At 36.3% G+C, this 68,715-nt stretch overlaps 2 protein-coding genes and 1 long non-coding RNA gene across 6 annotated transcripts; 2 read left to right on the top strand and 1 right to left on the bottom strand.

Annotated features, from left to right (window-relative positions):
* Positions 1 to 13,613: 13,613 nt before the first annotated feature.
* On the bottom strand, positions 13,614 to 38,348 carry LOC138811490 (coiled-coil domain-containing protein 122-like). Of its 3 annotated transcripts, none has more exons than XM_069999201.1 (7): positions 38,298 to 38,348; positions 35,111 to 35,188; positions 32,116 to 32,204; positions 31,523 to 31,638; positions 28,540 to 28,938; positions 27,713 to 27,829; positions 13,614 to 14,166 (listed from the first exon to the last, which is right to left on the bottom strand). In XM_069999201.1, exons 3-7 carry the CDS (start codon positions 32,159 to 32,161, stop codon positions 14,017 to 14,019), a joined length of 828 nt encoding a protein of 275 aa, XP_069855302.1. In that variant the 5' UTR covers positions 32,162 to 32,204; positions 35,111 to 35,188; positions 38,298 to 38,348; the 3' UTR covers positions 13,614 to 14,016. The 3 variants fall into 3 exon arrangements, with proteins under 3 accessions (XP_069855302.1, XP_069855300.1, XP_069855301.1); XM_069999199.1 differs by having other exon boundaries at positions 38,252 to 38,337; XM_069999200.1 differs by lacking the exon at positions 38,298 to 38,348 and adding an exon at positions 35,621 to 36,048.
* Positions 26,605 to 36,062, top strand: LOC138811492 (uncharacterized). Its single transcript, XR_011367419.1, has 3 exons — positions 26,605 to 26,687; positions 28,612 to 28,641; positions 34,574 to 36,062. It is a non-coding gene; the product is annotated as an uncharacterized lncRNA (long non-coding RNA).
* Positions 38,349 to 38,524: 176 nt separating the features above from the next.
* LOC138811487 (purine nucleoside phosphorylase LACC1-like) lies at positions 38,525 to 55,216 on the top strand. 2 transcript variants are annotated; one of them, XM_069999185.1, is made up of 7 exons: positions 38,525 to 38,590; positions 40,197 to 40,802; positions 41,433 to 41,611; positions 42,792 to 42,957; positions 49,086 to 49,311; positions 50,637 to 50,797; positions 52,818 to 52,904. In XM_069999185.1, exons 2-6 carry the CDS (start codon positions 40,247 to 40,249, stop codon positions 50,794 to 50,796), a joined length of 1,287 nt encoding a protein of 428 aa, XP_069855286.1. In that variant the 5' UTR covers positions 38,525 to 38,590; positions 40,197 to 40,246; the 3' UTR covers position 50,797; positions 52,818 to 52,904. The 2 variants fall into 2 exon arrangements, with proteins under 2 accessions (XP_069855286.1, XP_069855287.1); XM_069999186.1 differs by lacking the exon at positions 50,637 to 50,797 and having other exon boundaries at positions 52,818 to 55,216.
* The last annotated feature ends 13,499 nt before the right edge of the window (positions 55,217 to 68,715 follow it).

The following is a 68,715-nucleotide window of genomic DNA, read 5'->3' as shown; positions in this document are numbered from 1 at the left end:
CTTTTTTTTTTATGAAAGCATTCATTCATTCATGAAGGCAGTGCTCTCATGATATAACCACTTCCCACTAGGCCCCACTCTCAGCAACAGGTTGCACTGGGGATTGACTTTCCAAGAGTATCTCGAGTATAGTAAAGCCCTTAGAACTCAACAACAGCAGAAAAGCAGCCTGCTTCAAAGAAATGTCAGCAAAAAACTTGAATGTACAGTTCTTCAAGGAAGATTTATAAATGGCCAAAGAGCATATAAAAAACTGTTCAGCACCACTTAGGGAAATACAAGTCAAAACTACAATGAGCTTCTATTTCACACTCATAAAGATGTCTGCTATTAAAAAATAGGAGTTAATGGATGGTGAGGATGTGAAGAAATTGGAAGCATTTGTGTTTCATTGATGGAAATGTGAATAACATAGTTGCTATGGAAAAAGTATGGTTGTCCTTGAAATAAGCAAATTAAACTACCCCACATTCCAACAGGTATGTGCTAGAATAGAAGTACCATGCAATACACGTCTAGATATGTGCCATAATCTGTTTTGTGTTGTTACCATAGAATGTCTCAGATAGGGTAATTTACCAAAAAGAGATTTTTTTTTTCACATTTCTGGAGGTTGGTAAGTCCAAGATAAAGGCCAGGGCTGCTGAGGGTTTTTTTGTTGAGTCCTCACATAGCAGATGATAGAGCAAGAAAGAGAGGAATTTTAAGTTAAGTTTCTTCCTTCCTTCCTTCCTTCCTTTTTTATTTATTTATTTTTTGTTGGTCGTGGGGCCAGAATTCTGGGCCTGGACACTGCCCCTCAGCTCTTCAGCTCAAAGCTAGTGCTCTACCATTTGAGCCACAGCACCACTTCCGGCCTTTTCTGCTTATGTGGTGCTGAGAAATCAAACAGGGCTTCATGCATGCAAGGCAAGCACTCTACCACTGAGCCACCTTCCCAGCCCCCAGTCTTTTTTTTTTTTAATGAAGGCATTCATTCATTAAGGAAATGCTCTCATGATCTAATCATTTCCCATGAGGCCCCACTCTCAACACTGGGGATTGACTTTCCAACAGAAGAATTTGGAGAACACAAGAGATAATAGCAATGTACAACTGACGAAAGAACAAAAAGTAGAGATTCAAACAGATAGTTGTCTCACCCATGCTCATACAGCATTGTGCACAGTAGTTAAGGCAGAAGCATCTCTTGTCCATTGGTGAGTAGATAAACAAATAGAATGTTACTTCATCCTTCCAGAAGGAAGAAATTCTGGTACATGCATAAAACTTGAAAATATTGCCCTAAATGAAATGAGCCAGACACAAAGAGGCAACTATCATGTGATTTTGTTTATGAGTTCCTAAATAGTCAAACTCATAGAAACACAAAGTACAATGCTGTTTTTCAGAAGCTGTAAAAAATATTAGATGATAATAAATAATGGTTCCAATATTCTAGCGAAGGGCTGAACCTACATGCCCTTGCATAATCTGACAGTGAACAATATAGTGCATTTCCTTTGTAAACTTAGGTTGTATAATAAAAAAAATCAGAGTCCCAAATATATACACAAAAAATGTGCCTCTTCTATTAATGGCTGATCACACATAAGTGATCTTAAGTATCATTTTTTATTCTATATCTTTCATAAAATAATGTCAAGATAGAACAGATTTATCCAAAGAGATGTGCCTACGATGGTGAAAATACTTGAACTTATGCCGTGAAAGAACTTAGAACATTCAGCTCAGAGAAAATAGTGCTTGGTCTGGATATAGCCTAAGTATTCTCTACTCTTTGAAAGAGAGCCTAGTTACCTTTTTAAAAGCATAACTTGAAGATTTTATTCATACTTTCTTTGAAATCAACTCTTCAACTCTCTCAATGAGTTCACATTTTTGTACTATGGTTATTTATAAATTATTTTTTCTATGTAATTATATTTGGCCTTTCTTTTTTGTTCAGACTACTGGGGCCCTGCATCTTAAATAGTGCTGTATTTAAATTTAAATCCAAAGAACACGTACAATTTCAGGAAATTATTTATTTGCTTAAATTATGATGTATAGATTAACAATTACACAGTTAATATCACATAAGGCACACTTCTCTTTTGTATTTGGAATATTAAGACATGTTACAATAGTTGTTTGCTCAGTGGTTATTCATTTCATTTCTGTTTTATTTTCTGTTTTATGAATATTATTTCTCAAATACCCTTGGTTAAAGCAGCCACAATGGTACTAAAATGTATCTGAAAATTAAATCATCTGAGAAACATCTTAATGACAGCTCAAAACTCCCTTTGTACAAGAAAATTAGCAGTCTCTACATCCAAAAAAGCAAGGTTAAAGACACTCAGAGAAGAACTGAAAACCTTGTGTCATCAACTAATAAAATGTTATAATTTTAATGAAAAAGGAATTTTTGAAAGTGTTAGGGAAGATTGTTTTCATTAATGCAAAATATAATAGATACAAAAAGCAGACTTTCTGAAAATTATTTTGCTACAAATGCAATTAGAAAAAGTGTAAGACATGCTATTTAGAACAACTCTATTACAATTGCAGCTGAATTCTCAATCATTCCTAATCATATAGAAACAGTGAAACTATCAACAATTATTCTAAATATCCATTCAATTTATGATTAATTTATAATAGTACATCCAAGGAAATGTTACAATTTTATTTTTATTAAGATTCTCTTTTGGTCCCATAAAGTCCCATTAGGTTAGCTGTGTTTGAAAGGACTTATATATTACAACTTTCTCCTTTAAGGGGTGAAAGACTTTGCATAATTTTTTGTTATATAAAACTCTTTTTAAAGCATGGTTCAAAGTGTTTATAATGAAAGATCACAAAAGCATGCTTCTCCTGGCTTACTGAGCCTGTCTGATTTCATGTGACCTACCTGAAAGTACCATTATATTTTCCAGAAAAGCATTTGAAAGAAATATTTGATTTTCTAAATGTTCATACATTTTAGTTTAAAATTATAAAAGCATATTTTTAAGTAGTTAAGGAAAGGCTAATTTTCATGTTTGTATATAATTTCTTTTGTGATTAGGATTGAACTTAGGGCCTCATGAGTGTCAGGTAAGTATTTTACCAGTAAGTTGTATCCAGAACTTCTTTTATAAATGATAAGTAAATTCTATTTTATTTGGTGTCATCTTAAGTCAATGAAATTCCAGAATATATATAATGAATTCCAATATTTAAACTCTTAAAATTATTTTACCTCATTATAAATGAGAAATGTTACATAAATTCTCTATGTCAGAAGTATTATTGAGAATTCATGATGTAGATTTGTTACTACTACTATACTGTGACATTACTGGAGCACATCAAATGGTGGTTCAGCTTTATATCAGTGATAATGATTGAATTTGATCTGAAGGCCAAGTTGGAGTTTTCTCTTGGATATAGGTGAAACATATAAAAATGCTTATAAAATAGTTAAGACTTTATTTTTTGTCAATTAAAGGGTATATGTGTTAGAATGGAAAAAAACGATGCTGATATATGTTTAAGAGTTTAGTGTTAATTCATTAAATGAATTTGTTCCTATGCATTTTTTATTATTTCTTTTATTTCTTGATGGCTCAATTTTTTTTTACTCAAAGATTACTTAAACATGGAATTAATAAAATGAGAGTTGCAGAAGCTTTCAGATAGGAATGTTGGAAGATTTTGATAAGATGAATAATGATTGAGCCTGACTTACTTCACTTAGCATAATTTTTCCAGGTCTTTCCATTCTTTACAAATGGTACAATATCATTCTTTCTAATGGATGAGTAAAAGTCTATTGTGTTTATATACCGTATTTTCTTGATCCATTTGTCTGGTGAGGGGTACCTGGGATGATTCTAAACCTTGGCCATGGTGCATAGGCTACAATAAACATGGATGTGCTGTTGACTTTACTATATCCTTGTTTGTATGTTAAGTGAAATAAGTCTGGTTCAGAGAGAAAAAAGATGCTTATTTTCCCTTATATGTGGAAGCTAAATTTAGCTTCCATTTATAAGTAAATATGTTGGGTGGTATGCAAGTACATACAAAATGTATTAACTGAAACACAGTTGATTCAAGGGAGAAATAAAATTGTATAATTCCTTAGAAAGGCAAAATCAAAGTTTAGTGACATAAAACACTAGGAAGTGGGTATTTGAAAGGAGAGTGTGGTCAAGGGGAAAGAGTTGGTCCCAATGAAGAGAAGAGGAAGAGAATACAGTCAAGACTCCAATGTATAGCCCACAAAATTAACAAGGGTGAGAAGAGGAATGAGTAAGGAAAGGATAGGTAAAAATGATCAAGATATATTGTATCCATAAACTGCTTTGTTAAATGAGAACTCCTTTATAAAACTATTTAAAGATAATTTTTAAAACTCTTGAAAAAAGGGGTTTGGAAAGTGGTTTAGTGGTAGAGTCTTGCCTTGTATGCATGAGGGCCCTGGGTTCAATTCCTCAGCACCACATAAGCAGGAAAAACAACAACAACAACAACAAAAAAAAAAAAGGAGAAGTGGCGCTGTGGCTCCAGTGGTAGAGCGCTAGCCTTGATCTGAAGATCTGAGGGACAGCGCCCAGGCCCAAAGTTCAGGCTCCATGATCAACAACAACAGCAAAAAAAAAAAAAAAAAAAAAAAAAAACTCATGAAAAAAATAATGGTTGAATGATTGAGTCAATAGTTATTTTATGCACTAATTTATAATTTATTCAGTGAGCATCAGAATATCTATTATGTGCCAGGTGGCTGCTAGCTGGTGGAAATGGAAAAGGGAACATAATAGCAACTTTCAGACTAATGAATAGAGACATCCATAAGAAATTCTGCTTGCTTTGAAGCAAACTTCAAAAGTCACTTCTTATAATCACCCTTTCCTAATTAGAATTAACTGTTCCTTGTTTGTGTTTCCAAAATAAAGAGCTGGGTTTATGCTTCTGTTACAGGATATTTTACATTGTATTTGAGTCTCTGTGTGTGTGTGAGAGAGAGAGAGAGAGAGAGAGAGAACGCGCACGCGCACACGTGTGTGCATGTGTGTCTATGTGTTGATAAAGTTGATCTCATGGAAGGAATGAATTATGTCATATTTATTAATGTAGCTGTCTATCACAGAGAAGGTATAACACAAAAAATGCTTAAGGTTCTTCACCCTCATTTCTGTTTTGGGCCCTAATTAGTAAGCTTTAGTTAGACCATATAATAACGTTTAACAAGTTTTGATCCTATTACTGTCCTTCATTTATGTAAGCTTAGGACATTTTGCTGCCATTTAAAACATTTATGTAAAACTGTCAGTGTTGAGGACTCAAAACAAGGAGAAGAAAGACTATCTTGACTTTAGCTTAAGATAAAAAATTATTTTGTAATAAGAATACTTGTTTTTTTATTTAATACTACTTATGTTACATTTTGGTATTGTTAAACACTTTAGAAATATCTTTTGTTAATAAATACTCGTAAAGTTACTATAAATTTCTATGTTCTTGAGCTATAGATTGAATCATAAATGATTATAAGGTAGAATGTCTCATTTTAAAAGGCAGAAAAGAGAAAATAATGGTTTGACAGAACAGAGTTATTAATATCAGAACACAGGATCTCTAGATGTACACATGATTTACCCAGGACTCTGTCTGTCTTTGTCATCTAGTTTGAATGAAATCATCCAGAATATTCCCCCCCAAAGTATTGTTTGTTTGTCTGGTTATATGAGTCATATAATAAATCTACCTCAACACAGTTGAAATAAAATCATTCTAAGCTTTCACCTTGGAGTTTGAATAAAGGTTTATTTCTTAAATTTATTGTTTGTAGTGACATAGTAGTTGCTTATAAGATATGAGTGCTCCAAAATATTAATAACACAAAATAATTATCTCTTTGAAAGCTAATAGTATACTTTCATGAATACCAAATACATGACTTGCTTTTTTTTTTAAAAATTTAAAGCAAATTGGATTTGAAAGGACCTAACTGTTTCAGTTTTCGTGTTGTTTGAGGGTCTAGGGTGCTGCTACATATAGAATCAGAATAAGAAATAGAAGTAGAACACAGTCATTGTTTTGAAAATAAAGATTTCAATGTGAGATTATTTTTGGAAGGTACTTAGGTTAGCATTCCCCAACTCTGAGATGAAGATTCTTGAGTAAGCGATTTGTTATTGAAGTCTTCTCAGGAGAAATCAATAAGGAAAAAGAAGCAAAGCAAGGCTGCAGTATCAGGCAAAGTCCTTTTAAGGTTAGTCAACCTCCCAAAGAAAGTCTTAAGTAAGAGCAATAAGAGATGAAAGCATGCACCGATGGAGAGAGGGCAGCTCAGAAAGGATTATAAAAAGATTTGATTGAATCTGGGCAGCACACTGACTAAGTCTATTACACAATGCTAAGTCTATTGCACAATGCTTCAAAGACAGATTCTATTTGTGAAATATTTCATAGGAAAGGTGGGTAACTGGCTCTTGCATGAGCCAGTTATAAATGTTGAAATTAATGAAGAAATGTTGAGAATCTAACTTTAGGCCAGTGGATTAAGTTTGGGAGCTGAAAAATCGAGAATTGGAGCCCCAATACAATGCAATTTATAGCTGTCCAGAGACAGAATGAGGAAATGGCCTTTTTTATGCAAAAGCACAAAAGAAACATGAAGGAATTATACTAATTATTAAGAAACTGCATAGGTAAATGACATTGACTGATTCGTTGAGATTGAAAGGCCTAGAAGATAATCACAATTCATGAAAGGTTAGAAAAAGGGTTTCTCTTTCTGAGAAATGAGTGTTTTATACGAATCTTTATGAGCCACAAATTAAAGCAGTAAAGCAAAATAAATAGTCTGTTTGCAGAAGAGAAGCATCCTCAGAGTAACTTTCTCCAGAGTGGCTGTGTATGTTTTTCCCTCTGAAAAACTTACAAAAATCACAGGATGCTTTCAGCCAAGAAGACCTGCTTACATCTGACTAGATTTGTACATGAGCTGGTTAGCTAATAGTAAGTCACAGAAGACAAAAAATAGCTATTTCCGTTGTAAGCTTGCTTGTTTGTTTCATGACACATTCACAGAAAAGTACTGTGGACTCAGGAGTTTTGAAAGCACCTTGAGGAGACTTCCCATTTGGGGTTGTGTAAGTCTATTTTATGTAAAACAATAGAATAGAAATAATAGCAGATGAAGTGGACGATATCTTGATTTCCTCTGGAAAAATATTTGAAAATTTTTCTTAAACTTGTGTTCCATGATCACTGCCTCTGAATCTCCTCTGTGCTATTGTGATTGAGTCAAGCTGGCAAATTTCTGTCATGAAAGTGTTTTATTCCAATTTTGACATTTTTTTTTTATGCCAGAGAGCTTTCTGTGTAAGAAGTCTTCTAAAACTATCACACAGGCTCTGGTTTTGCTTTTCGAATACATCATCTCATTAATTAAGAGGTTGAAGTCTCATTACTTCATGTCTGTCTTCACTGGATTATGTAAACAGCAACCCTGTCATTACCAATCATATGCTATTTTTATTTTTCTAAAGATCTAGAGCTCACAGCCATCATTTAAATGGAACATTACAGAAAAGAAAAAGCAATTTAGAGCATCCCATTCTCAGGCATGTTTTGAATAAATGTATTCTGCTAGTAGTATCTGCTTCAATTTAGTTTTCTTGATATTGGCCATAGTTCAGTAATATTCAAGAGAGAGTATTATATGGTAGCTAATGTGATACAAAAGTCCCGTTCCTTAGATTGCTGAATTGATCATCAATGAATAAAAAAGAGACACTTTCTCCCAAAACATATTAGAAATTCAAGTAGCATAGATTATTTGTGACAAACATACAGCTTTTAGCTTCTAATTATTAGCTTTATTAATTATTAGCTTAGTTAATAAGAAATAAAGTATTTAAAATAGTGAATATATGAGCAACTAGAAAATCAAAATATGAATAACTAGAAAACCAAAACCATACATTTTTCTGAACTATGAACTTCCAAAATTACTATAGTATTATAGTAACATATAGTCCAGAGTTACTATAGTATTAAAATGGCTCTTTAATAATTTTTATGGATGAACAATAAATCCATGTTCAGTGAAAGGTGATAATGAACTTAGGAGTGTCGATTGCACTCTCCTGTGGAATTCCATTTTCCTTAACCAAAATGTTTCATAAACCATGACCTGTGCCAGTAGATTGGCCTGTAAGCTTAGCTACTCAGGAGGGTTAGATCTGAGGCTTGAAGCCATCCTAGGAAGGAAAGTCTGTGAGACCCTTATCTCTAATTAACCATTAGAAAACTAGAAGTAGTGGTGCGGCTCAAAGTGGTAGAGCACTATCCTTGAGTGAAAGCATTCAGGGACAGCACCCAGGTCCTAAGGTCAAGCCCCACAAATGACTAATAGAAAAGTGACTCTCCTGTAATGTTATCTGTGTGTAATTTAGTCATAGAATTTCCTTTTGGATAGATCCATTTAATGCCTTATTTTCTATCGAAATGATAGGTTAAGTATGGAAATAATTATTGCTCAGTTTTAGTAAAGTGAAATTTTAGTAAAGTTCTATGTCGTTAAGATAGGGCTTTGAATTTCAACTCTGTTCTGAAGAGCTGTGCAATTAGATCTTAAGCAAATTACATACCCTGTTTGTCAGAGCCTGATTTTACCCATCTGTAAATCAGAGATAATAATATATACCTTAAACTACTATTTTGAGAATTTAATGAAATAATGCATGTAATTTAGCAAACACCACACAGCATTTACTCAGGACTTCAACGTGGTTTAGACGTTATCTTTTATATCTGTAATGTTCTGTAAAATAGTATGATTAATTGATTGGCCAGGGGAGACACTGACTAAAAGATAACACTTGTATTCACCATAAAAAGTGTCCATTACAGTTTGTGTGACTGGTTTAATATGTACACTCATGGTGTTCAGAGTCAAAATAAAGCTGAGGTACCAATTTCTTTACATTGTACAACTCGAATTTTCCCACAGATTAAGTAGTAAGTTAATATTTTGAGATATTGATAGGTTGCTTTTTTTTTTTTCTTTCCCTCTGTTCCTTTGCACTAGTCATGTTTTCTTAACCATCAAGTAACAGTACCTAGCAGGCCACAGGTAGGATGTCAGCAGGCCACTGCTGGAATCAGGAAATAATTTGCTAGCATTATAGGTGTGAGCCATCGGAGCCTGGCTCAAAACAGGGTCTGAATTCAGAGCTTGTGCTTGTTAAACAGGCTTTCTACCACTTGAGCCACATCTCCAGCCCTTTAGTGTTGCTTTTTTTTTTTTTTTTTTTGAAATAGGCGTTTGCTTCCTGTGCCTGGACCACAATCCACCTACTTTAGGCTTCCTGTGGTAATTGGATGAGAGGTATGTATTACCCCATTCAGCTTTTTTCCTTTGAGATGGAAGTTCTTGGAATTTTTCTATTCAGGCTGACCTGGAACTATAATCCTTCCAATTTCCATTTCTCACTTAACATCTTCTTTTCTACTCACCTTGCATATAATTCTTTTAGATTTGCCTCAGGAATACAAATTCCAGTGTAGACCCAATAATGCCTAAGAATTTATTAAGCATCAAAGAAAGTACAAGATTAGTGTGCTATCTCTGCAGGTAGGTGGGGTCTGGACAGTCTCACACTGGAGTGGCCATAGTTATCATCCCAACCAGATCTTGTTTTGAATGCAGAAAGAAAGCAGTGGTTCTTCTAGGAAACATAAGTGGCCAAGGAACCTGTCACACATGCTCTTTCTTACTCAGATAGCTTCACTGGATTTGTGGGTCATTTGTGCTGAGAATGTCAAGGGAGAGAAAAAGCTTAGACTTCCTTTTCTTTCCAGTCTTGCACACACAGCAGTAAGCTGAGGACCATGTTGGTAGGATTCTATTAACTCAAGATAGGCATTAATGTTCAAGTTGTTTGGTGCAGTGTTACCACTGCTCTACTGAGAATGCAACGCTTAGCTTCTATTAGCAATGATATATATGATGTTTACTCTTGATGATTTGGCCTGAGATCAATGCTCTGGCAATTTCATGTCCAATGGGCATTGGACAGTACGAATAAAAACACTAAAGCTCAAGTTAAATTTAAATTTTTTCTTTAACTAGAATGATGTCAAATAGTAAAAAGCATACTGTTACAAGTCTTGGAAGAGACTTCAGAAGAAAGGACAGTGCTTTCTATTTTAGTATATATATATATATATATAATATATATATATATTTCACTCATTTAAATTATATAACACAAATGATTTTAGTATGTCCACAGATACATGCAACAATCATCATAATAAATCCTGGATATTTTCATGACCTCAAAAAGAAATGTTGGCAGGTGTCTGTAGCTCACACCTGTAATCCTAGTTACTCAGGAGGCTGAGATCTGAGGATCACAGTTTGAAGCCATTCCTGGCAGGAAAGTCCATGAGACTCTTATCTCCAATTCACCACCAAAAGCCAGAAGTGCTGTGGCTCAAGTGATAAGTGTCTCAAGTAGCCTTGAACAAAATAAAATCAGGATGGTGCCCAGGCCCTGAGTTCAAGCCCCAGAATAAGCACACACAGAAAGATGTTGACACTTTAGCTACCATGCCCATACCCTTAGAGACCCCTTCCTTCTACCGCTTCCTAAGCAAGCAATGATCTACTCTTGGCACCATAGATTCCTCTGTTCTAGATATTTCATATGAATAAAATCATAAAACATGAGAAACAAAATGTAATAATAATTTGCCACTTTTGAGTTTCATTTAGGATTTTTAAAGCCCATGGTAGAAATAGCATCTTGAAGAAGACTTGGTATTTTGAAGGATTTTTTAAAATGCTGAGTGTCTCAAAGAACAGAAAACCATAAAAGGCTCAGTTTATACCAGAAATCAGATTGTAGAAGATTGCATGGATAGAATAACAAGTCTTATCTCTTGGAGATAAGACTTGACCAGCATAAACTCAGAATTAAATAGGTTCCCAAGTGGCTTTGTGATTCGACAAAGAAACTGCACCGACTAAATAAAAGCAATTGCAGGCACAACACAGACAGAAGGTGCTCGAGAGCAGCAAGAATGGATTACATTTCTGTAGAGGCCAAAGAATGGCACTTGGACCAGAGCCCTACCACTGATGACAAAATAACTTCGGCCACCTAGGAACTTAGAGCACTTCTAAGGAGAACAAAACAGGAAAAAGAAAAGGAGCATTACCCACAAAGATACAGTGTTTTAAACAAGTGGCCTGTGTGAGAAAGACCATGGCATGATTTGGATATAATTTTAGGGTGCCCCTAAGGATTCTTGTAAGGAGGACTTCTTGGAATGGTAGTGGGGTCTTTAAGAGCACTACCTAGGGCTCTCAGAAAGGATCAACATAGTTCATTTGGGACCCCAATTAATCCTTAATGGCCCTTTTGACTTTCTGTCTTGCAATGCGATTTGTCATTCTAGCATGTGTTCTCACCATCTTCCTGGATATGAGATAATTAAAAAGAGCCTTGCTGGAGCTGGTGCTATGCTATGTAGACATCTAGCTTCCCAAAATGTGAGCTAAATAAACTTCATGTCTTCAAATCACCCAGCTTCAGGCATTTTGTTATAGTAATAGAAAAAAAACTAATTCAAGACATTAAACAGAAGAGCTCATATTCTAAGCTAGATGGATGAGTTATGTAGAAATAAAAATGGATAACTTCAATTTTCCAACTTTAGACTTTTATGGCTGTGCTGAAATAGCTACTAAATCATCAGGCTTGCTTTTATCTCAGGTTTCAGTTCTTCTTGGATAATCTCAAAACCATCATTACCTGAAATGGGTTTTAAGATTAGAAAAAAAAGGGAAAAAAAGTTTTTTCTTTCAAATAATTTAACTGTCATAAAATTTCAGATAGGTTCATGAATCATTATCAACAGTATTTTTTAAATGACACCAGACATTACTTTCTCAAATATGGAACATTATCTGAAGGAGATTAAACCTATTTGCTTTACAACTTATTTAACAGTGAATTTCCAAGCCCAGAGCTGGTGCCTTGTGCCTGTAATCCTATCTCCTCAGGAGGCTGAAATCTGGAGGATTGTAGTTCAAAGTCAGCCTGCATAGAAAAGTCATGGAGATCTCCTGTCCAATTAATCAATAAAATGCTTGGCTGGAGGTGTGGGTAAAGTAATAGAATACCAGCTGTAAGCAAGACCCTGAGTTCAAACTTCAGTAGCAGGAGGGAAAAGAATCTCCAGATGAATCCAGCTGGACCTGACTGCAGCCATCTAGAGTTTTAACTGCCGTGGTTGCCTCTGAGAAGCCTGGCCTGCTCTACAACCCCACCTTGCACCATTTCCTGGAGTCGTACTGATAAACCCAAGCATTTAGTGGTGTGTGCAACTTTTAGGACTGGGCTCTGGCACTGTCAGCACTAGGAAAACACCTGATGGCTTCAGTGTTAGCTTGAGACAAATGAGGTATACAATAGCTTGGATAAAGTTACTTTTTACAAGCCCATTCTCTGATCCAAATTGTGGGGATCCACTAGTCTTGCTGCCACCCTTGACTATGTTTCACTCTGCTGTACTGCATCCACCTGTCTGGTTTTTTTTCCTTCTCTCATCACGTTCCACCGATGACAATGCTTTCACAAAATATGTTTCTAAAATAGTAATTCAGGGTGTTAGTGATCATGTATGAATATCTTATTTTTAATTCCATCATAAACTCTAAAAGAAAGTAGAAAAGCAGAATTTTGTTACACCCTATAGCTGAAGTTATAAACTATGATTTTAAGAACATTTGGACATGTAAATCATGCTAAAACCTATCTACATAGTCAGCATCTGATTCAACCTTGCCTCCAGCTGAGTCTAGTGAGTACTCCCTAAAATCTGCAGGTTTAATCATCTTCACTTGTAACTGTGTTTTGGAGTCACAAACCAAAGCTGATTATGTTATAGGATAAGCCATTTGAAGTGTTAACCAAAATAAGCCATGCTAAGCTATGCTAAGACTATTAATGTCAGACATAATGAGATTATTTATATCAGGTTTTATATCAACTATGCTTACTGAATCTTGGGCATACAGAAAGTTGAGAAAATGAATTTGAAATATCTTTTCTGATGTTGTTGCTTTGAAATCACTTAATCCTACAAATGCATATTTAAAAACTGTATTTAATACTTAATGTTTGTTTTGCTTCTAAATATCTGACTCTATGTAGTCTTTTATCTTAAAAAAAGACAAGTTAGCATGTGATTTATTGCCAGGGATATAACATTTGCCTTTCATAAGATAAAAATGTTTGTTAGTCTATGCTAGTTAACACTTCTTTTAAGAGTTTGATTGTATGTTTGCTTTACATGATAACTTCAGTAGTAGAATAGGAATAAAGAATTTATAGACAGAAAAGAGAACAACAATTTTATGTATTACATTTGTTATTTAATAACAAAGATAAATGATGTCTGCTTTCTAGATAAAGGAGAAAACTGAGTGAAATATGTGAAGCATTAAATATCTAATATTACCATGAATATTAGTATTTATGGGCTACTATGAAAGCAGTTGTAAAAAAAGCAAGATTTAATAAAAGTTTGAAAGACAACCATTTTTAATATATCAGCAATTCAAAACATTGAAAATTCAATTGTCACTTTCCTTCTAAATTTTTACATGGTAAATACAACATTTATGAATATAACTCACACACCTCAAATATTCATATAGAAGCCTCTACTGTTCTCCTGACACACTGCCACTGTCTACCTATTGCTATCTAGTTTAGGGTAAGATTAGCACTTCAATCAACAGATAACTGATTAAGAAAAACATAAATCTATTAAAACAGGCCTCTGACATGGGGAGTAGTTCTTACAAATACAAAGGGGATGGAGGGTTGGTTCAAGTGGTAGAGCTCTTGCCTCGCAAGCATAACATCTGGAGTTCAATCTAATACTGCCAAAAAGAAAGGGGGGAAAAAAACCACCAAAGTTTCATAATTTTGGTTGGTCCACATTGTACTATGGCAGTTACTCTTTCATTCCAATGCATTTTCTTAATTCAGCTGCAGTTTTTTCCAATTGCTCAATGTTCCATTGCCATTGTCTTCTATTTGATTGAAGCCTGTTCACCTGACAATGCAAACGCTTAAGAATTGCATCATATCTTTTATGTTGTACCTATTAAAAGAATGGTACATATTAATAGGGCTCATGAAAGTAAATAGTAACTAGCTATAAAGGATATTGTGACTACCTGAAGAGGAAAGTACTTACTAGAAATTATTTATTACAAATAATATAAACAGTAATTGTATATACTCAACACTTGTTACATGTTAGATGTGCTAAAGGTTTTCTACATATAATTAAGTTCTAATGATGTATTATTATCCTCTTTTTTTTTTTGTGAAGGGACTGAAGATCAAAGAATGATTTGACCAAAGCTGCCTAGCTAGCAAGTGATGGTGTTTTGAACTTTGAAACACAAATGAAGCATCCATGATGAAATAAATCCTATTTGTCAAAGCTGTGAAAAAAAAAAATGAAAACTTCTGTGAAAAAGAATAACTTCTATTTGTTAATGCTGTCTTAATGTAAATTTGTCCTAGAGCTGCCCCCTTATTTTGAATCCCTATTTAATAAGCTGCTATCTAAATTAGTGTGTAAACTAAGAACCTAGTTTAGTAGTATAGGTTTTGTAAGAGAAAAAAGAAAAACAACAAACCTGAGTCTCAGCTAGCTAATTACAGTAACCAACTTCAATCACAGGCTGCCAGAAAATCCAACCATGCTCACATAAGAAAATGCTGAGCTGTAACCAACCAGGCTGCTTCTGAACTTCACTTTCATTTACTCTGCTGAAATGTTGCCTGTCCCTATTACAGAACCTCTGCTGATTCTAATAGTTTCCTAATTCATAAATCATTCTCTGCTCAATTACGCTGTGTTGAATTTAATTTAAAGTTTTTTTCTTTTATTACTAGTGAAGAGAAATGGTTCCATTTCTTGTATTTGGGGCCTTATTGAAACATAGACCCAAACATAGGTCTTAAAGATCTAAGAGCTAATGTAGTCTATTTCTCTACAATAAAGAAAATCAGTGTTTATGCTGAGCTAGTCAATGATAACCTAACAAACAATTAAGAACAGTAGAAATTGCCAAGTTTTGGGTTCTAGCCACAGAAAGTGAAAATATCAAAATTCCAGATGCTAGTTTGAACTATATAAAGAATACCCATCTTTGTTTTTAACTCAACTTTATTAACATGTAATTCACTTAAGACAACCTACCCTTTCATCTCAATGACTTTTAGTATATTCAAATTTGTATAACAATCACCACAATCTGTGTTAGAATAGTCTCATTATCACTCACAGGAAACTGGTACCCATTGGCAATTACTATTCCCCTACTTCCACATTTCTCCTTGGCAACCGTTAATCTACTTTCTCTTTATATACATTTGCCTATGTTGTCTTTTGTGTACAAGTTTCATCTAGCATGTATCAGTATTTTTACTGTCAAATAATAGCCATTGTAGGATAAATCACATTTTATTTATCTAGTTCATCCATCAAAGGACATTTAAGTTGTTTCCCCTTTTGAGCTACTCTAAAATTATGATTCTATGAACATTCATGTGTGCTTGTGTGGACATATGTTATTCCCTTTTCTTGGGCATGCACTTAGGAAAGGATTGGCTAAGACATATGTTAACTCCATGTTAATCATTTGAAAAACTGCTGTTTTCAAAATAAATGTTTTCCAAAATGAATGTACCAGTCTACATTCCCACCAGAGTGGGAATTACCACATTTCTTCACACCTTCAAAAATGCTTGTTATTGTCCCTTTTTTTCATGGTCACTTAAAGATACAAATGGAATGTTATCATAGTAAAAGATATCATCTTAAATGCATTAGGACATTCATAGGTAGTAGGGCTGGGAAATTTACTGATTTGTTATATCTTTAGGAGTAGATTAATAAGGTAGATTAAGTCAATTCAAAAAAGATCGGGTTATAAAACAACAACTCAACAAATGTATAAAATAACTAAATTGCCAAACATATTTACAGGCTCAGAAGGGTAGAAAGGAGCACAGACTCATGGTTTCTGTAGTCTGAAGATTACCACCAACCAATTTTGCTTCTCTCTATCCTTCAGTTTCCTTCCTACCAGGACAGAGATCAGCTTTGTATAGTGAATCTTTCCAAGACTCCTTTCTTCTCTTTCTCAGGTCTTCCCTCACTCAGCTCAGTGGCTCATAACCTTGACAAGTGCCATGGATTCTTTGGCACTGTGAAAAAGACTATGGACTTCTTCATAAGGTATTTCTTTCATGTTGTGACAATCCTGGAGCTTAAACTTTCTGTGCTAAAAGCTAGTGCTTTACTACTTGAGCCACAGCTCCTTTTCCAGGTTTTTTGGTAGTTAATTGGAAATAAAGAGTCTCACAGACTTTTCTGATAGACCTGGCTTCAAACCATTATTCTCAGAATTCAGCCTCCTGAAAACCTGGGCTTACAGGTATGAGCTGTCGTGCCCAGCTCATAGGACATATTTTAAAAACATAAAAGAAATCATGTAGCAATCCAGTTCTGCACATGCAGCAAGAATAACTGAAACAGAGCACTTAAAAACACCATGAGGGTGAAACAATGCAGCAGCTGTACATACTAGACACTGTTGAAAATGAGCTATACAACTTGTGGGCGGGACAGGAGGGAAAAATGGGGAGTGAGGCTGCTGGTGTGAATGTACACTAATACAACCACTTCAGAAAGCAGTCTGGAGGTACCTCACAAAGCTAAATATAGACTCCCCTGTCACCCAGCCATACCACTCTTAGGCATCTACCCTGATGCAACAGGAATCAGGATATGAGGATACATGCAACTCCCATGTTCATTGCAGCACTGTTCACAATAGCCAAAATATGGAAACAACCCAGATGCCCCACTGCAAATGAATGGATCTAGAAATTGTGGTACCTATGTACAATGGAATATTATGCAGCCATTAGAAAGGACAGAATAGGGCTGGGAAGGTGGTTCAGTAGTAGAGCGCTTGCCTTGCAAGCCAGAGGCCCTGGGTTCGATTCCTCAGCACCACATAAGCAAAAAGAAAAAAGCCAGAGGTGGCGCTGTGGCTCAAGTGGTAGAGCGCTAGCCTTGAGCTGAAGAGCTGAGTGACAGCGCCCAGGCCCAGAGCTCAGGCCCCACGACCAGACCCCCCCCCCAAAAAAAAAAAACAAACACACACACACACACACACACACAAAAAGAAAGGACAGAATAATGGCATTCGCAGGGAAATGGATGGAACTAGAAAAAATCACCTTGAGTGAGGTAAGCCAAGACAGCACATGTTCTCCCTGATATGTGGATGTTAAATACAAAATGTAAGGAGAGGGGCGGGGGGAAGCTGGGAAGGGATGGGAAGGGGAAACAAAGGAGGAGGCTACAATGCTTGATAAGAAATGTACTCATTATCTTGCCCATCTAATTGTAATCCCTCTGTACAGTATTTTCACAATAAAAAATAAATAAAAATTTAAAAAAATTTTAAGGAGATACAACAAAGTAAATGGGACTCTAGAAACAAAGGACCTCCGCTCATCTTTTCGTATCATTACTAAATGACCCCATGTTGTTGATCACATATATGATATATATACATATATATGTGTAAATATATATATATATATATATGTGTGTGTGTGTGCACATCTGAGGGAAGCTAGGAGGACGACACAGAATCAGATGGAAATGGGAAAATATACAACAGAAGGGCCCATCAGCTGCACTGGACATTGATGAAAATGAACTAAGCAACTGAAGAGCAGTGATGGAAGGGAGGGAATGAGAGGGAAAGAGGGAAGAGCTTACCCTAAGCAAAAGGAAAGAAATGTACATACAATCTGATGTGAAAGAAATAGTTGTATTGTCAAAGCTCATAGAATTAATAAACTTTACAGAGCATGATAATGATAATTTGCCTCATGAAGGTTAGAATGTGTTTGTGATTTTTAGTAACACTATCTCACAATACTGTGAAATTTGTGAAATTTATGTAATCACTTAATCACAATAAAAAATTTTTAAAAACCTGGGAGTGAGGGAGGGGGTGTCATTGTCAAAAAGAAATGTGCTCATTATTGAATATAACTGTAACCTGTTTGTCCATCACCTTTATAATAATAAAAAATTAAAATATATATGTTCACTTATATATGGCTATGCAATGATTAATAAAATATATTCATAGGAGTATAGTCACAGAGTATGCTTGTATTCATGTTTATTATAAAATTATACTTCTGTAGTTATGAAACTAATATATATGACAGGTGAAGGTAGCTGTGTGCCAAATACCATCACTAGAACTCCAGATTACTGGTGACAGCTAGATATCACAACTAGTGTTAGTGTATGTAAAGAAAGAATGTATCATCAGGAATGCTTCCTGAAAGGTGTAGTATAAAAATGGGTATGTAACTGAAGACATGTGTTGAGAGTTCTCAACCAAATACTGTCTATCTGACAAGTTTATTGTGGAGGTGTCTCCTTGAGCATACAGAGTTAGAAGTTAAAACCACTCAAACTCAAGAAGACTGACTTGACTTTCATACTCATGCACCAACTTTGTGATAATGTGGCTCCCAATTGTTTTCCTAAGGGAAAGGCAGCACATGACTGATAAGTTATCTGATTTTCTTGAAGTTTTGTTTATTCTTTCTAGATTATGAAACTGGCTTCCAGTTTTTTACATTAGTTAGTTGCAAAATTACCATGGTTATCTGACTCCAGAACAGTACATTACTTTCTAAATTCACAAGACAGTTTCGACCTAGAGGTAACCTCATGGAGGCAAAAGCTACCTTAAGAGATTTCTTAAAGCCCATTCATTTGATTAGTCTCTGCTGAGAGCATTCTGACTTTAATAAAACTTGAACACCATTAATTGACTAAGAATGTAGTAGTTTTATAGAAAATAAAAGATTTTGGGGGGATCTAGGAAAATACAGTTCTCTTCTTAGTATTATTACCTAGACAAGGATAAAAATATATAAACTAGCTGTGGAATCCACAAAACACACTAAAAAAGGGAACATGGCTCTATGTATTAAAACTCTGATCTCAAATCGTTTAAATAGGGATACAGGTGGACCCATTGCAACAATGAGATGTACAAGTCGTTATGTTGAAAATGAACTTTACAACTTTGGTGTGGGGTGGGGGGAGGAGGATTGGGTGGGGGAGCAGGGGGAGGATGGGAAGGGATGGGAAGGGGAAACAAAGGAAGAGGCTACAATGCTTGATAAGAAATGTACTCATTATCTTGCCCATGTAATTGTAACCCCTCAGTTCAGTACTTTCACAATAAAAAAAAAAAAACAACTCTGATCTCATCTCTACTACTTTTTTCTTTTCTTTTTTTTTTTTTTTCTTTTTTGGTTGGTCATGGGGCTTTAACTCTGGGCCTGGGCACTATCCCTGAGCACTGCAGCTCAAAGCTAGCACTTTACCACTTGAGCCACCGGGCCATGGATGTTCATGGACTTTCCTGCTGGGGTTAGCTTTGAACTGCAAACCTCAGATCTCAACCTCCTGAATAGTGAGGATTACAGGTGTGAGCCACAGATACCTGGCTTACTTTTCTTCTTATTACTTCTTTTCAATATACCGTGCCTCTATTTTCTGAATCTAGACATGTTTCTACTTTAAGATCCTTTGTACTTGATTTCCATTTCACCTGAAAAAGTTTCTCATCTGTGTGTATGTACGTAGATACAGACACACCTTTTCATACATATGTATACACATATGTGCATATACATATATGTACATACGTACATACATACACATATGACTAGCTCCTTTATGTATTTTCTCAAAAGACAGCTACTCAGTGAAAATTTATTGGCTCCAAGATCTAATATTTCACCCTTCTCTCTTTTCACCACATACCTTACATTTCCATTTTCTCACATTTTTTGGTTCTTAACCCTATTGTTGGCTAGCATACTGTATGTGTATGTCTTGTTTATATTTATAACTAAAATGCAAATTTCACAAGAAGACGGATTTTACTCACTTATTTTATCACCACTTTATCATCAGAACGTAAAAGAATAATTGGCAGACCTTAGGAATTCAACAAATATGTTGAGTTACTGAATAAATGAATATAATGAGGCAGGTTTTGCAAATAAAATACCAGGCATAATCATATTGAACATTTATTCTTTTATACTTTATAAAGCAGAATAATTTGTTACTGTGTTATCTATTAAATAATTCTACCCAAATTATTCTTATCTTGCCTTTGGCTTACCTTTTATACCTTTGCTTCTGTGGGTTTTTCTCATAGGATTGGGTTGAGCTATTTAATTATTTCTGCTGCTGGCATCAATATGTGAATGCATTTGTCAAGTGTGTGGCTGCACGTTGTTTTGAACCAAGATTAAACCTGCTTTCTTCTGGACTCTAATATCTCTGAAAGTACACTATTTTTCCTACCCTTTTAAATTTTAAACTCAGATTGTATAAAATTTAGGCAAGAGTAAGCCATCAATGCTTTACACAATGTCTGTTATCACAAAATATTACTTGCAACACTCATCATTTGCTGAAAACATCTTTACTCCTCCAGTCTCCTCTTGTATTTGGCAAATAACACTTTTTTAACTTTGAACTAAAAATCACTGATTGTTGGTGAATGCTTTATATGTGAAGATTTGTATTTGTATGCTTGCTATTTGTGCTCCACCAATTTTTTTTGTTAGTGACTCATAACTTCTTGTTACTTTTCCTCTCTCATCTTTAGTTTCCTTCTTCTAAAATATATAAAGACAGACAATGGAAATGGAAAGACATATGGACATAAGTATTTGGAAATACTTTTTTTCATTTAGAAATGTCCTAGAAGTACTAAAAATATGTATTTGACAAAAAATAAAATTCACGTTATTTTCAATTTTTTCCTGAATATAAAATATAAAAATTAAATATTAAATGCACAAAAAGATACAAGACAAAAGATGACCCTTGAACTACTCCCAGTACTTAGCCAAATAGTCAGAAGGGACAGAAAAAAAGCCTCAGAAGGAAGAATAAGTAATAAAAGTCTTCTAGTGCTTGAATTCATCGTCATTTAATAATTGGTTATTATGAGAATGAGGTTACTCCTATCAGTGATCATGCAGCACATCATGCAGCAAGTACAATTATTGGGAAAAAATGTCAGGATAACGATAGGACTATATTTGTCCTTTATTTCAATAATCTACTATGGAGAATCTTTTCTTTTTTATTAATATTCTAATGAAATTGAGGACTGCTTTAAAATATACTGGAAGTAACAGAGCTAATATTAGAAAGCACAAATGAAAGAAAGGTACTCATTACCTTACTTACATAACTGTAACCCCTCTGTACATCACCTTTACAATAAAATTTAAATTAAAAAAGAAAGCACAAACGATTCTTACCAAAAGACTTTTTACCTATTATGAAAACTTCAAAAGTCATTAAATTTCAGAGCAAAATATTTTATGATAAAATCATTTCTAAAAATTGGATTTTACTTCAAAATTTACTATTAGTGGCCACTTACAGCATGTTTTACCTTTTAAAATATCAGTTTATTGTACTGTTGCTGGCAAAATGGAGATGTACTTTATATACCTATTCATCCTGTTAAGCATAAGTAAAAATCTCTAGACTTCAAATATAAAACAAACACAAACACTTTGAAAAGTTGGAGAGAAGAAAGCAAATTGGCCTGGCAGTTCAGGATTCAAAGAATCAGATGCATTTTTTTCTTCCACAAATCTTAAAGAAGATTCTAGAGAAGGCAGCAACCTCAAAATGCCAACAAATGCAGAAAAAAAGACACATGAAAAATCTACTTACTAGTCAGAAGAATGACGGAAAATGATAGCCTAGAAACAAGTAATTTTTAAATGTATGTATATGTTTATTTTCAACTAGTAGGACAACTTAAATGTGAAGATTCTTGTCCTATGATGCTTTCCTTTTCCTTTTATTTTTTAAAATTTATTTATTTATTTATTTTTGTCAGTTGTGGGGCCTGAACTCTGGGCCTGGGCTCAGTCCCTCAGCTCTTCAGCTCAAGGCTAGCCCTACCACTTGAGCCACAGCGCCACTTCCGGCTTCCTTTTTCCTTTTAAATTATCTTCAAATAGCTGTACAAAGGGGCTTCAATTCAAAATGTCAATTTGTGAATACAATGCAGCTTTTAAAAAATGTATTTATCGTTATTGTAAAGGTGCACAGAGGGGTTATGCTTTCATACGTCAGACAAAAAGTACATTTCTCTTTGAACAATGTAACCCCTTGCTTCACTTTCTTCCAGTTTTCTCCTCCTGTCTCCACCTTTGAGTTGCATAGTTCATTTTCAACAAGGTATCTAGTGATTATCACTACTGCATTTGTTCACCCTTTGTCCCACCATTTCTGTGACTCTCCTTACTCTCCCAAAGACAGAAAAATGAACTAACAAGACAAAAGAAAACAAAAACAAAAGCAGCTACAAAGAAGAAATAAAATACTTGTTTCTATTTCCTGGAGTTCATTTTGATAAATATTATTTTATATGGGCAGATGCACATAGCTATTGAGATATGTGATCCTCTCCTAAGAATATCCTCCTTTGGTCTCACTGTGTGAATGCCTAGAGGTCATTATAATTTAGCAAGTCCCAGTGTATTTTTTTTCTTTTACCATCCAGTATGTTTTTACTGGTAGATTTATAGGCACATTCTAGTTACCACAAATGAAGGGAACTATGTAACATAGTTTCCCTGGGTCTGGCTTAATTCACTTAATATAATTTTTTCCAAGTCTTTCCATTTTCTTATGAATGATACAATACTATTCCTTCTGATGGATGAGTAGAATTCCATTGTGTATATATACTACATTTTCTTGGTCCACTCATCAACTGAGGGGCATCTAGATTCATTCCATATCTTGGCTATGATAAACAATGCTGCAATAAACATGGTTGTATGGTAGTGTGGCCTTGTTTGTGTTCTATTGGATAAATGCCCAGGAGTAGAATTGCTAGGTCATAGGGAAGCTCTATGTTTAGTCTTTTGAGAAATCTCCATACTGCTTTCTAGAGTGGTTGAACAAATTTACATTCCTACCAACAGTGTAGTAGACTTCCCCTTGCCACATCCCTGCCAGCATTTGTTATTGTTAGTTTTCTTGATAATAGCCATTCTAACTGAGGTAAAGTAGAATCTCAATGTTGTTTTGATTTGCATTCTTCTATGGCTAGAGATAGTGAACATTTCTTCATATGCCTATTGGACATATTTACTTCTTCTGATGTCTCTCTTTAGTCTTTCACCCATTTATTGAGTTGTTGTAAAGCAATTGTTTAAGGCAATTATTTCTCTGCTCAAGTCAAACCCCACAGAACCAAAGTGTGGACTTTCCACCACCTACGCTGGTAAAGGCTCATTGAAAAAAGTCTACTCCTTCATTTCTAGCTATATTAAACTACCTCAGTCTACCTGCTAAGAGTAGTCTCAGAGAGCTAACTTGGGTTCAGGAGGTTTTTGGTAAAATATATATCATGCATATTTCCATATATATGAAGTTTAAGAAACAGGTAGAACCTATTGGAAATATAAACAATGTTACCTTTTGGGAATGTAAATTGGGGGAGGGTCAGGACTTTTAATCTCCTTTGAACAATAACAAATTATATCACCTGATATTGGTGAAGACCACTTGATGGTCCTGGACTTCTACATTTATCAAGTGGTAATAATTCCCCTCCTTGCTGAGGTAATGTCAGAGAAGAACTACTCAGTATTTTTACTATTCCCTGGTAACAAGGCCATGTCCATAGTGTCAGTAGAGGTTGTGTTGTTTACCAAACAGTAAGGCATACCTTCTCTCCCTCTGAACCAGGGTGGTATCAGTAGAGGTCTAGAGGACAACCAAACTCCAAGTCCTGACCATTATTAGCAACAAGAAGTCCTTCCCCTTTCTATGGGTGTCAATGGAGACAATCTGGACTTTAGCTACCCCCAGAAGTAATGAATATCCAGAATCTTAAAATATCATGTCTGATTTCAATAGAAAATCAGTTATCATACTACAAACCAAGAAAATCTCAAACTGAATGAAAAATGCCATTCATATCAGTATACCAAAGAAATTGTAATTTTCTGATTAGCACTTTAGTTATCATAATATGCTGCAACAAGCAGGTGCAAACATGCCTGGATAAAATAGAAATCTTTTGGGGAAGGGACAAAGCAGGAGGGATAAAGGAAAACTAAATAAAGGAAAACTAAAATGAAACTTGAACTGAAAGAATAACTAAAATGAGTAAGTCAATGGATTTTAGCAGTAGCTAGGGAGAAGGTGGGGGTGGGGGAAGAGTACTCACTAGAAGGTTACTAGAAGAGCACTCACTTTGGGCAACACCATGCTCATTTAATGAACAGAGCTTCAGGGACTCATAGTACTACAGTCATATTAACAGTCATATTAGAGTCATACACAGAGAGTAGAAAGAAAAAGTGAAAAGTATTCAAATAAATAATAGCAACTCTCAAATTTACAAAAGACATAAACCTTTGGGGGAAAAAAGGCCAAAGAATCTCAAATAGGATAAACCTAAACAAATTTATGCTCAAACATGCCATAGTAAAATCTTGGAAAACTAAAATCCTGAAGGCAGCAAGAAAAAAGCATTAGTATCAAGGGGGGAAAAACAAGTATAAATAACAAATGATTTCTCATCAGAAATCATGGAGGCCAGAAGGAAGTAGAATGATATTTTTCAACTGTAGAAAGAACTGTCAAGTTAGAAAACTATTCACAGCAAGAAACATTCTTCAGGAACAAAGAGAAAGTCAAGATATTCTCAGAAGACTTCTGCAGAAAGAATTTAGAAATTTTCTAAAGAGAAAAGAAATGATAAAAGAAGGAATCTTAGAGTATCAGGATAGGGCAGTATGTTATCTAAAAGATTGTTTTTTGTCGGTCATGGGGCTTGAACTGTGGGGCTTGGGCGCTGTCCTTGCACTCTTCAGCTCAAGGCAAACGCTCTACCGCTTGAGCCACAGCGCTACTTCCGGTTTATTGAAGATAGAGTTTCACGGACTTTCCTGACCAGGCTGGCTTTGAACCGTGATCCTCAGATCTCAGCCTCCTGAATAGCTAGGATTACAGGCATGAGCCACCAACGCCCAGCTTTGGGATTTCTTCTTTAGGTGAAGAAAAATTCTAAAGAAAAATTCTAAAATTAACTTTCACAAAAGTTTCACATTTCTGTGAATATAATAAAAGCCACTGAGTTATATGCTCTAAACAGTGAAGTGTATGGTATGTAAGCTATTTCTCAATAAAACTGTTTTGAAAAAAAAGAACAGTTGATGAAATTACTGTTGAGAATTTTCTGGTCATTATGGGTAAATTCTGTATCTTGAAGTAGTAGTAATATCTATGTCCCTTTCATACACATTTGTTATGTAAATATATACATACATATATACACTATACATGTGTATTTATATATCAAAATTAAACAATACAAATATTTATAAGCTGTATATTTCCCTTATGACAATTATATTTTCATAAAACATGGTAAGATAAGAAAATTACTAGGTAATAAATTTCCTTCTAAAATGCTTTTGTCAATTTATACATACAAATAGCACCTTAAAATTCAGGCTTTCTACTATATATCTTACCAACTATAATGAAAATTGAATAGCTAAAACCACAGTGAACCATCACTGTAATTTTAAGTCAATTTTTGGTCATTAAAAGGCTATTCATATTTTCCATTGTATTTTGTATATTCGTTTCAAAGAATGTCTTTTCATTTGATTTGCCAATGTTTGACATTTTCTGGCCTATTTCTTATCATTTATATATGTTATCAATACTTCTCCAAAGCTGAATTTGTCTTCTCTATTGTTATTCTGTCCTTTCATAATCTGAAAACTTATGACATACTCAAAAATAAAAATTTAATCACAGAAATTGTGTGGGCTTCTCTTTTACTTTTTATTTTTTTTGAATTTTTTGAATATTTTTATTATCTTTAAGTAGTTATACAAAGGCGTTGTCATTCACCAAAGCAGATGATGCATACAAGTACATCTCCATCACCCTTTTCAACACTCACACATCCCTTCTATTCCTTCTCCTATCTTCATTTTAGTTTATGTATTTGACTTTTTGTCATTTATCAAAGCAGCCAATGTATACAAGACATCTTGATCTGTGCCATCACATCAACATCTGGGCTTCTCTTTTATTTTATTTTATTTTATTTTAGGTCCGGTCGTGGGGCCTGAACTCTGGGCCTGGGTACTGTCCCTCAGCTCTTCAGCTCAAGGCTAGCGCTCTACCACTTGAGCCACTGCACCACTTCCGGCTTTTTTCTTTTTGCCTATGTGGTGCTGAGGAATCGAACCCAGGGCCTCAGGCATGCAAGGCAAGCGCTCTACCACTGAGCCACCTTCCCAGTCCTGGGCTTCTCTTTTAAAAGAAAGTTTTCTCTAAAATTTTTGTTAAGTTTTTTTCCTATATTATTTTTTTTCAGGGAGGAAGAGAAGTTAATTTTACCAAACAGTTGGCCCCATCATGCATGGTGAAGACCACATGACCAAAGGACCACATAACCTTATGAGGTAGAAATCCAATTTTATTCTCACTATTTTATTTTTATATAGTTTAAACTACTTTGTTTATACTATTTGTGCATTTATGTTTACACAAATTATTGCTGGATTTATCATAAATAATTTGTATTTTATATTAATTATATACTATCTTACTGTTCACAATATTTTAAGAAATTTTGATGTATAAAACAGATAAAAGACATAACTTGTCTTAAATTCCTAGTACACTGTAAGATAAAAGATCATGGGGTTTCTTACAGAAAATACACAAATACAAAAGTTTTAATTTTCAAATCCTCATAGGCTTTTCTATTGTATCAAATTAGTCACAAAAAAGTTAACCTGCACATTTTTATTTTCAGATTGGTAACTGAAAGAAAAACTTAATTTTATTTGCAACTAATATCATTTTCTTTTCCATATTTGTTCTCTATTCAGTTAAACAATAATGGCATTGAAGTCTAGAATGATACCACAATACTTTAACATTTTTAGTCTTACTTTTGGTTTTGCTTATCAGTTTGCTTTTATTTAACACTTTATAATTGTACTATGAAATCGTGGTATAATAATACTTAAGATAATATTTTCTCATGCCTTGTATTCTACTTTGAGAAGTTTCCAATGTCCAGGAATTGTTTTCACTATCAAGCCTCTGTTTCCTAGCCATTAATTAGTTTTACATTGTTTTGTTTTTGAGATAGGATTTCACTGTATAGCCTATATTAGCCCACTTTTTGATTCTCTGCCCCAGTGACCTAAGTGCTACTAATCCAGGCAGATTTTATGCCTGGAATACACCAGATTTAAACATGAGTAAGTACTTGCTATGCTTGAATAACATTGGCATATGTGAACATCTTTAAATGGCAGGGTTATCTCTATTAATACTTTGCATTTACTGAATTCTATAGTTGTTTCATGTTCTCTAGTTGTTTTGAGAACTGGTTATAAACTATGGGACCATGAATTTAGCATAAGCCTAAGAAATAGTCTTATAAAACAGTGCAACTCGGATAATGAAGACTTACCTCTATGTCTTTTCTTAATTTTTCATGTGTCTTTTTTTCTTCAAGAAGAAAACATGTTTTTTCAATGATAGTTTCTTTTACAGCTATAATTTCATTCTTTAGCTTTGAAATATCTTCCTGTATGTTTATAAAATTTTAAAAATTCCAGTCATAAAAGGAACGGTAATATAAATTCAAAACTTTTAATGTTGCTAATTCAAGAAAACTAGCCAAATCAACGTTTATTCTTGGTAAGATTAGCAAAAACTCATCCTTAGCTTAGAAAATATAAAACTGAAACCAAATGAAGATAAGACCCAAAGTGTAGTTATGGTAGTAACTGCCACACAAGAGGGCTAAGGATTTTTTTAACTGTTGAGCAACAAATGGAGATATTTTAAGTATATTTATGGTCTTCAAAGAATAGAGAGAAAAATATAAAGATTTTAAGGTATAGTTATTAATTCAGATTGTTAGTATAGTAACATTGAGTATACTACATGAATTTTAATTGGTTTGGGTCCATTATCATAGAAGCTAGAGACATCACTTGGGGGGAATTACGCTTTCTTCAACAAATGGATTGTTCACTATGATTTTGTTTGATCATATGTTATAAAATCAACAAAGGATCTATAAATATTCATTTGCACATTTTACCTACTTATTACATAACTTCTGTAGTTAACTCATTTTTTAAAACTTGTGAAAATAATTCCAGAATGTAGTAGAACAGCAACGGAAATGTTATTGACTTCATTATAAATTTATTGCTTATTATACTTAGAAGTATTTATGTACTTATAAAGAAAAGTAACAGAGAAAGTTTGGTAATTAATAATGCAAACCTGTACTTGTGTTATTTGGCTCCCTCCTGGATTTTGGAGATCTTGCATTAATTCATCTTTCTTTTTCTTTAGCTGTTTAACAAGACCTCGTTTTTCATTAAGGTCAGTCACAAATGACCATTTGCTTTCTATCTCCCCCAAGCTATCTTTATGTCCATTAATTTTTGCATAATATTCATTATATTTTATCACGTGTTTCTCATAATCTTCTTTAGCTGTTTCTATATCAAACTTAAGCTTTATATTTTCTTTATGTATTGACTTGATTTCAGTTTCAAGACATTCACACTTAAGTTTGGAATTCTCCATTGTATCATCTTGCTGATAAATTTGCCTCTCTGTTTCTTTTGTTTCCTGAGAGACAGCTGCTATTTGTTTTTCAAGTTCATGAAGTTCATTCTGCAATATATTTCAATATTATTATTACTAGTGAATTATTCAGCCTGAGAGTAAAGTCATTGTTTTAAGTATAACGCATATAGGAAAATTACTTAACATAGTTATCAGATATAGAAAAAAATGCATAGAAGTATACATGCAATAGTGTAATACAATTATTTTATAATCTCATAAAAGTTCTAGAGTTATCCTATTTCTTAATTTTTAATGCTTACCTATTCTATTCTAAATCTTTTTGTTTTCCTATGGCTTTTACAATCAGAACGACAATTATAACAAAAAGTCTCCTGGGATTTTGTTGCAATTGCTTTTAATCTACATATAAAGACAAGAGAACTAACATTTAAACAATACCAAATTTTCTGACTCATAAAAATGGTATAGCTCTCCTGTTGTTTAGCTCTTCTTTAATTTTTCTGATCAATGTTTTGTACTTTTCAACTTAGAGGTCTTGTAAATCTTTTGTCAAAACTTCTCCAAAGTACTACAAAGTTATGGTACTAATATAAATGACACCACTTTAAAATTTTAAATTTCTTTAAAATTTTAAATAGATTTTACATTGTTATTTAGCCTATAATTTATTTAAACTCATTCTACTAGTCCCTAATAACTTAAAAAAGGATTTGTTGGGATTTCTTAAAGATAGTCATGCAATCAATTAATAAAAACAAATTTAGTTATTCCTTTCTCGTCTGTATTCATTTTACTTCTTTCCCTTACATGATTATACTGCTTGAAATAACAGTTGAACTACCATATGAATATAAATGAGAGCAGGCATCTTGCTTTTGTTCATGATCTTAGGAGAGAAACATTTAATCTTTAAACATAAGGTACAGAGTTGGTTACAGGATTTATATAGATTCTCTTTTGGGGGAATTAAGTTCCATTCTATTCCTAATATTCTGGGAGGGTTTTTTTTTTATCATGAGTGGATATTAGCTTATAACAAGTGCCTTTATGTATCTTAATTCTCTTTCTCCAACAAATTTTAATAGTTCATTGCTTAAAATCCATTAAAGCCTTCCCATCACTTCTAAAACAAAGAAGAGTTTCTTATCATGGTGTATATCCTACACCATTTCTCAAAATATACTCTGTGCTTACACATCATCAAATGACTTACAATGCTGTGAATGCACTAGTGCTATTCAGGACGTGGCAAATTTACTCTGGAATATCATCCTCCTCATCCCTGATGTATACACCTGTCCCAGAGGCCTAATCTTTCTGGTAAACTCCAGAGGTTCTTTAAAATCTAACTTTGAAAGACTATTCCTTTTGTGCTCACTCCTTCAGTAATAAATCTGTGCTGAGTTCATTCATGATACTACTGTTGACACTACTATCACACATGTAATTATTTGCCTACTCTTTGTCTCCCTCCCCAGTAAGCAATATATAATGCAAGGCTAAAGACAATGTTTAACGAAATACTTATCAAGAATAGGCTCCCAATGTAAATGAAATAATATCTGTGAAACACTCTGAAGATTGAGAAATTTTATAGAACATTTCTTCACAGAAATATAAGACATTATTCTTGTATTTTATTCTAACATAATGCAAATATTTATAAGAAATTCATATTACCACATTAATATTACCATCATATGTCAAACTAATGTAAAAATCTGGAGCCAATTCATTAAACCTTCATAAAAATCTTAGAGGAAGTCAGTCCTATTTTTGTTTTTTTCAGTCGGTCTGGGCCTGGGCACTGTCTCTTAGCTCTTCAGCTCAAGGGAAGCACTCTACCACTTGAGTCACAGCACCACTTTCAGTTTTCAGGTGGTTAACTGGAAATACGAGTCTCATGGACTTTCCTGACCAGGCTGGCTTTGAACTGTGATCCTCAGATCTCAGCCTCTTGAGTAGCTAGGATTATAGACATAAGCCACCAGTGCTCAGCAATCAGTCTTATTATTATTTCCACTTTACAAATGAGGATAGAGAGACACAAATTCAATTGTAAATTAAAACTCACAAACCTGTCCTTTCAAACAAGGCAGTTCAACTTCATAATCTATTTTCATTTTGTGATACATGTAACAATATTTTTTAAATACAAGTAAATATACAGTTTTCATTTTCATTTCTCTAGTCATAATCACAAAACATAGTTATATTTAATTATGTTGCATGCATAGACCAAAAATGATTCCTATGTTCCTCATAAAGGAACCACGAATATATTGAGAATATATTGAACTGTTCACTGACTACTAATGATCCACAAGCTATAGCTTTCTCAGCTTCTTTAAATGTGTCATTTTGGAAAAACAAAATTTCTCAAACAAATGGATTTAAAAGATTCAATGTTATTCTATACTCTTATCCCATGACAGCAATAATACTGTTCAGTCTTTTTAATGTATGGGAGCATAGCATATTCCATAAACCTGAAGTGCTCATATAGATGTCACTGAAGAGGAATAGAAAAATTGATAAAATAAATATGAATTTAGAGTTGATCCTAATATTACATATTCTTAGTAATTTCCCTATCACTAATAACATTTGAAGAAACATTGAGGAGACATGTGAAGAATAATATGAAAGATAATATGAAAGAAATTACCTGCAAATGGAACAGAACTTTTTTGTTTTTTTCTATTTCAGATATTTGTGATTGCTGTTGTTTTGCAACTTGCTCTACAGCCTCAGTTAATGAAGATGTGTCTTGTTTACTCATAGCTAGACAAAGTACATGATAAAAAGTAATGCAAGCATTTTACAAAAGGTGTATTTTTACATGAATCATGAAAAACAGTGCTTTTTTCTAATGAACTAAACTAAGAAGAACTATCTTCCTTTTTTGACTCTGTAAACAAAATAAAAAACAATAATAAGCAGTTAAAAGTTGTTTACTATATTTCCTTCTTTCTGAAATAACATATTTTTACTGTCCTAATTTTTTTAATCCAGGTAACTTACACATATAATTTCAGGGCTACCATACCACATGAACAACAATTATAACTGATTACTTTTCATTATAGAATTATATTTGCAGGTTAGTATGCATTTTCTAGTGCACTAAATGCATATATTTCTTCCTGTATAGCTATTTTCCTCTAATTTACTGCCAATATTAGCACAATCATCGTCTCATACTACTCTTTTGCTGTTGCTTATCTTTTAATTATTTGTTTCTTAACATTGCTCCATTACCTTCTTTAGGAATGCCTTCATTCTTCCTTTCTTTGTTGTCTGACATTGTCAACTCTATGATAGGGTAAAACTTAAAATAATGGCAGAACCTGTGAAAAAATTCAACGAATACTTAGCCAACCACTGATGTATAAGGTAGCAAACAAAAACTTCTGTTCAAGGTTATTCTGTCCAGGGTGAGTGCTACACATATTTTGGGCTATTCTTTATCTAAGAGTAACAGATGAGATGAATGGGTGGGTAGATATTTTTCTCTACTGAAAGATTAAGAGTTGTTCTAACATGAGTCATGAGGTATCTGAGTTAAGGCATGACAGCTTTTGGAAAAGGGAATCTGAATTTTCCTACCCATTATATACATTTTGTATTTCTAAATTATTTGATGAAGAAAACTAAAGAATGAAGAAATGAGATTTATGTAATTTAAAGTAACTGGTACTTCTTGATCTCTATTTCAACCCCAAATTGAAGCATCCCAAATTGAAGAACTCTTGTATGATTATTCATGAAAAATACTGTAAAATTGGATGTTTCAGTTTTATTGGATGGCTATAGAAAGGAGGAAAAATAATCTGCTGCCACCTACTGATAAATTATTAGAATTGCGTGAAGCAACGCAAAAAGACTAAAGGCAATACTGAAAACTCTTTTAACCAGGATTTTAAGAGAAGTTAAAAAATTATTAGAGACATCCAAAAGAATGAAATAAATCATTAAAAAAATTGTTCTAGGGAGCTGGGCATGTTAGTACACACCTATAATCCCAGAATATGGGAGACTAAGGCAGAAAGATCTGACCTGTGCAAGGAGATGCTGCCTCTAAAAATCTATCTATATCTCTATGTGTGTGATATATTACACATAGGTATTGTTATCATGTATCGATTACATACAAGTGTCTTAGAATAAGCTGGAATTAAAGGTTGTTTCTTTCTCTGACCAGGCAATAAGATTAAAATTTCAGCACATTGAAAACAGAATGAAATTAGTATCATCAACGTTCATCTATTATACATGTTGTTTTTAGCTTTGTACTAAAGGTGGAATTTTTCTGAATGTAACAGATATGTTTTGGTAATTCTGGGCGACCAGATGACCAGACAAGTATTTCAAAAATGTCTTATCTCTGGGAGGGAAATTAGAGGCTTATGTTGAAATCAGGTCACAACCACCCACTTGTCCCATACAGGAAGGTAAGGGAAAAACTCTTTTTGCTTACCTCTAAACAAGTAAGACCAACTTCCAAACTAAGAAGAGCTTTGTAGTGGGCTGAATGATAACCCTCAAAATGTCAGTTCATGTAATAACCACCAAGACCTTTATATAAATATGACTCTCTTTGGGAAAAGTATCTTTGCAGAGGTAATTAGGTTCAGGACTTCAAGATGAGATCATCCTACATTTTTTTTTTTTACAATTTTCTTGTTTATGTGGTACCAAGGAATTGAACCCAGGGCCTCATGCATGCTAGGCAAGCACTCTACCACTAAGCCACATTCCTAGCCCTCACCCTGAATTTAAGATGGGCTCCCAATTCAATGGCAGGTGATAGTGAATATGCAAATAATGGCCAGACTATAAAAACAGAATTCTCAGGGCTGGAAACGTGGCTCAGTGGTAGAGTGCTTGCCTTGCATGAATGAGGTCCTGGGTTCAATTCCTCAGCACCACATAAATAGAAAAAACCAGAAGTGGAGCTGTGGCTCAAGTGGTAGATGCTAGCCTTGAGCTGAAGAGCTCACGGATGGCACACAGACCCAGATTTCAGGCCCCACAAAGGACAAAAAAAAAAAAAAAAACAGAATTCTCAATCCATAACCAGAAGCAACTAACCCAGGAAAACAAGTCATTATTTAGAGTAACCAGTCCAGAATTTCAAGTAACAATCTAAGAATCCAAATTAAATTAAGTGGCTCGAAATGGCCAGCACCTGACTAGTGACTAGGACATTTTCCCTATTTCTCCCGAACTTCCAACTTGGGACCAACCAGAAAAAAATCAAAAAATCCAATTACATAGGATTCCTTATCCGTACCTGCAACCAATTATATAGGATGCCTCATTTCCAGGTAGCCAGTCTTCAGTATTTTTTTTTGGGGGGGGTCCGGTCGTGGGGCCTGAACTCTGGGCCTGGGCGCTGTCCCTCAGCTCTTCAGCTCAAGGCTAGCGTTCTACCACTTGAGCCACAGCACCCCTTCTGGCTTTTTTCTTTTTGCTTATGTGGTGCTGAGGAATCGAACCCAGGGCCTCAGGCATGCAAGGCAAGCATTCTACCACCGAGCCACCTTCCCAGCCCCTTCAGTAGTTTCTTATGCCATCACTTCTACTCAAGCCATAGCCATATCTCTGCCTGCCTTTAACTCTGTCCAAACCCAAGTGGTGGTAGCAGATTCCCTTGCAAGCTCTGAATATATAGACTATGTTTATTCTCATTTGGTTGGTCTTCATTGATTTTCAGGTAATTTCATATGAGAAAAGTAAAGAGAAACAAGACTCAGACACATAAGAAACAGAAGATGGAGGCGGAATAACCCAAGCCTTGCCTTAGGGTAAGACTCACGGCAGATCCACCAGAAGATGGAAATCTTCAAAAAATATGGTCATGCCAACACTTCCAACTCCAAATCCAGTCTCTGTAAGTGTAAGAGAACTGTTTAGATTGTTTTAAACATCCAGTTTGTGGTAATTTGTTAAGGCAGCCTCAGAAAACCTAACAAAGCTTTTTAACAAGGATATCTGAATCTTTTACAATGTCCTTTTCAATAAGGACATTACTGTAATCTTAGTGTAAGTGTAAACTTAGTGTGTTCAGAGTTTTTGAAAAGTCTACTTTTCTCTTAAGATTTCCAAGGAGGCCTAGTGTGATGATGGTGCACTCTATGTTTACACAGATACTCATACTGGGAGGTGGCGATGGGAGAAAGTTCAAGGCCGGCCTTAGCAAGAAGCTAGTAAGAGCCCATCACAAAAACAAGCTGGTTATGATGGTTCATACCTGTAATCTTAGCTATTCAGGAGACAGAGTAGGAGGATCTTGATTTGAAGTCAGCCTGGGAAAAAGTGCAAGGTTTATCTGAAAAAAAATTATATATATATATATATACATATATATATATATGATGTTTTATATAGTACAAGAATGTCAGGATTTCCTAGTGTTCCCCTTTCACAGCCAGTTCCTCAAAGTGTTCTAAGTCCTTATGAGGAAGAAAAATACATAGCCAAATAATTTAAATGAAGAGGTACATCTGATAATTTTGTTCTACCTATTGAATTGTACAATCTTGTATTTGTTCCAAAACCTGAGTATCAGGCCAGGTGCACTCACTATCTTACTTTAATGACTTAACTAAGCATCATGCAAACCAATGAAACAGAATGGAAATAAAGGTGATCTTTTAAAATCTACTTAGTATTTTGGACTCAGTAGAGGTATATAAATATAAAAATAGGAATTTTAACAAAAGGAAAATAAAGCCTAGGGAAATCTTAGCTGATGATTTACCTGAAAGATGTAGGCAAGATATATAATGTAGCACTCCCATCAGAAGATCCTATGCAAAGAATAGACCCTAGACTTTCTCAATAGATTGGCAAGTGGACATACCAAGTGAACATTGATTGTTTTAGGCTAAAACAGAATTTAAAACATTATGTTAAACTTTTCCATAATTCTCTGGTTTAACTTGTTTTCTCTTTTTGTCTTGCATACTTATGTCCTACATACTCTAACATTCATGTTAAAAAGTATATAATTCAATATTTAATCAACTTTTAAAATTTATTGCTTGGATATGGGGCCAGACTACCTATGAGAGAGCCTTGTATATGAACAAAATGCTAAAAGAAACTACTTTGCTTGGTAAGGGGATGGGACTTTAACAAAGGTTGCTTGAGTTTGAATAGTCTTGAAAAGCAGCAGCTAAACAGTCATTTAAAAAGGGTATTCTAGGGGAGGTAGGGGGAGGCTGGGAAGGGATGGGAAGGGGAAACAAAGGAGGAGGCTACAATGCTTGATAAGAAATGTACTCATTATTTTGCCCATGTAATTGTAACCCCTCTGTTCAGTATTTTCACAATAAAAAATAAATAAAAATTTAAAAAAATGTACTCGCTATCTTGCCCATGTAATTGTAATACTTCTGTATGGTATTTTCACAATTAAAAAATTATAATAAAAAATGCTTTGTTTCAAAAAAAAGGGTATTCTATTTAGAATCTATAACAAATGTAAAGAATGTAATGCGTGTCCCACTCAAAGAACAGTATGTGTTTGAAAAGCGTTGCGGCACTTATTTTTCAAACCTAATTATGCATTTGAATCATCTATCAAAATTAAAACAAGAACCCAAGTAAAACATGCCTAGGCCTGATTCTGATTCACTATTGAAACCTTGTAGTTCAGATGTGATGATGAAGAATCATCAGAGTGGGATCAGATGAAGTAAGGACATTAGGAAATGAGTCTAGGAGCAGATAGCAAAGGAAATGGTATGCAAATACACTATCACAACTTCCCCAACATCATTTTGAAATTTTTTGTTTTTTACTGTCACTTCTCTTGCATGAAAGAATCGGAACTCTCCCCCGTTGTCTATAACAGGAACAAATGTTTTGCATCTACTGTGTAACTAAAAAAATCTTTCTCTGGAGGTCAACATTTAACATAGAACAAGTTCAGGATAGAGGATATCACTCATACTTCTAAATGAAAGTCTAGTGAAAACACAATTTAAAAAAAAAAAAACAGTTGACAGAGGTACTGAAGAGTAGTTCTATTCTGAGATGGTGTTTTTGGTCCTTGGTCAAGTAGAAACAGGTGTCCATTTACAAGAGCTCTTCTATAGCCCCAGACTCCTGAGATTTTTCTCAGAGGAAACTTCTTCAAAACTTACATATGTAACAACAATAAAGACAGAAAGATCTTTCTTTACCTCATAGCCAGATCTACAGGACTTTTCCTTTTCCTTTTTGAAGGTCAGATAACCCTTTCCATATATGGGCATTCCTACCAAATCGCAGCTGCTCAATGGTTTTTAAATAAACATTGTGCCTCTTGGAGGAGAGTTAAAGGATGCTTAATGTACCTTTAACACAATTCCAAGAATTAATGCCTTGTCTTACTGAGAGCATGCATTTTCAAAAGGCCTATGGTACAGCTGAGGAAGTAGAGTGGTAAGAGTGCACATCGTGAATACAAATCCCAGTACTGCCAAAAAGAAAACTGGGGTCACAAGTGCTTTTTTTCTTTCTTGCTATTGTTTCTAACGCATTTATAAGATACCACATGATATTTTTTGTTGCTTTCTATGTCCCTCCCCACGGTATGACACCCTGTTTTCACTGTATTTGATGTTGGTATAATTTGGGGAGGGGAAGGGGAAAAAATGGTTTAAATAGGGATACAGGTGGACCCATTGCAACAATGAGATGTACAAGATGCTATGTTGAAAAACGAACTTTACAGTTTAGGCAGGGGGTGGGGGAGGAGGAGAGAGTGTAGTTGAGGTGGGAGGGCAGGGATGGTAGGGGAAAAACAAAGAAGGAGGCAACAATGCTTGATAAGAAATGTACTCATTACCTTGCTCATGTAACTATAACCCCTCTGTACAGTAGTTCTACAATTAAAAAAAAAAACTTAAAAAACAATAACAAAAACCCCTGTTGGTCCTGGCCAGGCCTGGTGGTGGGCACTGTAGTTCCAGCTGTATGGGAACCAAAGGTAGGGGAAAGTATGGATCTGGGAAGACCCTATGGAGGGAGTGGGAGGCCAGAGGCTTGGCTTAGTGGGAAACTGCCCAACAAGCACAAGGCCCTAAGTTCAAATCCTAGTCTTACCCCTTCCCCCCCCCCCGCAAAAAAGTGCTGTCAGTAAGAAATGCAGCATCGACCAAAGGGAAGGGGGAAAGGAGAACCAACCAACTTGCTTCCCGAAACAATCGAACAAAACACACACACAAAATCCCCCAGGCACAAACCGCGAAGGGCCAACTTGATGGGCAGCGCTGGGTCAGCGAATGCGGGACCGCAGCAGGCCGGCCCCGGGGGAAGGGGCCGCTTCCCGCCCCGGCCCCGCGGCGCGCCCCGTCCCCGCCGCCCGCCGCCCCTTCCCGGGCCCCCTCCCCGCCCCGCTGACCCGCCGGGTCTGGCCACAGGGGCCTGGGCGGCGCCTACACGGGCACCTCCGGCATCCACAAGGCGTGGACGCGAAGCCACGCGGACGCGGAACGGCGAGGACGGCAACGCTCGGGCGTACCCCGAGAACTCCCCCCCGCCCACCTCCTGCGCACGCGTACATGTGCGCCTGCGCGTGCACGGCGCCCGAGCGTCCTGGCGGCGCGCGTCTGAAGCCCCGCCCACCACAGCCCCGCCCACCGCGAGCTCTCCGGCTCCCTGCGCCCGCGGTCGCGGATTCTGTGGTGGAACCTGTGCGAGCGTACACGGGCCGGCGTGGGACCTGAGCGGCCGCGGCGAGGTGGGTGGGGCGACGGACTTCGGGAACTGCGCTCCCGGCTCTCTGGTTTCCGGAAGGCCGGGACCGGGGGTGGAGGGAGCAGCGGAGGAGGCAGCCGTCGTGCTCGAACCTGTAGCCCACACTGGGCGGTGTCTGGACTGGACGGCGGCGAGTGGTGTGTGGGGCGTCGCCCCCGGGCAGGGTCCCCGCGTGACCCCGGCCGAGCGTGGAAGTTCAGGGCTAACCTGATAGGTCACCCCTGCAGGAGGAAGGAACCGACTCCCGGAGGAGATGGGGCCGGGACCGCGCGTGACCCCGAGCGAACGTGCTGTCCTGGAGGCCCTGAGCCACATCGCTGCGGGTCCTGGGACCAGCGTTTAGCGGCTTCAAACAACGGCCAACTTCCCCTCCTCATCAGGAAGAGTAATAGTCTGCCATGGGCAGGGAGAAATGAATGGCCCTGAGGGGGACGGTAACGTGAAGAAAGTCACACCGACAAGGGACACGTTTTCTCTCACATTTGGATGTTAGATCTAAATCACACACACACACACACACACACACACACATCTGGGTCTATACATGCATCTATACACAAACATAGTAACGTCTGTATATGGTATATGCAAGAGAGGATTCCAGTGGTATAAGTTCTTTCAACAACTTACACTTTTACAAAATGAGTACTTGGAAGCTGGAACATGTGGGGTGTTTTTTTTTGGGGGGGGAAGCAGAAAGTGGAGTGGCAGAGGATCATTGTCAATGTTTCACTGTATAGTGTGAATATATTATATATATGTACATGTATATATATATATATATATATATATATATAATATGAAAATTGAACCAGGGGATGGGTAGGGTTAAGAGAGAATCACAGAAGGAGTGACATTGATCAATAGCTATGGTACTCCCAAATTTTAAAACTTTTTTAAAAATTGGAAAAAAAAAACCCTTTGTGCAAGGCCTCAGTATTTCATCTGAGAGGTTGTGACTTAAGGTAACATTTGTGTCATATCATATAGGTTGACATCCTATAATTAATAAAGAGAACTTGAGGAGGCTGGGTGTGGTGGTGGTTCATCTGTAATCCCAGTCACTGGAGATACATGATGATCTTGATCCAGGCTGTCAGCCAAGTAAAAGCAGGAGACGCTGAAGAAATAATGAAAGTGAAAGAGGGGGTGGAGAAAAGGCTCAAGTAATCGATCATAGGATGAAAGAGGCCCAGAGGAGAATGAGAAATAAGCAATAGAGCCAAACCCTGAGTTTAATGCCTAGTAAAGGTGGGATGAAGGTTGATAGGTAGGGATTGAGGGTGTCTGGAAAACAGGATGTGGTCTAAGTCAACAATTCCTTTCCTACTTGAAATCTGTTATAAAGAAAACAAAACAGAAGCTCTTGTTTTGCTGGAAAGATATACCTGTACTTATACAAAATAAAAGATGGCTTTGGTGTAATTGTTATGTTTCTCTAATGAGAAATACTGAACTGATTTTTCTAGGAAGTCTAGATTTGTTTTGCCTACTTTTTAAAAATTAATTCAATTACTTTGACTAGCTACACATTTCTTTTGTAAGAAAACTGTTATAACTTGTGTTCTTACGCTAATTTTTCTTTGCAGGTAGCTCATTTGACTCCAAAGTCTTCTTTAAAAAAGCACACTACTGAAGGATGTCAGAGGCAGTTTTGATTGATCTCTCTGGTTTGAGATTGAATGCTCAGAAAAGCTGCCACCAGACATTATTGAAGACATTAAATGATCTTCAGTACCCTCAGGCTGCCAAGGCCAAGTTCCTATGTGTCATGTGCTGCAGTGACATTGGCTGTAAAAGGGATAGTGACCATGATACTTGTGAATGGGAAACAAGTAACAGACTATCAGCTCTCTTGAGAGAATTTGAGATTGTTAGCAATCCCAGCATAGCTGCCTCTTTGTATACCATTAAACAAAAAATTGATGAAAAGAATCTGAGCAGCATTAAGATGATTGTACCTGTGCACAGGAAAACATTAATGAAGGCTTTCATTGATCAACTCTTCACTGAGGTATACAAGTTTGAGTTTGAACATTTTCAGGTACCTGTGAGAGATGGCCTTTTGGAGCATTCCACTGAAAGAAACAAAGATCATGAATTTGAAGAAATCCAGAATGAAATAGAGACATATTTGAGGAGTCTGCCAGCTCTAAAAGGAGAAATAACTATTATCACAGCTCCTTTAATTCCAGGTATATTCAACACTATGTTATTTCTAATGCATACATGAAAATTCAGCCTTTCTTCAGACACTACTCACCTGTTTTTTACCCTTCTTTCTTTAATTGAATCTTGTGTACTTATTGCTCAGTGTGCCTTGTTCACCACATGAGTGTTGTGGTTACCTTGTGGGTCAGTGTGAATATATGAATTTGATGGCCCCTTCAGAGAGACCCTAAATTTAAAAAAAATGCTCTGTGTATTCAGCTAAATTCTCCAACACTCCTTAAAAATGAGGTACATTTCTGACCCTATGTATCTTTTATTTAGAAATTCTGAAACTTCAACTCATTGATACTGTCAGAGAAGAGTAAAATTTATAATAAGTCAACCTGCCTTCTTAGTTAAGAAAACTTTTACGGTGAACTGTGTACTTAATATAATGAAGACAGATAATCAGGAGATTGCCTTTAAAGAGCAGTAATCCTATAGGGAAATAGAATAATTAGTGATATATAATAACATGGAGTTACAAAGTGCTGTCAGATAAATAAGTAAATGTTGATGTGACCAGGGTAGGTCTAAAAGAGAGACTAGCTTTTGTAATGCTGTCCAGTCTTCTGTAAAACACATTTTTAATCTTTACTATTTATCCTCAACAGATATTTTCATACATGGATTTACTACAAGAACAGGTGGTATATCTTATATACCAACTCTTAGCTCATGCAATCTCTTCAGTAGTTCCAAACGGAAAGACCCCAAGATAGTTGTTCATGAAAACCTACGTAGACTGGCAACTGCTGCAGGATTTAATGCTGAGAAATTTTACCACATAAAGGTAAAATTTTATTTCATCTTTGGAAGTTTTAAAGTATATGAGTGTTTTAGTAACTACATGGATTTTAAACTATTTAACTTTTGCATTTGGTATTTCATCTAACATTCTAGGATAATGTTATTGTCTTTCTTCAATTTATACACCATTGCCTAAAGAGCAATTCCTTGTGTGTGTCTAAATATACATGTGTGTCCACAGATATAGATGCACACAAATATTTTTCACCTGGAGATTCTCAATTGTAAAAATATGATTAATTCTCAGAAAATGATGTATTACTGCCCTTTTTGATATAAAAGAGGGTCCCTGGGCTGGGAAGGTGGCTCAGTGGTAGAGCACTTGCCTTGCATGCATGAGGCCCTGGGTTCGATTCCCCAGCACCACATAAGCAAAAAGAAAAAAAGCCGGAATTGGTGCTGTGGCTCAAGTGGTAGAATGCTAGCCTTGAGCTGAAGAGCTGAGGGACAGCGCCCAGGCCCAGAGTTCAGGCCCCACGACCAGAACCCCCCCCCCAAAAAAAAAGAGGTGGTCCCTGAATGGCAGTTAGTCAACTAGGATAGTCATTATGGAAACAATGTCTTTTTCCTTACAGAATTCTCATTTTATTTGAGTCTGGGAAAAAAATAGCACTATCATTAATTTAGTAATTCACATTCTTTTCTAAGAAAGTAAAATTTAGGGGCTGGGAAGGTGGCTTAGTGGTAGAGTGCTTGCCTTGCATACATGAAGCCCTGGGTTCGATTGCTCAGCACCACATAAACAGAAAAAGCTGGAAGTGGCGCTATGGCTCAAATGGTAGAGTGTTGTGCTAGCCTTGAGCTGAAGAGCTGATGGACAACACCCAGGCCCAGAGTTCAGGTCCCACGACCGACAAAAAAAAAAAAATCAAAGAAAGTAAAATTTATATTTTATAAAAAGTGTAGCAAATAAAAATTTGCCCATCTCTGGTGAAAGGTGTTCATGATGGGATGTATTGAATTTTTAAGTATTTTTTCCTCTGAACAAAGTATGTAAAAACATTGCTTTGGCATTTTATTATGTATAGAAGTGATGTATTCATTCGGGTCTACAATTCTTGATACTGTTGCATATTCAATGCTGAAATGAATACTTCCAGAAAAGCTTAAATGTAAGAGATTTTTATTTTCAAAACATTTTTATCCCGCATCTTTGATATTAGACTGATCATGCCAATGAAGTCTGGATTATGGGAAAGAAGGAGCCTGACTCTTATGATGGAATAACCACAAATCAGAGAGGAGTCACAGTAGCAGCACTTGGTGCAGACTGCATACCTATAGTGTTTGCAGATCCGGTGAAGAAAGCATGTGGGGTTGCTCATTCTGGTAAGGTATTATTTAATTGACCATTTATAATTTTACTAATTCTCTAGTATAGAAAAAAATGGTTCTTTTCTGGTGGGTATGACAAGTAGATACATTACTTGTGATGTGGGTGGGCCTGTATATGCATTTTAGGAGCAGAGTGAAAATGTATCTGAAGTCAAATTATATGAATCATGGAATTCCTTAACTAAATGGTATCTAAGGAAGTGGTAGGTACTTGGAATATTTAGCTTTTAATGCTAAATTAGTGTTTCTACCCAAGGATACTATTAACATTTTGGGGAAGATAATCCTACAGTATAGATAGAGTATTTTGGCCCTTGAAATCCACCCCCTACCCCCCCACACACATACACTTTGGCAAGCAACACTGGGATTTGAACTCAGTACTACATACTTGCTAGGCAGGCTACTATCTACTCTAAGCCACTCCTCCAGCCCATTTTTGCACTGGTTATTATTTTTTTTGGGGGGGGCGGGAGGTCCGGTCGTGGGGCCTGAACTCTGGGCCTGGGCGCTGTCCCTCAGCTCTTCAGCTCAAGGCTAGCGCTCTACCACTTGAGCCATAGCACCATTTCTGGCTTTTTTCTTTTTGCTTATGTGGTGCTGAGGAATCAAACCTGGGGCCTCAGGCATGCAAAGCAAGCGCTGTACCACTGAGCCACCTTCCCAGCCCTGGTTATTTTTTTAAATAGGATCTCACTTCCTGTTGAGCTTGTACATGGATCATGATCTGCCAATTTTGGATTTCCTGTTGTACCTAGGATGACAGGCATGCATAGCCATACCCAGCATCTTTACTGAAATGTTTTCTGGACTTTTCTGCATAGGCCAGACTTAAACTATCATCCTCCTGTTCTCAGCCTCCCAAGTACCTAAGATTAGATATGTGAATCACCAACACTCAGCTGGCCCTTCAAATCCTTTTTTTTTTAATTGTGAAAATACTGTACAGAGGGGTTACAATTACATGGGCAAGATAATGAGTGCATTTCTTATCAAGCATTGTAGCCTCCTCCTTTGTTTCCCCTTCCCATCCCTTCCCATCCTCCCCCCCTCAAATTTTTAATGTAAATAGTATCCCTCAAATATTGTAATAATCAAACAACAACTATTAATACTTTCTTGAAACATTCTCTTGGAGTTTGGTACTGAGAACCCTTGAGGTCCAAACACCAAAAAAGAGGACTGTTAGATATATTGTAATAAGAACTTCATATAGATAGAGCAAATAAATAAATGATGGGAGTTTAGGAAAGCAAGAAAAGTTTGAAAAAACATATTTAGTTGAAATAACTAAATGTATTTATTTCTAACTACTAGCTGAAGGTAAGTGCAAAGCATTTTTTTTTTATTCTGGGTCTGGTCATGGGGCCTGAACTCAGGGCCTGGGCGCTGTCCCTCAGCTCTTCAGCTCAAGGCTAGCACTCTACCACTTGAGCCACAGCGCCACTTCCGGCTTTTTTTCTTTTTGCTTATGTGGTACTGGGGAATCGAACCCAGGGCCTCAGGCATGCAAGGCAAGTGCTCTACCACTGAGCCACCTTCCTAGCCCCTGTGCAAAGCATTTTTAGATGGCATAATGTGTTAAAGTTACTGAATTTTGTTTTCCAAAGGTAGATTATAATAGTACTTAGATTATCCAGTGATTATGATTCTGTGTGCAATAAGAGATCATCTCTTGAATTTCCTTTGACTTGTAACTCATGCCAGTACTAGGGTTTGAACTCAGGACCTTGAGCTCTGTGAGGCTGGATTTGAACCATAATCCTCTGATCTCAGCCTCCTGGGTAGCTAGGATTACAGGTTTGAGCCACTAACACCCAACTTACTACTTTGCTTTTTAGACCATACATTAAAAAAAAAGAAAGTGGTATATTTTTATTTTGACCTAGCTAAAGTAATGGAATTGGATAGTAAGTCAGGTTTACTGTTAAAAGTAATTTAAAACTTGAATATGAGTTTCTAGATATAGAAATCATTTTTTTATTTCTTAGGTTTGAAAATATGTAGTTTTAAGATGTCCAAGTTTAAATAGTTGAAGTGTTATAAATGTTAACTTTTGAGTCATTAATAAATTAATTTGGAGGCTGGGAAGGTGGCTCAACGGTTCTTGCCTTGCATGCATGAGGTCCTGGGTCAGTTCCTTGGCACCACATAAACAAAAAGCCAGAAGTGGCTCTGTGGCTCAGGTGTAGCCTTGAGCTAAAAAGCTGAGGGACAGTGCCCAGGCCCAGAGTTCAAGCCCCACAACCGACAAAAAAAAAATCAATTTTGAAATAGAGTACAATTATATTCAATATATACCTTATTAAAACCAGATATCAGGAAGTATAAAATCCTTCTTTGGGATTAATTTGATGACAATCTTTTAAGCTAAATATGTATATTTACATATACACATACTGTAGGAAAAGAATTAGACAGGAGATGGATGGATTATAAAATAGAGGATAATTAAAGAAGGTTTCCAAGAAAAAAAACCTTAAATGTGTATGTGGAAAAGTCTAGACAGAATCTTTTTACTTCAAAATGCCTATGTCTAGTTTCCTCAGAAAATCACTGCCTGCATTTTCAAAGATTCTTCAGAATCATCATGTTAAAAACACATTTTGTTTTTCTTACACTTTTCTACCACATATATTTCCTATTTTACTTGAGATCCCGTTTACTTATAAACTCAGCTTAAAAAGCTTGATATTTCATTTGGTTTATTTTCCCATAACCATAGATCCAGTGGGTTGCTAGTCAAATGTAAAACTATCATCTAAGTATTTCTTGCTTCCATCATCTCTTCCCTTGCAAAGATTGATCTCTTCACCCTATGCTTGGCATTACATGGACTTATATGGATAATCTTAGAGCTCCATGGGATGCAGTGAAGGAGAAGAGCAATAAAACCAGCAAGGGGATGATAATCTTGGAAGTGGAGAAGTGCGTGCGTATGTGAGTGTGAGTGTGTGTGAATAAGAGAGAAAGCGAAACAGAGAAGGGACTAGTTATTAGAAATGAATTTATTTTAAGTTAAAAAGTGAGGAAATTTTTTTCAAAAAATTACAAAACACTGCTGAAAGAAATTGAAAAAACAAATAGGAAGAAATACTATGCTCATAGTTTGACTTAATGCTATTTAATATTATTAAAATGTCAATATTACCCTCAAATTATGCACAGATTTAATGCAGTCTTTTTTTATTTTTTTATTTTTTTTAAATTTTATTTTATTTTATTTGAGAACATACTGTACAGAGGGGTTACAATTACATGGGCAGGATAATGCATACATTTCTTATCAAGCATTGCAGCCTCCGCCTTTGTTTACCCTTCATCTCCCTTCCCAGCCTCCCCCCTCCCCCCCCATTAATGCAGTCTTTATGAGATACCAGAGGCATTTTGCACGGAAACAAATCCATTCTAAAATACTTATGTAAAATATTTAATCTCAAGGAGCCCTGAATAGTTATAGCAATCTTGAAAAAGAGTGAAGTTGAATGTTTCACACTTTCTGATTTAAAAACTTATGAAGCTATAGTAACCAAAACAGTCTGATACTAGAATGAAGATATACAACTAAACTAGTGAAAAAGAACAGAAAGCCCTCCCTATCTTCTCTCCCCCAAATCCTGAGGTATGATCAAATGCTTTTAAAAAGGTACAAAACCACCAAGTGCTGTTGACTCATGCCTGTAGTCCTAGCTACTCAGGAGATTGAGATCTTGAAGTCAGCCCAGGCAGGATAGGTCATGAGACTTTTATCTCCAACTAACCAGTAAAAAGCCAGAAGTAGAACTGTGGCTTAAGTGGTACTAGCTTTGAGCCAAAAAGCTCAAACCCTAAGTTCAAGCCCCAGGATTGGCACATACACACACAAACAGGGGTACCAAACCCATTTTTGGAAAGGATAATCTTTTCAACAAATAATTCTGGGAAAATTCATCTTGGGCCTTTACCTTATATCATATTCAAAAGTTAAATCAAAATGGGTTGAAGACATAAATGTAAAATTGTAATATTGGGTTAGGCAGTTGTGGGTATAATACAGAGCCTTGAACTCAGAGGTCTGGAATACTCACTTAGTTTGCTTACTTATGGCTAGTGCTCTACCACTGGAGCCATGCCTGCAGGTCCAGTTGGTTACTTTGGAGATGGGATCTCCCAGACTCTTTTACTTAGGCTGACTTCAAACCTTAATCTTCCAGATCTCAGCCTTCTAGTATCTAGCATTACAGGTATGTCACCAGCACTTGGCTAAGCAATGGTTTGTTTTTGGGTTTTCTTTTTAGATATTTGAACACAAGAAATAAATGTAAAAATGGATCTTTTGGACTTCATCAAAATTTAAGATGTCTGTATCAAAGGACACAACAGACTGGAAAGGCAACTCATAGAATGAAAAAGGATATTTGCAAATCCCATTAGGGGTTAATATCCAGATTAAGGAATTCCTACAACCCTATAATAAAACAAGTAGATCAAAAATAGACAAGGAAATAGATATTTTTCTAAGGGTGATATACAAATGGCCAACAAACATATAAAAAGTTATTCAACATTGTTCATAATTAGGGAAATGCAAATTATCTCACATCTATTAGGACAACTAATAAATTTGAAAAATAACAAGTATTAAGGATATGAGAATTATGAACCCTATGTACTATTAATTGGAATATAAAATGATGCAGCTCCTATCAAAGCAGTATGGAACTTCCTCAAGTATTTGAAAAATAGGCAGAGTTCAGTGGCTAAAACCTGTAATGCTTGGGGCTGGGAAGGTAGCTCAGCGGTACAGTGCATGCCTTGCAAGCATGAGGCCCTGGGTTCGATTCCTCAGCACCACATAAACAGAAAAAGCCGGAAGTGGCACTGTGGCTCCATTGGTAGAGTGCAAGCCTTGAGCTGAAGAGCTGAGGGACAGCGCCCAGACCCAGAGTTCAGGCCCCATGGCCAGCAAAAAAAAAAAAAAACACCTGTAATGCTTGCTTATTCAGAGGAGAGAATAAGAGGATTGTGGTTCAAGTTCAAGCCCAGCCCAGGAAAAAAATTCATGAGATCCCATTTCAATAAGAAAAGCTGGATGTGGTAGGGTGTGCCTGTCATCACAGCTAAGCAGGAAATACAACTAGGAGGATTGAGGTTAATTCTAGACTTGGCAAAAGTGCAAGACTCTATTCAAGACATAGCTAGAGCCCCAAAAAGACTGAGGATATATGTATCTCAAGTGGTAGAGTGCCTGCTGTCAAGTGTAAAGCTCTGAGTTCAAACCCACATACTGCAAAAAAATTTTTTTAAAGAATTACAATCCAACAATTCTAATTCTGGATATATATCCAAAATAATTTAAAATGGAATACATGAGAGATATTTGTACATTTAGATGTGTAACAGCTTTGTTAACAATATCTAAGAACTGCAAGTTAAGTACAATGGTAGATAAGTGGATTAGCAAGACATGCATATATACAATGGTATATTATTTGGTCTTAAAAAGGCAGGAAATTCTGACACATTCTACAACATGGAGGAACCTTGAGAACAGTATGTTAAATAAGCCATTCACAAAAGACTACCAGTATACGAATCTACCATATGAAGTATCTACAGTAACCAAATGTCTTAGAAAACAAAGGGGAAGGGAGAATTGAAGACTTTTTCTTTAATGGGTCTAGAGTTTCATATTTACAAGATGAAAAGGTTTTTAAAAATTGGTTGCAGAATAATGTCAATCAAGTTTAATACTGAACTATATTTAACATGGTTAAAATGGCATATTTTGTGGGGTTTTTTTTAACCATATGGGAAAAAGAAAACTAAAAAGATGGGAATTGCATGGGGTAAAAAAAACTAAAAAGATACAAGTCCTGTAGAAGTAGATCATACGGAACATTTTCAAAAGGAAATGTAAAGGAACAACCACTAAATGTTTATTCTATGTTAGATACATTGTATAATGCTTCTCAATTACTACATTAGAGTATTGGTATTGCGCTATAATTAATGTTGTGATTCATTTATTATTTCTGGACTTAGGAAAGTGCCCACATTGAATCTGTTCTTTTTTAGCTCAGATATAAATTCACTTGAGGTAATGTCTTAATTTTTCTTATCTCTTTTTCTTCCTTTGCCAGGCTGGAAAGGCACCTTGTTAGGTGTTGCTATGGCTACAGTGAATGCCATGAGAGCAGAATACGGCTGTCTGTTGGAAGACATTATTGTTGTACTGGGACCTTGTGTAGGACCTTGCTGCTTCACTCTTCCCAGGAAAGCTGCAAATGCATTTCATAATCTTCATCCTTCTTGTGTACGTCTATTGGACTCACCAAATCCCTACATTGATATTCGTAGAGCCTCCAGGTATGCTTGATTTCATTGTAGAATTGTAAGCTTGATTGTTGATTATTGCTTCTAAAATGAAAACTACTTTAGGGAACCATTAGTAACTCCTATGACAGTTCAGGTAACAAATATTCAAGTACCTGAAATACACATACAAAATAAAATTCATTGTAGATTATGAAATCTATTCGAATTATGTTCAAGTAACAGATAGTTTCTTGTCAGGTTGTCTCTTACTTATTTAAAAGTGGAGGAAGAAACAGTTATCCTTTAAAGAGAACTGCATAAATTTCATGTAGAATAGCAAGCATAAACTTTACTTCATTTCCTTTGGTAAATTGTATGAAATACATTAACTAACAGAAGCTGATATTTTTAAAGTATTCTCATTCCCTAATTAGTATATTAGCAAAAATAATAGATAATATAAATGCATAGCCACTCTCAAGTTTTATTTGGTATTATACATTTTGAATTTATGAAATTTGTTTTTAATATCTATGGAAAATTTGTCATTTCTACAAAGAAAGTTGATGTCTAATTTAACTCATGTTTCTGTTTCTGTCAGCAAAACCATACCCAGATTCTTAGTCATTTAATACATAAGTATAAAGGATCCAAATTGATTCTTATATGTGACCTGTAGAATAAGTATTACTAACTTTTACTCATCTTTTTTATTATGTTACAAACTGTTTGTGAGGAGACAAATTTTTCTTTGAAAAAATAAAGTTGATAGAAGAAAAGGAGATGGGAAGGGTAGATGTAAAAAACATAATAAGGCTGGGAAGGTGGCTCAGTGGTAGAGTGCTTGCCTTGCATGCATGAGGCCCTGGGTTCGATTCCTCAGCACCACATAAGCAGAAAAAGCCAGAAGTGGCGCTGTAGCTCAAATATGGTAGAGCACTAGCTGAAGAGCTGAGGGATAGTGCCCAGGCCCAGAGTTCAGGCCCCACAACCAATAAAAACAAAAAACAACAACAACAACAACAAAAAACCCATAGTGTATATATAAACCAAATCCATCTTATCTACAAAGACCCTGGTAACTTAAATTTTTTGTGAATATACACTTGATTTTGATCATAAATTTCTGTGCCCATATCATGTTTGCCAGGCAGTATGAAAATTCGTGTAGTTCATATTTGAACTTAGGTGCTGAAGGGTAAAAAAAAAATCAACTGTTTCCTGACTGGATCCTGTTGTGTAAATAAACAATTTGCACTTTCCCAAGCAGCTTTTTTCTTGAAACTCTGACACTAGTAGCTATCCATACGTTCTTCCTGTTGTATTGGATATTGGTAAAATGAACTCTTGTGTCTTTGAAAAATCTTTATCCCAAGGATTCTTCTAGAACGAGGAGGAATTCATCCACACAACATTCAGGATAAGAGTCAAGATCTTGGCCTTTGTACATCATGCAATCCTGACAAGTTTTTCTCCCATGTCCGAGATGGCCTTAACTTTGGTACACAGATTGGCTTCATATCAATTAGAGAATGAGGTATAGTAGGTGTCCCCTTTCTAATCTTGCTCTAATTGATGTCTTTTGCTTTCTCTGTCTCTCTCCATTTTGATCTCCCTTTTATCAGTTTTATTTTATTTTTTTATTTTTTTAAGATAGGATTTTAGGGCTGACCTAGAAGTTGGTAAACTTAACCTTTCTTTGTCCAGTACTCTACTACTATTAAAATTAAATTTTAGTTATAGAAACTATTTATCTCCTCCACTGCATTAGACTCAAAGAAGAAAAAAATCTTAGTTTGATTCATCTGTGCTTAACATGTAGTGCCTGACAAATAGGATATTCAGTAAGCAATAAACTGAACAGATACATTCCTGATTTTCCTATATAATGATGAATAATCGGGCAGACTTACCTAAAAGTATAAACATAAAGTAATTTACTCTTCTAAAATCCTCTGTGTATATCCTTTATCTCTGTACTTTTCTTTTTTTTTTTTTTTTTTTTGGGTCCAGTCGTGGGGCCTGAACTCTGGGCCTGGGCGCTGTCCCTCAGCTCTTCAGCTCAAGGCTAGCGCTCTACCACTTGAGCCACAGCGCCACTTCCGGCTTTTTTGTTTTTGCTTATGTGGTGCTGAGGAATCGAACTCAGGGCCTCAGGCCTGCAAGGCAAGCGCTCTACCACTGAGCCACCTTCCCAGCCCCTCTGTACTTTTCTTAACATCATTTCCCTCCCTGGTATTGGGGTTGCAAGCCTAACACTTGCTAAGCAAGCATTGTACCACTTCAGTCCTATACCCTTTAGTTATGTTTGGGATAAGGTCTTACATTTATACCTGACCTGGACTATATTTCTTCTGTTTATACTTTTCACATAGCTGGAACAACAGGTATGCACTACCATGTCCAGCTTTTATTGAATGAGATGGGGTCTTACGAACTTTTTACCTGAGCTTAACCACAAACTACAATCGTTTTATCTCCCATTCCCAAAGCTAAGATTTCAGGAGTATATCACTATACTTGGCCTCATAGCATCTTTATATCATTCATATTTTTAATTTTAGAGGAAAAAAATCTTTGCATCAAAATTCTAAGTTCTAGAATAGGGAATTCACAATTATATAGACTGACTTGGTTTTCAACTAGATTTCCAACTGCTAGCTGTAGTGCAGCTTTCCAGTTGTTTCTTGAGAGCTTGTTTGGAAATTCTGTTGGAGGAGCACAGCTGCTTGTTTACCCTTGACCAAGGATGATTCTCTGTCAGAGAAGGTTATCTCCAACAAAGCATGTGGCTTCAGGAGAGTCATCCATGGAACAGGAGGAAGGAGACACCTGCCTAGACAACCAGAGCATCCCAATCAACCCTAGCAGTCAGCAGGTTGACAAATGTCACCACCAGACTGCCTTAGCATCCCAGTTGTTTTCTTTAAAGAGACATAGAGTAAACGGTTTATGTTTTATGGGACACACAACATCTGTCTCAACTGCTCTACTTTGTCATTATAGAGCAAGAGTAACATGACAGTACAAAAATAAGTGAGTATATCTGTGTTCCAATTAAGCTATTCACAAAAGAAAGGAAAATTTCTTTAGAGCTATACAGAAATATTGTGTGACTGTGACTGAGTACTGATCCTTTAGTGTATAATCAACTTTCCCTAAAGATCCTTTTAACTGAATTAGTGTTTTTAGTCTTTACACTGTATTTAACTCTTTAATACAAAAAAAAATCTTTAAAATAGATTTCACAGTTCATCTCAATATGTTTCTGTGTGCCAGTCCTGGGGCTTGAACTCAGGGACTAGATGCTGTCCCTGAGTTTTTCTGCTCAAGGCTAGTGCTCTACAACTTAAACCACAGCTCCACTTCTGTTTTTTTGGTACTTAAGGAGGTAAGAGTCTTGTGGACTTTCCTGCCAAGGCTCGCTTCAATCATTAATCCTCAGATCTCAGTCTGTAACTAGGATTATAGGTGTGAGCCACCATTGCCCACCTCTTACCTTAATACTTTAGTTACACTAATTTGGGTCTCATGTTGATCTTCGTTCCTTTTTTCAGGTACTTGACTGGATTTTTGCATAACTGCTTCCTGACTTCTTCCAAGTTGACTGCAAAACAGAATTTTCACTGATTGATTTATTGCCATGAAGAATACATCTTTAAGAGTATATTTTCACTATTATCTAACACCAAATATCTTCATTTAATTCTAATGACAGAAGATTCAGTATGATGTTTTACAGATGAAGATTATTCTTAGAGCTTGTTCCTTCTATCTGTGCCTTCAATCAGAAACGGGTCTTTTCAATTCAGTACTTATTGCCTACCCTCATTTTCATGTACTGGCTTACGCAGATGTGAATCAAAATGAGTAAGGTCTTTTTTTCCTTTCAGTCTAATGCAGTGAAAGAGAAAAAAAACCACTTTCTACAACTAAAATTTAATTATAATAGTAGAATAATATGAGTAGTAGAGGCTTAACTTTACCCAGAAGGCAGGATAGATAAAGTATTACAGAGAACATGACATATGACGTGTGCCACAAAAATATGCAGTTGTTTGACAGATGGCAACCAGCCATAACACTGTGAACCGGGACATGCAACTGAAAAGTCCATAGTGTATCCTTAGAACAAAGGGAGGAGTAGGGACTAGACAAACAATATGGGAATAGATTAGTATAGATCTCTGATAGTTTGGAATGTATTTTCCTGGAAATGAGTAGGCATCAGAAGTAGAGGCTAACAGGATAGAATCAGATTGTGAGAGTCCAAAGTTTAGGTCAGAGATGGTCAAAATATTTAAAAAAAGAAACCAGGCACCAGTGGCTCACACCTCTAATCCCAGCTACTTGGGAGTCGGAAATCAGGAAGATTTCAGTTTAAGGCAAGACCACATCTCAGCCAGTAGATGGGGACAGTGGTGCATGCCTGTCAGCTACACAGGAAGCTGGGATCTGGAGATTGTTGTTCCAGACTTTTCCCAAGCAGAAAAGTTTGCAAGACCCCTCTCAGCAGAAAAAGCTAGGCACAATGGTGCCTTTCATCCCAGCTACAGCTTGGATTACGGTCCAAGCTGCCTAGGCAAAAAACAAGAGCCTGTCTCAAAAATAACTAGTGTAAAAAGTTCTGACAGTGAGGCTCAGATAGTAGAGCACTTACCTCGTCAGCACAACCTGAGTTTAAGACTTTAATATATATAATTTCAACAAAGAAATAATGAAATGTCATTGAGCTACTAAAAATTGGGCAGAAAAGTCCTTTCTCCAGTTTATCAGCAAAAATGCTGGACTTGAGGTATGAGTCAAGTGTTAGAGCACCAGTTTATACAATAAGGTGAGGCCCCAATTTCAAGCCCCAGCACAAAAAAGAAAAGATAAAAGGAAAGAAGGAGCAAAGATGAAAAATTGCGTAGAAGCTAGCACACATGTAAAAATACTCAAAAGGAAATCTTCAGGGATCAAATAAAGAATTCAGAGGATCATCTGTACTAACCCTGTTCTACAGCCAATGGTGGCAGTCATAGTTCAGAGCATCAAGACATTGAACAGGTGGCTTTTTTATGGTATTTTCTTAAGAAGAGTATGGGGACTGCATATGGAAGGTAGTGATTTTTTTTATTTTGGATGATAGTTTCCATGTATTTTCTGTAGGCTAACGAGAAAAAAAATGTCAAGCTACATTTAACTTGGGAAATGTATAATTTTAATGGAAGTTGTCACATTGTACCTTAAGTTTTTTTATACATGTATTTCCTACATGCATATGCAGTATACATTTGCTTGGTGCTTGCAAAGACTTTGGAAATATGCTATCTCAAGTTAATCTTTACAGCTGCTATGAAATATAAAACATCAGGTGTTCCCTTTTATTCAAATGAAAAACAGCCTCATTGAGGTAGAGTTCAAAATTGCATATGACTTTGAACACACATTTTAGGAGATTTTTCAGTAATCAAAGCTCTCTTACTTTGTTTTCAACTTTTGCTGATATCATTTATTCATGCATTCAGTCAAGTTTTGTTCAGGTACTAGGATTAGGTCATAGTCCTCAACATGTTTAATAGTCTGTGCAAAGTGATAGTGCATATACCAGTACTGTGATGTGTGGTGGGGTTTCCATAGGTTGGCTCTTTGTTTAGTTTAATTCTTCTATTCACTCTGTAATCTGATGCAAAATTTAAATAAAATACCTCATTGCTCCTAGTTTAGGAAAGACATTAAACACAAAGGATAAGAGAGAAATTCCAAACTCGCTCCTAGTTTAGGAAAGACATTAAACACAAAGGATAAGAGAGAAATTCCAAACTCATGTAAAAGAATCAAGTGATTAAGGACTAAATTTAATATTGAGAACAATTGGTTTAAAGTTTGTAAGTTTATATAGAGTACTAGCTAGCCATATTGCATTCTGTGTACTGAAACATTCCAAAACCAAATAAAAACTATTATTTGTTAACTGTGATTTGGGGACTATCTGTACCAAAGCATATAATGCTGTTATGACTGAGTGAGAAGTATGAATTCAGTAACTCAAAATCAAAACTATTCAGTTGTTAAATAATCATATCTTATTGCCTCTATAAGATCTTTGTCATTTCTAAGCAGTTGTTTATAGGTCTCTTGGAATTTTAGGGTACAAAGCAATGATAACTTCTAGTAAATGAAGTTTTGTTTGTAACTAACTGCTATTGGTATTGCACTTTGATAATACAGTTTGACATCTACTAACAAGAGGGATTATGCTTATAAATCAAGTTCATGGGCTGGGAAGGTGGCTCAGTGGTAGAGCACTTGCCTTGCATGCTCGAGGCCCTGGGTTCGATTCCTCAGCACCACATAAGCAAAAAGAAAAAAGCCGGAAGTGGCGCTGTGGCTCAAGTGGTAGGGCACTAGCCTTGAGCTGAAGAGCTGAGGGACAGCGTCCAGGCCCAGAGTTCAGGCCCCACAACCGGAAAAAAATAAATAAATCAAGTTCATGGTTTGACTTTTATAAAAATACTGATTATCAAACTAAAGTTTAGTAATATGGCATTTGTCCTCTTGTCTAAATGTGATTTTAAAGTGTAAAGAATGGTATTGTTACTAAATATTCTGTACTACATAAATGGTCATACCACTAGAGGCAGTATTTTTACAAGTAGTTCTGACATATCTGGGTATAAAGTTTGAACCAGTTTTACTTGTGCAAAAAAAAGTAGTATTTAAATTAGTGACAGTATTGCTCTTAGAGTACAGTGTTTTTTAGTACAAGTAGATAAAAGCATTAAGGGACTCTTAACCACCTCAAACCTAACTAAAGAATTGCTATAAATACTTATTTCTATGTGTACAATTTTTATAGGAAAACACAGAGAAGCTCATACTGTGTCACATGACAAAACATAACATCCACAAGCTGGAAACTATGAGTATAGTACACATGTCAAAGTAGGATTGACCTTTTTTTATCACTTGGTTGTCCTAATTTTATGCTTACATTATACTCATCTTAACGTTTGTGAACACTTAGTAAATCCTGCCAACCTACTGAAGTTCTGCACTTTAAAGAAACCTGCTAAAGGAGAAGGTAACAATGCTTGATAGGAAATGTATTCATTACCTTACTCATGTAACTGTAAACCCTCTGTACATTATTTTTACAATAACAATAAAATATATTTAAAACAATAAAGAATCCTGCTCAGTTACCTGTACTTTTTTCTGTATATGTGTGATTTTTTGTGCAGGGCCAATGGCAAGAAAGAAATATATATGTGATAAATATATTTAGTCTCTTTGCCTTACCTAAAGTTAGTTCACATATAGAAACACATTGGGGACAGTAGAATCATAAAATTCTCTGTGATTTATAAAAGCAAATTGTGTAGTAAAGGATGATATGTATGTTCAGTGTTTGTTGGAACACTGATCTAGGCCACATACTTCCCAATACAGGCAGTGATTCTAAACTTGTGATTTCGAAGATGAGGCAGCTATAAGCAGTACATTGTTGTGTATAAGGTTATTCTGATCAGTAAAGGAAAAAGAAACATTCTGTTAACAGCATTTTCCAGATTAACACATTTAGCACGAACTCATGCTAAATGAGTTTTAACACTATTGAAGGTAATCACACTCTCCTTAATATTTTCTTTGCTGACAAAGAAATAACATTCCCCATGTCTGTGACAAATGCCTGAACTATGTTCTTTGAGTCACAAGTAGATGCTTTTGTTTTATTGAATTCTCAGAGGCTTAGGTGTCTGTTTTCTATATATTAATCAAAATGTAAAGCAGATCATAGCTCAAAATAGCACATTTCTTTTCTACCACCCCCCTGAAATGAGCACTCTTACTTCATGAGAAACATTTTTAGAAAATAGTTTTACTGATGGTGACAATGTTTAGTATCCTCATGTCCTATTTTTTAGTTCTAGCATCTCGTTCTCACTTGGCTCTTCCACTCATAGCTCATGATCTATCCCTTGAGCCATTCCTTCACTTTGGTTTTTTGCTAGTTAATAGGAAAGAAGAGTCTTGTCTTCCTAGCCTGACTTTGAACTGTGATCCTCAGATCTCCAACTCCTTTGTAACTAGAATTAAGAAGTGAGTCCCTAGTGCCTCACTTCATTGTCTTAACACTTAAACTCTTGCTTCAGATGCCATCTTACAATGCTTCCCCATTCCTTTCTGTTTCTTCATCATAAGCCTATAAGTTACATCCATATTTCTTTATTCATTTTTCATATTTGATATTTGTGTTCACAAGATATTCATTCTTTTGAGTTTACTACTTTTAAATACATGTCAGACATGGCAATAAAATAGCTTGTTATACATATTCTATGGCGCACTAAGTATTCTATCCTTCAAACTTAACCCATCATCTTCCCTCAAAAACCTAACTTCATTGAGTGTTCTGCCTCAGAGAGGAAACCACTATTCCTAGTTCATCCAGAAGCACTGGAATGTTCTGAATACCTCCCTTTCCTTTTCTACTTCCCTTCCCACACCACTGGCTCCATCTGTCTTATCTGTTCCCATGTCCCTGTCTCAAGTGCTACAGAAATTCAGGTCATCTTCCCTTATTTGAGACCCTTTCTTATACTGCCATTATTACTTATTTTAAAATAAAATCTGATCACAATACATCCCATGAGATAATTTTATGGCTTTCCCATCACCTCTTTCATTACCCCTGCTTATTTCTGTTTCCACCATTCCCTACTCTATAACATAGATGTAGCCATTCTGTAATTTTTGTTTCCTACAATATGCCAGGAAGCTATTCCAGACAAAGAGGTTGTTTGCATTCAAAGACTGATTAGTATTCATACTTTGTTCAAGATTCCTTTCACTTAGGTTTTCTACCATTCACAATAACCAAGTTATGAAATCAGCCTAGGTGCCCAACAACTGGTTATTGAATAAACAAAGCATGGTACATATATACAATGGAATATTATCCAACCATAAATGAGAATGTAATTACATCATTTTCAAGAAAATAAAACTGAAGATCATCATATTAAGGAAGATGATACAAGAACAGTAAGTCAAGTATATTTTTGCTCATTTGCAGAATCAGACCTAAAAAATAATGTGATTGTAAAATAGGACCTATAGCAGGAGTAGTGGATGGGATAGAGAAAAAGGAGAGGTGGGAGAGAGGATTAGAGAAGTGTAGTATGAATATATATGCAATTACACAATAAAATCACACAAAACTCAAGGAGAAGAGAGTGGTTGAGTGAATTTGATCAAATTGCATGATATTCAACTTGTAAATACCAAGTGAAGCTAATTTTTTGTTGTTGTTGGTTGTAGGGCTTGAACTCAGGGCCTGGGTGCTGTCCCTGAACTCCTTTGCTCAAGGCTAGCACTCTACCCACTTTGACCCAATCTCCCAGGGACTTTTCTGCCCCAGCAGGATTTGAACCAATATCCTCAGATCTCAGCCTCCTGTGTAGCTAGGATAACAGGCGTGAGCCACCCATGCCTAACTAATTGTGCTAATTAAAAAAAAATCCTCACCAACTCTTCCCTTCCCAAACCTTAATCTCTGCAGGTAGGTGATGTTTTAGAGGTCTCAAGTGTTGTTTAGGGGGTGTATGTTTTAGAAAAAAATTGAAGTCTGGTTCTTCTGTGTTGGCCCCTTAGAAAAACTGAATATTAGAAAAAAAATCCATGTTCTGTTTTGCAACTTCATGGAAATCATACCTCCAAATTTCTAATCTACTCTAGATGAAGTAAAAGAGACTTATGCACAGGGATAAAAGAGATTTTGCACTTCCAATTTTTCCCACACACATCCACCATTAGTCATATTATTTTACTTACGTAAATTTTAATTCATAGCCTTTGAATGAGTACATCTATTTAAAGTACATGAAGAAAATTTTGCCTTGAAAATACTCAACGATTAGGTTTAAATAGTCATCTCTTTCTCCTTCATTACACTTCCCTTCCAGGTTAAGAATATGCTTGGAATAAAATGTACTCCAGGATCTGTTTGTTAAACATCCTGTTCTATCCTTTACTTTCATATCGTAAGTTTTGAGTTTCTCAGTACTAATGTGATTCTTGTGCTTGGCTTTTCAAACTGATGGTAAAGGAATTAAATCACAGGATAAAGGGCAAAGTCCTTTTCATTTGATGCGTAAAATGTTACTATTCTGGCTTATAAAAGTGTCCTTAAAAAATAATTTCTTACAACTTGTGCTGTGGCACTCAGATTCTGTAATTCTATGTTCTGTGATGGTCATTTTTTTGTATCTTTAAAAAGTATCTACAATTCTCACTGGTTATCGTGCTAAATGATTTGTTGGGCAATCTTCCTGATTCATGATCATAGTAGTGGTTTTGAACTATCACTCCAAAACTCCTTCTGGACATGAAACAGACTAACAAGATAGAAAAGAAAAGACAGAAAAGTGGCTGGGAATGTGGCTTAGTGGTACAGTGCTAGTCTAGCATGCATGAAGCCTGGGTTTGATTCCTCAGTACCACATGAACAGAAAAAGCCAGAAGTGGCAATGTGGCTCAAGTGGTAGAGTACTAGCCTTGAGCAAAAGAAGCTCAGGGACAGTGCCCAGGCCCTGAGTTCAAGCCCCAGAACTGGCAAAATGAAGAAGGAGGAGGAGGAGGGAGAGGAAGGGGAGGAGGGGGGGGAGGAGGGGGGGAGGAGGGGGGGAGGAGGAGGAGGAGGAGGGGGGGGAGGAGGAGGAGGAGGAGGAGGAGGAGGAGGAGGAGGAGGAGGAGGAGGAGGAGGAGGAGGAGGAGGAGGAGGAGGAGGAGGAGGAGGAGGAGGAGGAGGAGGAGGAGGAGGAGGAGGAGGAGGAGGAGGAGGAGGAGGAGGAGGAGGAGGAGGAATTAAAAACCAAATAGCCTTTTCTACAAAAGCTGGTAACATGAAATCTCTCAGAACCCAGAATATGGGTCACATCACCATGAGGAGTAGGAATAACAGAAGATGAAGGTGAGAGTTACATTGTCAGAGTAGCTGTACATAAAATGTAAAATTGTGACGCCTGAACAAAATATAGCAATTTTAGGTTTAGATTCCATTTTGTCCGGGAAATGTGCCAGCAACTCCCCTTGATCCCCTTTGAGCCCAAATTCCGGGAACAATCCTTCTTTAAGGTAAATTCCACTAACTACAATTAATCAGTAGATAACAGGAAAAACCCAAAGTTCCAGATGTTCCTGCAAGTTAAAGACCAATCAGTTGCGGCTCAGACCATCTGCTTTAGCCAATCATTTTGAAGAGCATCAACCACATGAACCAGCCAATTCCCAGTACCTGGTCAGTTCCCGCCAGTGGTTACACTAATCATCATTTAGAATTATTTTATGATTTTCCCGCGGTGTGATATGATTTGCTAATTGTTGCAATGACGCATAGAAGTCCCTAAAAACCCTATAAAAACCTTGCTATAGGAAGGGTCGGGGCTCTCAACTCTGACCCGCTGCATCCGGGATGGTTGAGTCCAGGTTCGAGCTTGTAATACACGACTCATGTACTTGCATCGGAAAGGGCTCTTTGGTGGTCTTTGGGGATCCTTATCTGGGCACAAGATCTCGACACTGCAGACTTTTTAGAAAATAATGATAAAACCCCAGAACCCTTGAAATATAGCAGTAGGAACATCTATTACATTAAATGCCTTTATCAACAAAATAAATCTAAAGTATCCAACTCAATAATAATATTAAAATGTAAGAATAATTCTAAAGGGCTGAGAATGTGGCTGAGTGGTAGAGTGCTTGCCTAGCATGCATGAAGCCCTGGGTTCAGTTCCTCAGCACCACATAATCAGAAAAAGCTGGAAATGGCACTGTGGCTTGAGTGGTAGAGTGTTAGCCTTAAGCAAAAGAAACTCAGGAACAGAGCCCAGGCCCCGAGTTCAAGCCCCAGGACTGACAAAAACAAACAACAACAACAGAAGAAAAAAAAAACTTAGCTAAAGGACTGAGAAAAATAAAGGCAAAAAAATTTAAAAGCTAATTAAAGAACTAAGAAAAATGCTCAAACCATTACTCATCCTCACTGATGAAATTAAAGATTCATAAAATATGGAATGCCTTCTGGGGATGCATAATAGACTTTTATCTATAAGCTAGGTCTCTCTGATTTTCTACCAATGTTCAGAAACAATGATAACATAAAGTCTTAACCAAGATAATTCTCTGAAACCTTCACCATCATTCCAATCCTATAAATTCTTTTGTTCTTTCATCCAGAACAGAGTAAATAGTCTTGGTCTTGCTGATAAAATACTGGAAATCTCTTAAAGAGTTACCCGCCCCCCCCCAAAAAAGAATATTGCTGTACCCCTCCCTCCAAATTGAACTGTCAGGATATCTCTATGTAAGCATGGTCTCGGTACTTACTTAAATGACCCAACTTCCATTCATTGTCTCTAGCTGTCCCCTCTGTGGATTTTTATTCACTTTCAAATGAAGAAAAATTCAAATTACTATGTCAAGAATGTAAATCTTCACAGACTTCTTGTCAAGTCTCTTTAGTACCCTAGAGAGTCAAGATTTGCATCTCTAGTGACTGCCTTGACAGCTTTGTTGTAAGTTAAGTACCTTTGATTTGTCTTGTTTGAAATTCATGGCCATAAGTTTCATTCCTATTAATGGGACTTTACTATCTGATGTGTCAATATGTATATATTTCATAATATTTTTCTTTTAGGGCTATAAGCCTTCAATGGTTATCAGAACACTTTAAAAATGTGTTCTAAAATCTAGTCTGGCATTGTGAAGGATTAGGGATCACATATGGTACCCAGTCTACTGAGTTAACAAAACACAAACCAGCTTTGGGGTTAACATATTTAGTCTCCCTGTGTCTTCCTTTGCAAATGCTTTATGCATCATGCATGTTCTACCACTGGGTGGCAATATATGCTCAGGAATGCTTGCTATTATCAGTTCAGTTTAACTGAATTTCACATATCCAGCTTTTTCATCTGGAAAATAGTCAATGTTAAGAAATGAAATGTTGTCTGAATGCAAGCTCCTTTCAAGATTTTAATGTCAGTATGTCCTTTTCCTTTCGACACTTCCACCCACATACACACCACACATTTGCAGAATAGATCACCCTCCTGTTCTTCTAATGCCTCAGGATTTCCTAGTTTTTCATACCTCACTTCTGAAGTGCGTATGCCCGGTCCAGTTCCCCTTACCTGCTTTCCAACATTATGGTTCTTAGAACTCTACCTTTTATTTCTGTGGCTCTTGCACGGCAATCGGTTTTCTAGGGGTGGGGCAGGGACTCTTATGATTTATAGCTATGTTGTCTCAGAAGGAGAATTTATAGTGTCAGAAAGTAAGGAAATACTTAAACAATGATGAGATTAGGTTAAAGGTATTCAGGAACTTAACTGAAAACATATTAGCCAATTTGAGTAAGGAAATAGTAATAGTAGATAATAATGCAAAATGTAAAATACTCACCTATGAGTCCATACTGTATAAATGATTGAATAAATAACAAATGAAAGAGATAAGATTACATAAGTGGTATCTACCACACCTGTCCCTGAGGTTGAGCATAATTCTCCACTCTGTAAGTGTGGGTTCTTCACCGTCAGAGGGGAGAATGGAAAGAAGAGGTGAAAGAATAACTAACTTGACATGGGAGGAATCTGAGAAATACTACCTCAGGTAGGTAGTGTAGCCAGGTAGGTGATCAACATTGTTTGGTTCTCACAGCAGTGTATACCCTTGGTGTAATGCAATGAGAAATGGCTAATCTGTGATCTCTCCAAAATCCCTAACATCTGTCTAATTATGGTGGAAACATTAGACAAATCTTATTTGAGACCCATTCAACAAAATACTGAAGATACTCCTTAAAGCTTCCACCATAGTGATAAAGGATGTCTGAGAAACTGCCACAGGCAAGAAGATCCTAAAGAATCACGATTCACTTCAATGTGGCAGCCTGGTTTGATCTTGGGGTGGGGGGGAAGGGACAGAATATTCCATGGGATCATGATAGTAGTGGTAGGAAATTAGGTAGAAAACAAATCTGAATAAAACACAAGTTATTTTAGCAATAATGTATTGTTGATAATAATGTATTGGTGCTGGTTCATTCATTATAACCAATGAACCAAATTAACATAAGATGTTAATAAGAGGAGAAATGGGGTATGAGAGTTACAGGAACTCTACTATATTTACAATTCTCTGTGAATCTAGAGATGCATTCTTAGTTTTTTCTTCCTAACTCACTTCACTAAGAATTAAAAAAAAATACTGTGTGTCTATTGCAGGCAAGAACTTCTATTAGGAATATCATTTTAAAATATTTTGTGCAATCTTCTCTTCTGATTTAGGAACCATTTGGTCCTTTACAGTGAGGATCATTTCAATGTGGCAAGGGGAACCTCAGGTAAGATTCAATCTGACCATAGTATCGATAAGTACGTGGTACTTCTTTACCTCGATATATTCATGATGAGAGAATCTACATCTACATCTTCAAATTTGGAATTAGCATTGGGGGCTGGGAAGGTGGCTCAGTGGTAGAGCGCTTGCCTTACATGCATGAGGCCCTGAGTTTGATTCCTTAGCACCACATAACCAGAAAAAAAAGCCGGAAGTGGTGCTATGGCTCAAGTGGTAGAGTGCTAGCCTTGAGCTGAAGAGCTGAGGGACAGCGCTCAGGCCCAGAGTTCAGGCCCATGACCAGACCCTCCCCCCCCCCCCAAAAAAAAGATGAGTTTGGAATTAGCATTATGCTTTGTAGTTCTTATGCAGGTGCAGCAGAAATAAAGCACTCTTTTCGACCCACCACCCAGAGTCTAATCCCTTTGTTTGGCTATTCCCACCAGTATAGCAGTGACTGGCACACATTGCTTCTATGAAAGACAACTTTAGATACATGGTGGCTTTTCAGAAATGCATATTATTGATATGACCTAAGCAGTTTTGTGGGTGTTCTTAAAGTGAACCTCTTCAATAATTTAATGTTGCTTCTTTTTGTAAGGACCGCTCCTGGATGGCGAGCAGACTCCAGCCCTCGCAGTCAAGTCTCCGCCCAGTACCTGCATTACTAAGACAACTGGAACACCTGGAAGAGACCACATCTGCGTCTGCTGATGTCACCTCAGGATTCGATGTGGCCACACCTTTCCCCACCCCTACCCTAGATAAGGTCTAGCCCAGGGCCAGACGCTCTCTTTCCCAGGTCTTTCCCCAGCCCCGTAGAGTGCCAACATGGCCTGGTGCCAGCCAGAACGATGAATAAACCCTACCCCTTACCTGAATACCACGTGCGTGCGTGGTGCTGTTCTTACTCGGCTCCTCTCTTTAAAAACCTAACACTTTTTTCTCTTTTGGATCCAATGAATACAAATCATTTTCACAGATCACTTTAGGAAGACCAGGAATATAAGTTTTTGAAGGTCTCCTTCTTTTTAGATATTAAATTTTAGCTGCACAAATACACAAACATATCTTTCATGCCACTGTTTATTAACTGAAGAAGAATACTAAAGGCAAAAAGAAGAGTCTTGCCTAAAAAGAAAAGTCACATAATACTTATTCATCTTTCCATTCATACCCATGAGTATACACTGGATGTGGGGAGTGGTATTCAAGTTCTGAGAGGATACTCCAGGGCTGGTTTAAGCAGGAAGAATGCATCTATAGATGAAAGCAATCTTCAGAAACTGCTAGCTGAGGAGGAGAAATGATCAACACAAATTAAAACTAGAAGCTGGGCAAGGGTGGCTCAAGCCTCTAATTCTAGGTACTCAGAAGACTGAGATCTGAAGATGGTTTGAAGCCAGCCCAGGCAGAAAAGTCTCGGTGAGATTCTTCATCTCAAATTAGCCATTCAAAAACTGGAAGCAGATCTGTAGCTCAAAGTGGTAGAGCACTAGCCTTGAGCAAAAGAGCTCAGGAACAGCACCTATGCCCTGAGTTCAAGCCCCATAACTGACAAAAAAGAAAAACCTAGAACAATTCCAGCTGTGAGTTCAAATTCAACTGCCATGAGTTTACAGGTTGTGTGTTACAAGTTGTAATCCTCTGAGATTTTGAGTTCAGCTAATCATTTTCTCTCTTTCTTTCTTTCCTTCCCTTTTCTTTTTTGTTGGTCAAGGGGCTTGAACTCTGGGCCTGAACCCTGTCCCTCAGCTCTTCAGCTCAACACTAGTGCTCTACCACTTGAGCCACAGCTCCACTTTTGGTTTTCTAATTAGAGATAAGAGTCTCACGAACTTTCCTGCCAGGGTTGGTTTTGAACAGTGATCCTAAGATCTCAGCCTCCTGAGTAGCTAGGATTACAGGTGTGACCTACCAGCGCCCAGCTCAGCTAATCATTTTCAAGAAAATAAATAGTTTGCATATACATATATTCATAACACAAGCTATATAAGGGATTATTACATATCACCATTTTCAGATGAACAAATGGAAATTAGAACTGGGCCTGAGCTATTTAATGATTCTATATACACTGAAGCTGAGTCCCAAAGTGGTCTGGTGACTATCCATGAGGAACTAGATGCCAAAGCCCTCTGCCTTCAAAGCAGTGCTTGTTTTTTTTTCAGCACAGAGATGTGCCTTGTTAAATCATTTGATTTTTTCATTTCACTCATTCATTCATTCTACAAAATGTTCTGCTTCATTCTGGACACTGTGCTAGGGTTTTCAGGTAGACATTTTGAATTTGCACCACTCTTAACAGCAACAAAACTAGTACATTAAAATTTGAGTCAACCACCGCCAGATGGCAGAAGTCCTCAGCTTGGTAAGGACATTTGTAGTTAATTGATAGGTAACCATTTCAGTATTTTCTCTTAGACATTGTCTCAAGCTGAGATGGTAAGAACATGTCAGAATGTTCAATAGAGGCTTCTCATTTTTTGATCCAGATACTACCAATCTTCTAGCTTCCCAGGCAGAATTTGGAGTTGTTTTTGTTTTATTTCATCGTTTACTCTTTGAGTCATTGCTTGTTCTGACTGGCTCTTTCCCCACCTTTATCCTTTTCATAACAACCTCCAATTTCACTATATCCAGACTGTTCTTAACCTACTGCAAGTCTGTTGTTTCTGATCCTTTGCTGATGATGTACTCTTTCCTGGAATTCCTTCTCTTCGAAAACATTTTCGACATCATCTCACTAGTGTTTAGTAAAGATGGAGTGATTAATATGATGATGGAGTGATGGAAATATATGAGATAGAAAACTATGTCTTCTGCCTTCATACTAGAATTTATCAATCTCCCTACCAAAGGAAGTCTAGTAGGTAAAACGGGTATATGTTAGATCTGCTATATTTATAGGCAATGATCACGCACAATAGTGACAAAGAGTCAGTCTTTCTTAGATGATTAAAAAACAATCATTCTTGGGGTGAGACTAAAGGTATCTCTTAGTTTCAAGTCACATTGTTCTATATAGTGAGGTGAAATAACATTGTAGCTCACGGGTAGAAAGTATGTATGTAGGAAAAGTGTCTGAAGGGGATTTTTTTTTTTTAAGCAGGGGTCACATTATGAGGGCTCTTGAATGTCATGCACAGAAGTTAGTACTTTATCTTTTAGGAATCATTAGAGTCATTACATGATTTGGAAAGGAATATAACAGGAACAGGTTTATCATTCAGAAGGATCTTCCCTGTTTGTGACATGGCTTGGCCAGAGGTGAGACCAAATACATAGAAACAGGTTGTGAAAGGATCAGAGAATCTGGGTGAGTAGAGAATTAAATACCAACCTAGATAAAAGCTTTGTTGATCCCCCAGGGGTGGGTCTTAAAGGGTCAACAGAAACTGAATAATCAGGTATGGGAGTGAGGAGAAATAGCTGGGTACCACTAGGTCTCTGTTTTAGGTCACTAGATAAATGGCAATGTTATATCTCAGGAGAAAGGATACATACAGAAGCTAAGATTACTAGGAGGTTGTGGTGGTGAATGTCTTGAGTTCTCTTTGGGATATACTGCATGCTTATTTGCAGTAATCAATGTCAAAAACTAATATGTAGCATGAAAGGTCTTAGGAAAGAAAAACTTATTAACAACCTCCAAACAATCACTTTGTTAATAAAATTTTTTTTAATTCTGAACAAGAAATGTACTCATTGCTTTACTCATGTAACTGTAAACCCTCTGTGCAGCATCTTTACAATAAAATAAAATCAAAAAAATTAAATTCCTCCTTTATGTCTTTTAAGAATTATGCACATTAGGTATTGTGGACCATACATCCTCAAATTCCCAAAAATAGTTCCACTTTCCTACAGTTTTATTCTTTTTAAAAATATTTAGCTAATATTTAATTAGTACTAAATGAATTAAACTAGTTTTTATATTTTAGATTTTCATAAGTAATTTCATAAATAAAAGGTTTAAGATGTGACTTCTCCAAGTAAGGAATTTATACTTTAATCCAGAAAAAGAACTCAGTATCCACCAGAAACAGTTTAGTGGTAAACTGTGATGTTCTGAATAAATTTTATGAGATATAACAAAAGATGGGTCTCATTTAGGGTAGGAGGATTAAAGAAGCCTACACTGGAAATAAGCTGGTATTGAGCAAGAATCCAAATGATACAGAATTTCTGAAGAGACAGAAGATAAGGAGAACAACATTAGGAAACACACTCAGTTGGAAATGACTTCTATGTGATCAAGAGACATTGGAGGCCTGGGTGGTCCAACTTGATGGCCCTTGAACGAAACCAGGGAGAGACTAAAGTACTCTAATAAGACATATGACTCCTATTACTGCTCCTCTGCCTCTAACTTATTCTTTAGAATTCATTTCATGGTGATTTCTCTAAGGTACAATGAAAATTTCTAATATGTTTCCCTGATTCTGTTTGCCTATTCTTTTCTTGGCTTTTTAAAAATTTGCATCTCATTTTGAGTTTTTGCTTTTCTGACTTTAGTCCCAAAAGCTCCTAATAAACTTTTAGTATTCCCTAATTATTCTAAAGTCTCCATTTTTTGTAGCATTCTACTTGTCTGGGAGGTCTACATTAAGCCTTTTGAGACAATATAATTAAAACACCAATTAGAGTTAACTGAATGGTAATGAGATATTCCTGTAACATATCCTGAAGAGTTGTATATGAAATAAACATTTGGTACTGAGAATCCATAATGCAATAAGGATTTATAATAATGCTTCCTGTAACCAAGAATTCAATAAATATTTCAAAATGAGTAAATCTTATGTAATAACCTGCATCTTCTTTGCTGCATGTCTGTACAAGTACTTACTACTGCCAGGACAAGAATTACAGGAAGAGATCTCAGGGATAACCTGCTAGGCCATATGCTTCAGCAGAGGATTTCCTCTCGCTTCTTCAGTAAAAGCAAGCTGTGGCTTCTAGGTGCTGTGAGGTGAATTAAGGGTCAGGGACCTGATAAATCAACCACCCTTTGCTCAGGGATTCCTAGCTTAGGATCTTTCTGACTCATGTCTTCCAAGTGGC

This window comes from Dipodomys merriami, unplaced genomic scaffold (assembly GCF_024711535.1).
Source record: "Dipodomys merriami isolate MVZ:Mamm:240054 unplaced genomic scaffold, mDipMer1.0.p SCAF_530, whole genome shotgun sequence".
Lineage (NCBI taxonomy): Eukaryota > Metazoa > Chordata > Mammalia > Rodentia > Heteromyidae > Dipodomys > Dipodomys merriami.
The sequence above is the reverse complement of the archived record's forward strand: the minus strand, read 5'-3'. Positions and strand labels throughout refer to the sequence as shown.

Excerpts from the sequence above, each read along its gene's own strand:
- LOC138811487 (XM_069999185.1), top strand. The coding sequence starts at position 40,247 with ATGTCAGAGGCAGTTTTGATTGATCTCTCTGGTTTGAGATTGAATGCT. Across the intron at positions 41,612-42,791 it reads AGAAATTTTACCACATAAAG|ACTGATCATGCCAATGAAGT; the intron begins GTAAAATTTTAT and ends CTTTGATATTAG. Across the intron at positions 42,958-49,085 it reads ATGTGGGGTTGCTCATTCTG|GCTGGAAAGGCACCTTGTTA; the intron begins GTAAGGTATTAT and ends TTCCTTTGCCAG.
- LOC138811490 (XM_069999201.1), bottom strand. The coding sequence starts at position 32,161 with ATGTCAGACAACAAAGAAAGGAAGAATGAAGGCATTCCTAAAGAAG. Across the intron at positions 27,830-28,539 it reads GCCAAATAACACAAGTACAG|GAAGATATTTCAAAGCTAAA; the intron begins GTTTGCATTATT and ends ATAAACATACAG. Across the intron at positions 14,167-27,712 it reads AATTAAGAAAAGACATAGAG|GTACAACATAAAAGATATGA; the intron begins GTAAGTCTTCAT and ends TTCTTTTAATAG.